We start from the raw sequence: 72,089 nt of genomic DNA on the forward strand, positions 1-72,089 counted from the left end.
GTTTTCTTGCTGGTTACTGACTGTCCTCATTCTCAACTCCTAGGTCACCCACCATTCCTTGCCATGTGGCTTTCTCAGCTTGGCAGTTGTTTCTTCAAGGCAAGCAGGGAAATGTCTCCATCACTTATATCTCTGACTTCTTCCATCTCAGATCTCTAGGCCCAGATTTAAAGCACGCATGTGATTAGATAAGGTCTACCTGGATAACGTCTCTTTTGAGTGGCCCCGTATGAACTGATTAGTAACCTTAGTGACATCTGCAAAAATTCCCTTTGCCATATAACATAAAACTGAGGAATGATATCATATTCACACATTTTCCCCACTTTCAAGGGAGAAGATTTTATGAGGGCAAGGATCATTGGGGGGTCATCTTAGAATCCTGCCTGCCACAGATCCTGACTGCCAAGTTCCACACCTCCACTCTTACTGAACTCTGTTTTAAGCATCACACAGTAACACTTAGAAGTGCTCTTGCTCATCTTGTTCTTTGCCTAAAATCCCTCTCTTGCTCTTTTAAAATATATTATTTAAGGTATAGCTTAAATCCCAGATTGTAAAAAAATCTGTCAACTTCTATCTGCCTCCTCTGAATTCTGTAACACTAATATGACAATTAATACCATGTTGCTTTGTGATATTACTTTGTACATTTTGAACAGCTAAACTCTTGAGTAGCTCTTTGTTTAACTAGTTAGACTGTTAGCATCTGAGGGCAGGAAGCATTTCCTATACTAATATATTTTTATCTTCCATAAAGCTTCCATACTTAAGTGGTTAGTTTGTTTAGTTTTTTATACCCCCAAAAGGTAGCTTTCCCATTTTATGTGAATAAAGCAATGAAAAATTCTAATCCAAATAAAATTGTTGCTACCAATTTTCTACATCCACCTGTTACCCTTCTTTTATTCTATTGTTCTAAGACCTGATATTTTTCCATTTTAAGTACATATTTTATCTTTATGCTTACATAAAACCTGTAGAAATATAAGATGGTAGTTACCAAAATTGCTGATAATCTCTAAATTGTGACTCAATTCTTAATTGAACAAATGATAGGAAAACCCATAACTGCATGTAATTTGGTCTTTCAGCATAAAGTATTTTAGCACATAGGTCCTTTAATTTATCCCTATCATTATAAATTATCGATTTTTTTTAAAGTTGGGAATTGGACAATGATCTTTCTGGATTATTAATTTCCTCTCTTGGGCCACTTTATCTGAATGTTGTGAAGGATCTCTATACTGTTTATTTCTTAGAGAAAATACTTAAGATATAAATATTCCTAAGAGAGTTAACACCCTGGTTTAAATTCTGTTAAATGATCATCTTTTGCTTCATAGTAAACCAACGTAAATCTTTGTGGCTTAAATTTTAAGCTTTAAACCATGATTTATTATATTTCATATTTTTTGGCTGGACTCAGCTGGTGGTTCTGCCCCTCCTGCTGTTAGCTGGGGTCACTCATAAGGCTTCAGACAGCTGGGACCTTGGCTGGGTTTGCAATGTTCCCAAATGGCTTCACTCATGCCTAGTGCTTACCTGGAGTGGCTGAAATGGCTAGGGGTGGCTGGGCCTCTCTCTCTCAGTCCCAGTAGTTAGTTACAGAGGTTTCTTACGTGGTGGCTCAGGGCTCCAAAAGAGTGAAAGTAGAAGCTGTCAGGCTCCTTGAGGGCCAGGCCCAGAAAAGTGTCACTTCTGCATTCTGTTGATCAAAGAAAGTAACAAGGCTGGCCCAGATTTAAGGGGAAATGGAAACAGACTCATCTTGATAAGTGAAGCAGCATGTCTGATTGGGAATAGAAGGAATTATTGGCAGCCTGCTACATATAGTTAATTCCTTCAGTGATTTTGAACTGGTGGAGGTTGAAAGGATGGATAGGGAGGGAGGCTGGTTATGGCAGGAGGGGCTATCCAGGTGCATCTCCCCAGCAGCCATACACAAAGTGAAGAGGGTTTTCAAAGAAGAGACAGGGGATACCTAAATAGTAATTTCATTAGAAATTATGAAATGTAGTAATTTCATTTAGAAATAGTTCGCCAGTAGTTTGTCTGGCAGTCTGAAGCATGAGGACTACTTTGGATGAGACCAAGTGTCAAATCAGCCCAGGATTCTAACTCACTAGGGCTGCTCTGAGGATAACATGATGGTCAGCCTCAAGACTTTTCCTGATACAGACTTACCAGCCATTAATTTATCCAAATCTTTGCAGCTGTTAATACATTTGGGGGCGACAGTTTCTACGGAGTAATTGTATTATGACTGTTCAGTCTGTAAGTAGCTACAGGTCACATCCGCCCCACCCCCAGCTTTTACTCCCTCACATACACCCAACTTTCAGTATCCTGATTTTATGATTAAATCCAAGTTCATTCTATTCAAACCTTTTAGTGCGTTTGTGCTTTTTGATCTTATCCATCACTTTATAGCATACCAAGTTTTACTTTTTCCTTCTAGAAATACCATTCCTTCATCTTTTATTTGCTCTTCTTGTTTCCTATTCTTACATATTTCTTGAAGAATACAAACTGGAACTGTATGTAGTAGTCTGTCTAGGCTTTGTCTTAGATCTTGTTTCTATTATCAACTCTTTATGATGACCAGAATTTTACTTGATTTTCTTATTTGTGGCCATATTAGTTTTAAATGTACAACTTCTAGGAATAAATCTACAGCTTCTTAGGATTTTGATAAATTAGATTTCATTTGTTTTAGTTTCCATCACACTTGCTAGAATTAAATCCCACTTGCTGTTTTCTACCCATCAGAACTGATTTGAGTTCCTCCTATGGTTTCCAAAATGGGGAGGAAGGATAGTGAGCTGAAGGAGCGCCCTGTACGTGGTCCTGTGCCCAGCATGGGCGGGAAGGCTTCCTAGGGAGAGTGAAATCTAGTCTGACCCGAGGAAGGAATGATGATGAATGGGAGAGGGAGAGTCAGGGAACAAAGATTTTCCAGACAGAGGAAACATGCCCCAGGATCAGAAAGAGCATGTGCCCTTTGAGTTACTGAAAGTAGTTCACCGAAGGTGAGTTTAGGAGTTCTGGGGTCGAGATTAGGAACCTAAGCACTTTGAGAACTCATTCTTTAGCACAGCCTGGTATTCTTAAAGCCAAGGGTTCTGCACGTTTTGTTGCCTCCATTTCAAATGCCTTTCCTTGAGATCTTCACTAGGCTGGCTCCAAATCATCATCCAGGACTCAGCTCAAATGAATTCCTCAGAGACTTTTTCTAACCATTCTTTCTATGTGAGCTCTTACAAATGATCACCTTAGAATGCTTCAGTGTCCTCATAACACTATTCTCTGAAATCAGCTTATTTATTAGCTTCTGCATAATAGAATGTAAACTCCATGAGAGTTTGCCTATCTTGTTCACCAGTATATCCTCAGCATAAAACACTGTCTTCTACTTTTTATTGAAAGCTTACTATGTACTAAAGCATTGTTTTAGATGTATGGGATTATCAATGAACAAAATGCAAAAATCCTTACCTTTGTGGCATTTTAGCCACGTTACATTCTACCAGGGGGAGACACTAAAAATATGGTAAATTATTGGGCTGGCCAAAAGGTTTGTCCATTTTTTTCCGTTAAGATGGCTCTAGTAGCACTTAGTTGTCTTTAACTTCATTCGAAACAATTTTGTTAGATTGTATGTGACAGCTGTCATGTCAGCATTTAAAAAAAGACATCAAAATTGGTGAATTTTTGTGTAGCCATTTTAATATTGAAGCTGGAAGAAAAAAGCAACATTTTTGGCATATCATGCTTTATTATGTCAATAAAGGAACAAATGCAACCGAAACGCAAACAAAGATTCGTGCAGTGTATGGAGAAGGTGCTGTGACTGATTGAACGTGTCAAAAGTGGTCTGCGACGTTTCGTGCTGGAGACTTCTCGCTGGACAATGCTCCATGGTCGGGTAGACCAGTTGAAGTTGATAGCGATCAAATCGAGACATTAATTGAGAACAATTAACGTTAAACCATGCAGGAGATAGCTGACATACTCAAAAAATCCAGATCAAGTGTTGAAAATCATTTGCACCAGCTTGGTTACGTGAATCGCTTTGATGTTTGGATTCCACATAAGCAAAAAAACCTCCTGGACCGTATTTCCGCGTGTGATTCTCTACTGAAACGTAATGAAAATGTTCCTTTTTTAAAACAAACTGTGATGGGCGATGAAAAGTGGATACTGTACAATAATGTGGAACGGAAGAGATCGTGGGGCAAGCGAAATAAACCACCACCAACCACACGAAAGGCTGGTCTTCATCCAAAGAAGGTGATGTTGTGTATATGATGGGATTGGGAGTCCTCTATTATGAGCTCCTTCTGGAAAACCAAATGATTAATTCCAACAAGTACTGCTCCCAATTAGACCAACTGAAAGCAGCACTTGACAAAAAGCATCCAGAGCTAGTCAACAGAAAACGCATAAACTTCCATCAGGATAACGTAAGTCTGCATGTTTCTTTGATGACCAGGCAAAAACTGTTACAGCTTGGCTGGGAAGTTCTGATTCGTCCGCTGTATTCACCAGACATTGCACGTTCGGCTTTCCATTTATTTCGGTCTTTACAAAATTCTCTTAAGGGAAAAAATTTCAATTCCCTGTAAGACTGTATAAGGCACCTGAAACAATTGTTTCAAAAAGATGAAAAGTTTTGGGAAGATGAAATTATGAAATTGCCTGAAAAATGGCAGAAGGTAGTGGAATAAAAGGGTGAATACATTGTTCAATAAAGTTCTTGGTGAAAATGAAAAATGCCTTTTATTTTTACTTAAAAACGGAAGGCACTTTTTGGCTAACCCAATATACAGTATAATTAGGATAGTACGTTAAAAGTTGGCAAATGCTCCAGAGAACATTGAGTAGGGTAAGTGGGTGCTGGAGTCTTGGCAGGGTAGAAAGGGGCATTGCGGTATTAAACAGGATTCCTTGAGGTGATCTTTGAGGAATCGAAGGGGTGGAGTCAGACAGGCAGATATGTGGCTAGAAGGAACAGCCAGTGCAGATTCTAAGGTAGGAGTGTGTCTTTGCCTAGCTGCATGAAGCTGACTGACTGGGGCAGAGCAGCAGCTGAGGTCAGAAACTTTTAATTTAAGCCATGGCAGTGTTTTTGATTTTTATTCTAAAACGAGGAGTCATTGAACAGCTTCAAGTAGAAGAGTGTATGTTTCTTTGCTGCTGTGTTTAGAACAGGCTATAGTCAAGTGTAATAGCTGGGAGATCAATCAGGAGGCTATTATGAAACTCCAGGCAAGAAAGGATGGACATAGACATTTGGCAGTCCTCAGCATGTAGATGGTATTAGAGACATAGGACTGGATGTGATCACCAAGAGAATTTAGGTAACTTTTTCTGATCCATCCTTGGTGCTACTTCAGGAAAACAAATAAAGGCTGGGAGTCAAAATAAGAAGTTGCTTTACATAATAACTTGAGGGAAGAAATTATTTCATAATGATTTGGCAAGTATCTGATGTTTTGCTTTGACAGAAAGAACCAAATCCTTTTTTCAGAAGGGTATTAGCTTCTAAAAATAAATCCAAAAGGTTGAAAATGAAAGATAACTTGCAATACTGAACCCCTGAAAGCAGAGCGTTATTTTGTCCATCTTTATATTTTCATGGTCTAACACACTGTTTGGCACTTGAGAAGCAATGAATAAATGTTTAATGAATATCCAAGAATCTGAAGTTTTAATCATAACACAAGACACAAAACAAAATTACAAAAGGAACTTTATTTCAAAAGCATAAGGGAACATTTACATTTGAACAAGGGGATATACAGGTGTCTTGCAAAAGAAAAAAAATTCGTGGCATGAAGTTTTTCGTTCAAAGTTTTGAAGCAGAAATAACCTAAGTTGTGCACTATTGCCTTAGGAAAGGGAAGGGGAACAATGAGGTGGTAAAGGAAGGAACACAGTCAACTTAATATCAAACTTTAGAAAGTAAAGTCACTTCTGCTCAGCTTTGAGTTTACAAATATTAAAAAGAAAAAGAGGAAAAATTACACTTAATGTTCAAATTTATATAACTGTAGTCCCAAAACAGCATCTATACTTGAAATGGCTTTAGGCCACTGGCTGACCTGCCGTTGAGGTCCAGCTACCTGGTCACAGTTTTCACATGGCAATTCCATGTTCCTGTCTCTGCTCAGATTCCAAGGGAGCTTAGGTTCAGCTCACTGTCTTTTGGAATGTTTAGAGATTATTGCCACCACTCCATAGTCAAGCTGACCAACTTCTTTTGCTCACTTGTACCATTCTAGTCTTCAAAAAATATTTTCCCCATACACATGTGCAGTAATTCTAACAAAGGGGTTTTGCCTATCCCCCCAATATAGAGGTAACAGTAATGAAGACACCTGTATTGGAATCACAAACTATGCCTCAAAAAATGTCAAACTACTAGAAAATGTCACTCAGGCATTGGATTTGAATAGCACACTTGGGGAGGGAAGATTAACTGTGGAACAAAAATATATGAAACATTCAAATGCAGAGCAAAGGGCCTATGCTACTAAAAATGCCCATGACATTAAACACTCCACAAACCCCCCATCTGTTGTTTTAACCTAAAGACTCTATTGACTAACTTATACAATAATTTTGATTAATAACCTGAGAAGTTAAAATCTTGAAAGTGGCAAAAGCAAACTGAGAGAGCATCCCTTACTTACTGGTATACCATGTTACCAAGTCACTTTTTCTGGGCTGCCCTGGTTGTCAAATCCCCAAATTCTAAATTATTCTATCTCATCCTGTAGAAACCTATATGTACATCAGATTCAATATTCTGGCTGTACTTCTCCAACAGGAATCTCCAAATTTATCTTTGAAAATGCAGACTTTATTTTTAGTTTTAAATAACAATAATCATGTAAGTGCAACTGACTCAAAAGCCCTCACTACTGGAAGGAAAACCTAGATAACCAGTTAATAATGGATTCAGCCTCAAAAGGATAATCACCGTGTCAAAGACTACCCGTTCCTGGAATTTTAAAAAATGACATGTTGTGTAGTCAAGTTTCGCAGCATGCATATATATGTATATACACACACACACACACACACATACACAGATATATGCTCATGTATGTATGTATATTATACATACACATTTCTATGCAAATAGTAAGATCCCATATTCAAAGATTTATATCACAACATATGGAGAAGAGTTAAGTAAGCAGTGCAAAGCAACTTACTTCCTCCTAAAAATGTAATGTCATTTCTACATTTTAAGAAAGCTGGTAAGTATTTTGCTTTACTGACAGAAGCCAGGAATGCTGCACCATTGCCTAGCGGCTTTATTAAATAACAATGAAAATAAAATGTTAAGACTGACCATTACTCTTCTCCATATGTTGGCTGGGGGGAAGACAGAGAGGACAGGAAAGTCAGTAACCTTTCAGAACTGCTGATCTTTACCAGTTATCAGAACTAGACTGAATTATTACATTTTAGATTTGAATAGCTCTCAATAACAAATTATCAAGATGTTTAAAAGATTCACAATATGAAGTCTGAATAATGGTGATATTGCAAAAACAAGTCAAGATTGCAGACAGAGCATCCAAAAATATCGCTGCGGTTTTACCTTGGACACAACCATGGTCTGTTACAAAAGTAGATCATACATACAAAGGTATAAAGAACATTAAGTTTTTAGCTGAAGGCAGCAGTCTTTTTAAAGGGACATCCCCGGCAATCCAATGAGTAGAGTAGTAGAATTTAAGTATATTAAGCTCAAGACAATGCTGAAGACTGTGACTTCTCATTCAGTAGAGTCTTCCCCGACTACGATTTCCTCGTGCTCCCCAACCTCGGCCACCTCTACTTCCCCTGAAGGCTCCTCTCTGCTCTACGAAAAAGCGAACAAGGGTTTAGGTCTTGTTCAGGACTTCACAGGACAGCACACACAGAAGTAATGTAGCTCGCAGCTCTGAATGTAGCAGTAGGCTCTATACAAAGAGCATCGGTATTCTGCTAGTCCATCTACAAATTCAATCTTTACATAAAACCAGGGCATCACATATGCCAAAGCACATATCGCAAGGTGCCTACATTCATAGTAGGTACTCAATTAAATGTATCCCATTAATAAAGATATTTCAAGGTGACGATGTTGTAACTACATTGTTAGTTCTTTACTTTGGGGTCTATCACTACCAAAGATAATTAACAAAACTAGAAAAATTTCTATACTTAATATGGAATTAAAGCCACTGGCCTTCAAAAGTTAGTGCCATATATGTAAAATATCTTAGACTATCAATGATCAATTCTGAAAAATCAGGCTAGAATGAAAAATGTACCTTTCAAATGCAACAAATAGGCAATTTGTTTTGCTCACCATATTTCAAAATAATGTTGATACAAATTCCGACGGCTTTCCTCACTACTTTTTCAGCTATGTATGAACTGCTCAGAGGGCTGCCAAAAAGGTGATATGTATATATTACAGTGTTTGGGTTACTGATGTAAATTAAGGATATCTTTTGCTGAAAAATTAAGTTACTTGTGTCATATGGTAGATTTGAGTCCTTGATTTATTGGTCAGTCTGTTTTACAGCTCCAGAGAAATATTCCTCAAAGGAGTCTTTCCAGTGAAGAAAACTGATCAAAGTTATCAGCAAGGCAGGACTTTTCATCATGTATAAGTAAGTCTCAAACTTCTAATTCTGGAGATAGAATCTCCTCATTGGAACTTTTCAAACTTGCTCATTGCAGCAATCTTGTTAGGAGCAATAAAAAGAATCTGGTGTTGCCATTTTTGATCCATTATATTGGAGGCTTGAAAAATGCCTATCAAGTCAGTGTTGTAATCCATTTTTTGCCATTATGGCTAGAAATACAGTTACTGTATTTGGGTGATGTTTTGATTTCTTCTTTTTTTTTCCCTCCAGAAACTCTTGAGTTAGAAAACTAACTAGACCTTTCCCCAGCTTAGCCAACATTTACCTGTGTAACAGAACAGAATCTGATTCAAAGTCACCTCTCATGTCATGACACAGTTTTCTAAGTTGATTGGTATGCAAACTGTTTAAATGAAACCATCGTGAGCCAACACGTTCAGAAAATCAGAGGTCGTCCGTGGGTAAGATACTCCCAGTGACAGATGCAATGACTGTGGTGCATTCTGGGAGCATAGCAACCTTAATACAGCAACTTCTTGATGCTGTAACTCCTGCATTTTTGACTGTTTAAGACTTGGCTTTACCCATGCAGATATCTGCATATTTTCCCCCTATCATACTCATTATAAAACCTTCATTTCTCAGTTTACATCGACACACTTAACAAATCAACACCCCCATAGCTATCATTATTAGCTATAAGCTAACAGACTACTAAAATCTACCCTTTCAATTGTTTTTCAATCAATTGTAATATGAAGAACTCAGTTACCCTCAATTGTTCAGTATATCTAATAAGTATATTAAATACATAGTATGAAGGTATTATTTGCTGTGATTATCTTTTCTATATTGGCTATTTCTTTCTGATCTGCAACTGAGGCAGTCATTTCTACAGTACAGGGAGTCACCAAACTTTCTTTTTTCTTCATCCTGAGGGACTATTCTGCACTTTAATGATCTTTTCAATGATTTCAAGCTTACTAACACTGCTTACAGTTAAAATTATACTTTAAAAATTATTTTTATATTCTAAAAAGGTAAAAGTTGAAGGATACAAGTCACAAAACGTAGAATTAGTACTTGTGGGTTACCAGGGAACTCTGTTCTGCACGAAGGAAAACTAAACATGGGTATATGTTTGCAAATAATTTGACTGAAAATGCACCAGGAAGCTGAACTAAGTTACGGGAACAAACGCCATTTGATAAAGCAAATAACAGAGACATTGGTTAGTAAAGTGATAAACTTGTATAAGGAAGAAAGTCTAAGTATGCCTACATGGACTCAAAGAACAATCACAAATTCTGGCTCCTTCTCTGTAGTGAACAAGTTCAGGCCCATGACACTGGCACAATCTATTTTCTTTGCAGTAGACTTGTTCATTGTAGTAAGAGCAATATTAGTATTGCCTGGTTCCCTATAACACAAAAGGAGTAAATTTCCCAACCCTTCAGTGTGTATGACTCTTTAAAAACAAAACAAAAAAAACCCCCCATGCAACCAGTCTTCCTTGGAAAAATAAAATTGAGCTTGGCTGATATAGAAAAGTGGAATTATGATGGTTTTGCCAAATGTAGGTAATAAAATCTATGTATTAAAGACTCAAGAACACAGAACATTTTTTCCCTCCAACTTTGAGACAACTCTGACATCCCAAGAAAAAAAGCCAACAGTCCCTCTTTCTTCCTGACCCACTGTCAGTTCCCCAAGGAAAGGACATAAAAAAGGTAGAAAAAATTTGAGGTAGATTGGTCCACCAATTCTCATCTATAGTACCAAGAACTGTTTTCAACTGAATGGGTGAAAGAAATCCAGGGAAACTCTCTGAATTGTTACTATGATAATACTTACAATCTGACACATTCAACTCCCCAAAATAAAAGTACTAGCAAAAATTTTGTTCCTACTTTCCAATAAGAACAATCAGAGTTTAGTTTGCTTTGTAATTCAATTTATGACAAGCACTCCAATTACAAGGTTCACCCCTATAGGAATATTAAAGTACAGTAATACCAGACACAAAAGGCAACAGTTGTGTTTGTTTTGCCATTCTGTTACTTTGAGGACTACGGAACAACTCAAGTTGTGACCCCTGGATATTTTTTTTCTTGGCTGCACCATGCAGCTTGTGGGCTCTTAGTTCCCTGACCAGGGATCGAACCCCCCGGAAGTGAAAGTGTGGAATCCTAGCCACTGAACTGCCAGGGAATTCCCTGGATATTTGTCCTGAGTAAAACTGCTTATTTTTTTCACATTGATAATTTTTTAAAAATCACATACAACCTAAGGCTTTGCATTTTTCACATCTCTTTTCCACATGCATCACATCATCTGATTCTCCCTATCAGACAGGTAATGAATTGCACAGGGCTCAGAGTAACTGACTTGCCTAAGTGAAAATAAATACAATTTAATTCTCTATATATTGCCATACCTCTTGATTACTTTCATCTATATCAAATGAAGATAGAATCTGAGAGAATAGTTGATTTTAAGAATGGTTTTGATAAACACCACATTAAATCATAACAAATGACAGAGGACAATATTTGGTGCAATGAAGTAACAGAATCTTTTCCATTTACAAAATGCTTTTGCAAATATTTTTTGAAGTTTTTAAGCTCTATGCTATCCCTTTATTTCAGGTAGGAAAAGAAGCTAAGAGATGCACATTTACTTATTATTATATAAGTAAAAGAGTTCAGTGATCTTTTCTACACTAAAGTTGTCTCAAAGAGTCTGACTGGAGTAGAAGGGTTCATTTCACAATCTAAAATTGGCTTTCTATAATCTGTTTGCTCAGATATTAGAGGAATTTAGCTATCGTAGGAGGAATTTACTTAACGTCACAATCATCTCACCCTGGAAACAATTATAGAGAGCATATTCTTCAGAATGTACTTTTTTGGGAATAATTACTGCAGAATCAATTCTGCTTGGTAACCAAGACCAATCACAAGTATGTTTGGTTTTGAATATTAAACTTGGTCTTCTTAAGCAAGATTAAGGATCTGAGTCAGTGAAATTTTTGTCCATTTTTCTTTATAAGCCAGTGAGACAAACTTCACTTCTGATTCAACAGCCCTGGGAGAGACTGGACTAGTGGGAAGCTCTCCTTGCACTAATGTCTAAAGTTGAAAGGAGGACTGCACTCTGGGCAGTGGGGGAGACTGCAACAGGACACATCTTCTTTGCTAGATGATGCTTTAACATCTGCCTCTGCCTTCTAGAACTTCTCCTTTTGAAGTAGTGCAGAAGATGGGAGGACAAGCAGTGGGCTGATAAGGTCCAAGAAGGATCATTAATACCACATCTGCCAAGAATGGAAGCTATATACATTCTTGAGGGAGAATGCACAAAACGTCTTGCCTTGAAGCTAAAACAGGGAAAACCAGGAATAGATGGTTCATGCCATCTTCCTTCCTTTTTTTTCCTGTTGGCTCCTCTGAATACAAGAGGCACATTTTTCAGGTTCTCAGTGTTACATGCTCAATTCAGTGAGTCCACACGGGTGAGTCAGAAAGGAATGGGTTAAGTTGTTTCCCCAACAGTTCAGGTTCCCCAAACTAACTCGAAAAGTCACCTGAAAGAACTATGAGACTCTATTTAATTAGTAATTAAAATCAAGTACAACACAATTTCTGCCTAATCTCTCATATTGCTTGTACCCAAACGGAAACGCTCACCATAATTAAAGTTGCCCAAATTGCTGCTATATTTCCCACTAGGAGGATTATAAATCTGCCTGGCATCCCTTTTTGGTCCTGCTGAAGATTTCTTGGGTGGTGAGCCTGAAGTTGTATCTTCATTGGCTCTCTTTTGCCTATAATGGTAGGAAGAACAGCAATTAAAAAAAATTCTTTTATACCAGAGGCTATCAATATATTTATTATATCTGTTACAAAAGACATCCGAAAGATGACAGTCACATCAGAAAAAAGAAAATAACATTCTGATGTCATCAAATTAACTGTGGTTTAGTTATGCAGACATTGTCAGAGGGGCATTTACAAGGCTTTACAACAATCTGAAATATGTAGCTTCATAGATTATACACAAGTGACGCATTTTATAAAACTTGTCAGGAAAGTCTTATTAAGTTACAGCAATATGGACAAAGGTTTGAAAATTCCAGAGTTGTATCCTACCAGTTTATTTTATAAATACTAAATTAGATTTTATATTTTAAGTCATGCTTCTAATAATCATAGCTTAACATCTTATTAAGAATCATTTCACTAATAACGTACCATTTTGTACAGGAAATGTAAAATCTGAATTCAGATTTTTTCGTATTTGTAAATCAAATATTAGAACACTTTAATCCCTTTAAATATGTTTCTTACCCAATTTCAACCTTCTGTACAGGTTTCCAGGATAATGTTACTGTGCTCTTATAAGAAGGAGGAATGTGGAAGAGATCCTGAAGAGACAAAATTAGAGACTTCTAATGTGTTTGATGGTGCGGGGAGTGGTGGTAAGGGTAGGAAACAGGGAGACACATTTTAATTTTAGGAAGGGAAACTAGTTTATCCTTCTTGCTTTTGTGCTGATGACTAAAATAATAACCTAAAAAATAAACTGCAAGAGAAAAGTAAACAAGGACAATTTTGTTTACAAATTACATCTATTACTTCAGTGTTATTTTGCACACATCACTTAAGAAACTGCAGCTAACTTTTTTCAAATGTCATTTCAAGTTATAGGACAAAAATATCAATATTTATCAACTTTACTCAAATCCACAAGTAGTTTCTTTTGCACAGGTGCAGTCACTGACGTGCTTTAAGAAAGATACAATGGTGCACTCTGCATTTGCTTTTGCAGGTTTTTAAGTGGTTCAAAACTAGAACAAAACTAAAGGTCTGGCTAATCATGTTTTTCTTCCCCTCAAATATCTATATATTACCAATAAGGAAAAAACCCACAAGATTTAAGTACTAAATTATTAATATATGGTAATGCAAATATTTGCTGAATTTAAATGTTAACATAATCCAGAACTGAAATAATCTAACCTCATAATACCCTCAAAACTATGAATGAATTTCTAAATATATTTATTCTTGGTATTTTACCTAACATTTCTTACCAGTTTTACTCTAATTTTTATATACAGGCAAAATCTGATAAAAGTAAACTAAGTTTCTTTCACAGTTAAAATGAATATGTGAATAAAAATCACCTCCTACTATATAAAACTTAAGTCCAGGGTACCAGATAAATGCAGGGAATTAGTCAATATAAAGTCCTTTGAAACAAAAATGCTTGAGGCTTCTAGCTGGAGTGATTTAGCATATAATAATGTTATTTATTAAGAAAGTGTCAACAGGAAGAAGGGGGAAGTCTTCAATTTTAAACATGTTAAATCTCAGGTGACAATGGGAAACTGGAGTATAGTTTGTGGATTCACTGAAATAGAAGTGAAGGTAAATTTTGGAATTAGATGCGTCTGGTTAGGTAGGAACTAAAGATTGCAAGCAGATGCCATGGATGGACCAAAGCACACCAGTTTTTCTTGTGATTTCCCTAAAACGAAGAATTGATTATGTCGTATTAAAAAAATATTTCAGAATTTTTTGGTCAGGTTCCCTACACACTGGTTACTGACCCTATTAATCATTCTTCCCCATGCAACTTCCTACTGCCATCATCTTTAAATCACTACGGTTTCCTGAACAGGAAACTGTCTCATCTCCATGTGTTGGGTCGTAGTATTTGATAAGTTTAAAATGTTCTTAACATCATAGTATATCTTCAACTTTGACTTATAGCATCAGTTCAAATAAAGTCAAAACTCACATTTTAATGTATTAATCTACCATTTGAAATTATTTATATTTAAGATTTGAAATAAATGGTGGCTATGATAAAAATTTTCTTTGAGATGAGAGTCAGTATTCTTACCTCTTCTGTTTTTAATGCCTTTTCACTTTTCCTGTTGGCAATGATACTCATCCCTCAATGTCTCACTGTTTTCTCTGAAAAGCTTCCCTTTCTCTTCTGATAAAAAGTAAGTATTCCATGGGATTTTTACCAGACTAGTTTTAAGGCATATCACTAGCCCTGATTTTGTAGCTGTTAGGCTTTGTGCTATAAGGGTTACAAATATTTCTTTCTCCCATCTGGCTATAATACTATCAACTTATAACAGTACTGTTAACTTACAGTATCAAATGATGGCTACTTTGCTGTGATTCCTTTTTTGTTCTCTCAGGTTATTAGTTTTTTGTTTAGGCTAACAGATACTTGGGGAGGGTAAACAGAACTGAAGGATATTTATGGCTTAATGGTAAGTATAGAAAACTCTCAATTTATTACATAGACAAGTTAACAGAAAAGACCACAGGACAATATTTCATGTGCCACATAAGACTGTTCATTCTTAGTGTAAGCAAAGCAGGGTTTTATTGGTCATTCAAAAGGACCCGATAGTATTAAGACTACAAGAACTTAAGTCAGTGAAATTTCTGAGTCTAAATGTATCTGCTCCAATGCTCTGGGTCAGAAGAACTCTGCATGCCTCCCTTTGTTTCCAGTATCTTCTGCAATAACTTTTAAATAAATAAAACAATGTATTATTCTTTAATAGCTACAAAAACATCACTCGGTGTTATAAAAGGCATAAAGCTTTAAAAGGCCAAACGTCTGGAACGTAATGGCGTCTCTCCTTAACCAGTACCATTGCAGACATAAAGACATATGGAAAACCTCTTGCACTAACTTTCTAGCTGGCTGGGATGACTTGATAAGAAAGGAAGACTTACCTTGATTAAAACATTGATATTATTTGTTATTTTCAATGCAACAACTTTAATCTTGTTCTGCAAAAGGAAAACAAAATTAAGTTAAAATGCCAATAACTTTCATGATGTATATTTCATTCCCGTATAGAACTTGGAATAATTCCACTTCTCTTTCAGAATCATTTCTACAGTTAGAGAATTCCTTGGTTTATATTTACTGATCATGCTCAATCCTACTTCTTGACTCTAAACAAGTGCAGAGATGGCAAAGAAAGCAAATAATCTTTATCTTCCCTTAACGGGTTAGAACATTTAAGTGTTATATCTACAATTTACTTGAAAAACGAGTAAGGGACAGGTCACAGGCACATAGCAGTTGTTTTAAAAAATATATCAGTTTATGTTACAGGAAGACACAATGAAAACTTAAAATATTTCATTAGGACCAAGATGAAGATTGATCAAAATAGATGAGATCAGGGAAAACCAAAAATCCCAACATAAACACATATAGTTTGGTATAGAATTGGCAGTTTAATTTTTTTTTTTTTTTTTTTTTTCCTGTACGTGGGCCTCTCACTGTTGTGGCCTCTCCCGATGTGGAGCACAGGCTCCGGACGCACAGGCCCAGCGGCCATGGCTCACGGGCCCAGCCACTCTGCGGCATGTGGGATCCTCCCGGACCGGGGCACGAACCTGCGTCCCCTGCATCCGCAGGCGGACTCTCAACCACTGCGCCACCAGGGAAGCCCTAATATTTTTTTCTAATGTAAACTAATATTTGGGCTTCAAAAAGGTGAAATTAAAAATATCACAATTGCTAATCAAATATTTCAACAAAATGTGCTGTTAATGAGACCCTAGTGAAAGACTGGTATGCATCAACATTTGATAACATTGTTCACAAACATTGGAAACATTCAAGACATTTCAACAGTGATAAAGTTTCCTATATAACTTAGCATATAACTAAATGTGTAGTTTTCTAACATTGTATCTTCAACTTAGAGTTGTATCATCCTTCAAATAAAGTCGAATGTTACATTTCAATATATGAATTCAGTCTGAATTTGTAAGAAATGGTGGCTATTATAAAAATTTCCCAACAAGATGTAACTGAGTATTCTTACCTCTTCTGTTTTTAAGGCCTCGCCTGTTTTACCCTGGAGAGCCAAGCGAAGTTGTCTGATATACACCTGCAGGCCCCGTGCAAAGTACTGCAGCCTAAATGAAGAAGTATTTGCTAATTAACAAATCATCACTCAACTTTGCTTTTATACCTCAACTTTGTTTTTAAATTCAAAGAATACTACAGCTAAATGACCTTTGCCAATAAAGAGTAAATTTTGAGGGGGACTTTCTTTTAATTATCAATGTATGATCATAAGAGATACACAAAGAAGTAAAATAAAAGCAGTTTTTCTTTGTCAAAAATTGGAATACATCCACACTCAACCTGGCAAGGGAAACACTTCTGGCACTGTGCTAAGGAAGCTTGTTATGTTAACCTGCAAGGCATGTGTCTAAATTAGAAACAACCAAGAGCCATGGACTAGAATCAGGTGGCCTGGGTTCTTCTCTTCCACTAGCCAAATGAAGGTCAAGTGACACAGACAAGTCACTTAATCTCTATGTTTACCTGCTAAGGAGGGACAGTGTTTGACCCATTTGCACCTTAGGGTCCAGTTTAAAAATAAAACAAAACTGCAGACTTTGCAAAGGATGTTGAGTAATCTCTTTTTCAAATTTGTTCCCAGGTAATATGTGAAGAAAGGTTGTACCGTAACTCCATCCTGCTGACTTCTAGGAACTCTGCTTAACAACGTGGCATCGCTGTTTTTTTCACTTTCAGAGTAATTTCCTAAGATGCCTGTTTCTGGTCAAATGTTTCACCAAGTATTAAACCTCTGCCTTACAAAAGCATAGAGGACAATAACAGATGATACAGTGGCCAAGCATCTCAAAACTTAAGATGTGAATTTGTTCATGCAATGATTTAATACAAAGTATCTTCAGGAAAATGACTTATATTGATTTCTCCAGTGCTGGTCCTTCAGCTGCACTGTACGATATTAATAACACTATAAGATAGTAATAGCAGATACAGTTTACTGACTACCCACTATGTGCCAGGCATTGTGCTTAAAGCTTTTCATCCATTGTCTCATTTAATTCTCACAACTCTGTAAGGCAGGTACTATTATCAATAAATTTAACAGCTGAGGACAATTTGGGGTGTTAGAGAGGTTAGGGAACCTGCCCAAGATCATGAAGCAAGTAGGGAGAGGCAGAGTCCATTTTTGAAAAAGGTCATCTTCTCCCATGCATTTGCTATGCCACAATAGTTGTATGTTTATATACATTCCTGTTCTGTGGATCTTCCATTCTTCTGCACTGCAGTAAGGCAGGGTGGGGAAAAAGCTCTTATAAAATGAAAACAAAACCTAGGGAGCTTCAAGATAGCTTTCACCTTTGTCAAAGACTGGCCACTTCAATCATACATCACCTTATTTTGAAATCTTTGAGCTTTTCTGCATTCAGCTTGGCTGTTAAGAAATCTGGAAGTTTTCGGCCCAACTGGTGAAAGCTATACAACAAACATTCCACATAACTGAACTGCAGCTTGGGTTCTTCATTACCAGCGTTCTCCCCGTTTTCTGCTTCTTCTGGAGGGAGAGGCATATACTCCTAAGAGAGGAAAATAGAGAGATGTATGCAATCTGCTCTAGACACTCTAATTATAAGCATATACTCAAGTAATTATAAGGCACGCTTTTAAGACATGAAGCATTAAAAACTGCCAAGATCAGAAATTTAAGTAAGATATCCCTTTTACATATTGGATCAATAACCCAGCCTCTCAACATTCCATATTAACCTATAGTATGGCTGCTACTACTACTACTACTACTAATGACAGTGAAAGTGACTAACATTTATTAGGTACTAGGCAGATGAACAAACTGATGTTCTGAGAGCTTAGGTAAGTTTCCCAAAGTTAATAAGCTGAAGAGGCAGGATTCAACCTGGGTTTGACATCAAAAGCTGATGTTCTTAAAACAGTATGGAGGTTCCTTAAAAAACTAAAAATAGAGTTACCATATGATCCAACAATCCCACTCCTGGGCATATATCCAGAGAAAAATCTAATTCAAAAAGATACATGCACCCCAATGTTCATAGCAGCACTATTTACAATAGCCAAGATATGGAATCAACCTTAATGTCCATCAACAGATGAATGGATAAAGATGTGGTATATATATATATATATATATATATATATATGTACACACACACACATACACACAAACACAATGGAATACGACTCAGCCATAAATATGGATGCAATAATGCCATTTGCAGCAACATGGATGGACCTAGAGATAACCATACCACATGAAGTGTGTCAGACAGAAAAACAAATATGATGTCACTTATATGTGGAATCTAAAATATGATACAGGGGGCTTCCCTGGTGGCGCAGTGGTTGAGAGTCTGCCTGCCGATGCGGGGGATGCGGGTTCGTGCCCCGGTCCGGGAGGATCCCGCATACCGCAGAGTGGCTGGGCCCGTGAGCCATGGCCGCTGAGCCTGAGCGTCCGGAGCCTGTGCTCCGCAACGGGAGAGGCCACAGCAGTGAGAGGCCCGCGTACCGCAAAAAAAAAAAAAAAAAAAAAATATGATACAAATGAACTTATTTACAAAACAGAAACAGACTCACAAAAATAGAAAATAAACTTATGGTTACCAAAGGGGAAAGGAGGGGGAGGGATAAATAAGGAGTTTGGGATTAGCAATACAAACTACTATATATAAAATTAAGATAAACAGCAAGATCCTACCATATAGCAGGGAACTATATTCAATATCTTATAATAAACCATAATGGAAAAGAATACGAAAAAGAACATATATAACTGGATCACTCTGCTGTACACCAGAAACTAATACAACATTGTAAATCAACTATACTTAAAACAAAAAAAAAGTTGATGCTCCTAGAAAAAATACTCCTAAAAGTTATATGGAACCAGAAAAGACCCCAAATAGCCAAAGAAATCCTGAGAAAGAACAAAGTAACAGGCATCACACTTCCTGATTTCAAGCTAGGCTATAAAGTTACAGTCATCAAAACAGTATAGTACTGGTATAAAAAAAGAGAAACAGACCAATGGAACAGAATCAAGAGCCCAGAAATACACCCAAGCATAGACGGTCAACTAATATTTGACAAGGGAGCCAGGATATTCAATGGAGAAAAGACAGTCTCTTCAGTAGATGGTGCTGGGAAACTAGATATGTATATGTAAAAGAATGAAACTGGACCCATATCTTACACCACTCACAAAAATTAACTTGAAATGGATTAAAGACTTAAGTGTAAGACCTGAAACCATGAAATTCCTTGAAGAAAACATAGGAATAAAGCTCCATGGGGCTTCCCTGGTGGCGCAGTGGTTGAGAGTCCGCCTGCCGATGCAGGGGACATGGGTTCGTGCCCCGGCCTGGGAAGATCCCACATGCCACGGAGCTGCTGGGCCTGTGAGCCATGGCCGCTGAGCCTGCACATCCGGAGCCTGCGCTCCGCAACGGGAGAGGCCACAACAGTGAGAGGCCCGCGTACCGCAAAAAAAAAAAAAAAAAAGCTCCTTGATGTGGGTCATGGAAATGATTTTTGGATATGACACCTAAATCACAAGCCACAAAATAAAAAAACAAATGGGACTATATCAAATTAAAAAGCTTCTATATAGCAAAGTGAAAAGATAACCTGTGAAATGGAAAAATATATTTGCAAACTATTTATCTGACATGGGGTTAATATCCAAAATATATAAGTACACATACAGCCCAACAGCAAAAAACTAAATAATCCAATCAAAAAATGGACAAAAGAACTTTAACAGACATTTCTCCAAAGAAGATATACGAAAGGCCAACAAGCACATGAAAAGATGCTCAACATCACTAGTCATTAGGGAAGTGCAAATTAAAACCACAATGAGATATTGGCTCATACCTGTTAGAATGGCCATCATCAAAAAGACAAGAGATAGGGGCAGTTTTGGAAGTTTTAGCCACGGCAATCAGAGAAGAAAAAGAAATAATAGGGATTCAAATCAGAAAAGAAAAAGTAAAACTTTCACTGTCTGCAGATGACATGATACTGTACATAGAGAATCCTAAAGATGCTACCAGAAAACTACTAGATCTAATCAATGAATTTTGTAAAGTAGCAGGATACAAAATTAATACACAGAAATCTCTTGCATTCCAAACACTAAAAACAAAAAATCTGAAAGAGAAATTAAGGAAACATTCCCATTTACCACTGCAACAAAAAGAATAAAATATCCAGGAATAAATCTACCTAAGGAGACAAAAGACCTGTATGCAGAAAACTATAAGACACTGATGGAAGAAATTAAAGATGATACAAACAAATGAAGAGATATACCGTGTTCTTGGATTGGAAGAATCAACATTGTGAAAATGACTCTACTACCCAAAGCAATCTACAGGTTCAATGCAATCCCTATAAAACTACCAATGGCATTGTTCACAGAACTAGAACAAAAAATTTTACAATTTGTATGGAAACACAAAAGACCCTGAATAGCCAAAGCAATCTTGAGAAAGAAAAATGGAGCTGGAGGAATCAGGCTCCCGGACTTCAGATTATACTACAAAGCGACAGTAATCAAGACAGTATGGTACTGGCACAAAAACAGAAATATAGATCAATGGAACAGTACAGAAAGCCCAGAGATAAACCCACACACATATGGTCCCCTTATCTTTGACAAAGGAGGCAAAAATATACAACAGAGAAAAGACAGCCTCTTCAATAAGTGGTGCTGGGAAAACTGGACAGCTACATGTAAAAGAATGAAATCAGAACACTTCCTAATACTATACATAAAAATAAACTCAGGGCTTCCCTGGTGGCGCAGTGGTTGGGAGTCCGCCTGCTGATGCAGGGGACGCGGGTTCGTGCCCCGGTCCGGGAAGATCCCACATGCCGCGGAGCAGCTAGGCCCGTGAGCCATGGCCGCTGAGCCTGCGCGTCCGGAGCCTGTGCTCTGACACGGGAGAGGCCACAACAGTGAGAGGCCCACGTACCGCAAAAAAAAAAAAAAAAACAACTCAAAATGGATTAAAGACCTAAATGTAAGGCCAGATACTATAAAACTTAAGAGGAAAACACAGGCAGAACACTCTATGACATAAATCACAGCAAGATCCTTTTTGACCCACCTCCTAGAGTAATGGAAATAAAAATGAAAATAAACAAATGAGACCTAATGAAACGTAAAAGCTTTTGCACAGCAAAGGAAAACATAAGCAAGACGAAAAGACACCCCTCAGAATGGCACAAAATATTTGCAAACAAAGCAAATGACAAAGGATTAATCTCCAAAATATACAAGCAGTTCATGCAGCTCAACATCAAAAAAACAAACAACCCAATCCAAAAATAGGCAGAAGACCTAAACAGACATTTCTCCATACAGATTGCCAACAAACACATGAAAGAATGTTCAACATCACTAATCATTAGAGAAATGCAAATCAAAACCACAATGAGGTATCACCTCACACCTGTCAGAATGGCCATCATCAAAAAAATCTACAAACAATAAATGCTGGAGAGGGTGTGGAGAAAAGGGAACTCTCTTGCACTGTTGGTGGGAATGTAAATTGATACAGCCACTATGGAGAACATTATGGAGGTTCCTTAAAAAACTAAAAATAGAACTACCATACCACCCAGCAATCCCACTACTGGGCATATACCCTGAGAAAACCATAATTCAAAAAGAGTCATGTACCACAATTTTCACTGCAGCACTATTTAAAACAGCCAGGACATGGAAGCAACCTAAGTGTCCATCGACAGATGAATGGATAAAGGTGTAGCACATATATACAATGGAATATTACTGAGCCATAAAAAGAAACGAAATTGAGTTACTTGTAGTGAGGTGGATGGACCCAGATAGAGTCTGTCATACAAAGTCAAGTTAGCCAGAAAGAGAAAAACAAATGTCATATACTAACGCATATATGTGGAATCCAGAAAAATGGTACAGATGAACCTATTTGTAGGGCAGGAATAGAGATGCAGAGGTAGAGAACGGACACGTGGACATGGTGGGTAAGGGAAGGGTGGGACGAATTGGGAGATTAGGTTTGACATAAGTAACACTACCATATGTAGAAGAGATAGCTAGTGGGAACCTGCTGTATAGCACAGGGAGCTCAGCTCAGTGCTCTGTGATGACTTAGACAGGTGGGATGGGGGCGTTGGTAGGGAGGTCCAAGAGGGAGGGGTTTTATGTATACATATAGCTTATTCACTTCATTGTACAGTGGAAATGAACACAACATTGTAAAGCAATTATACTCCAATTAAAAACAAAAAAAGATGGCCTATTTTCTCCACAATTATGATTAATGACTTTATTTCCAGGTTGCTAAAGCCATTTGGCCTTGAGCAGTAACCTTGATGGTGATCTGGTGCAAACATTTAAAATATTTTGATAAAGAAATAGCAGAAAGACTTACTATATAAATCCTGTATTATATTTTGTCTAAAGCATCAACAACAGAAGAAATGCCTAAGATTAAAACAGATTTTATTTTTAAAGTAGACAACGTGTGGTCTGAGCAGCTAACAACACTACAATTATTATCTAAATCATTTCAAAATCTGGTTCTCTATAATCTGGAAATTAATACTACACTATTAGACTTTGGGGCTCTATACTGACTATGCCATAAGGAAAGAAAAAAGTTCTTACCAATAACTTATCAAACAGTTTCCTTAAATTTGTTTCTAGCTTTTCCATGTCACCACAAAATGAACTCATTTCAGCCAACAGTTTCAATACCTAAAACACACAATTCACTGTTATTAGCATTCTTTTTGAACGAGCAAGGGTTATAAAGTAATAATTATTCTACATAACTATTTAATACTGCTTATTTTTCAGTTAGGCTTTTACAGAATCAGAACATTTGAACTGGAAAAAAAATTTAGAGATGAAGCCCTATTTTACTATTGAGGAAACTGAAGGTCAGAGAGATTATGTGACTTGGCAAAGTCACAACGTATGTGAGTGGCAGGGCAGATTCTAAAACCCAGATCTCATGACTCTCAATATATCTGTGAGAATTAGTAAGGAAAAGAATATACATGACATTTTCTGCTACAGGTTAACAATGTATAAGAAAGAGACAATGAGCAAGAACTCTTAACAGCAAAGAATTATTTACTAACATTTACTAACATTTAAGATGGGCCTCCTTTGCTATCAAACTTAGTCTCTGGATACTAACTCAAAGTATCAGTAACTGCCACTATTCTTTAGGTTCATCTCTGCTTTACTCAATTCCAGTCTGATAAGCCAAACCCAGGACATGTGAAGGAAACCACAGTGCAAGTGCACAGTGAGACTCTTCTCTATCCTAAAGACCCATGAAGGAAATGGCACATACATTTCCATGTTTCAATTCAATAATCATTACTAGGTGCTTTTCAGAATTCTACATTAGATTCTGAGGATTCAGAGAGGAATAAGGTTAAATTGGGGAGAAAAATGTAGAGTCTTTTATATGCTGTAAAAAAAAATGTATATGTACATTACAGTTGAGATATATAGGGGACAGAGAGTAGTCAATTCTCTTGGAGAACGGATAAAGGACGTTTTGTGTTAATCGGTTAAATCTGGCTCTATCAGTCATAGAGATAGGAACTGTCATAATTGAACAATGTATTTAAAAGTATTAAGGCTACAAAGGCAGAGACTTAGACTATAATGAAAACTATAGGCGGTGCTTTCCTACTGTAGCAAACTCTCAATGAATCCATAACGCATTCCTATGTAATTAATCCTGGGACAGGTTACTAGCTAGCCACCACCAGGCCTTAAATCTCTTAGAAATCAGATCAAAATTAGTGGTTTACATTTATGTTGAAATATAGGAATGACTTTTCAGTGCTAAAAGCAGAAATTTTCTCTTACCTCCAACTGTATATCAAGACCCTCCACTGGGGTAGTCAAGGAACTGAGGTTAGGGAGAACTTGCTCACAGAAATAAGTCACAAACCTTGTGGAATGAACATTTTTCTGTAAAAATCCAAAGAACACTGAATTGTCAAAAATATATATATAGAGATATACATATATTATATTCTCTCAAACAGTAGAATGTCAATAGACAAATGCTCAGTACCAAAGCATCAAGTACTGTGGCTAAAATACAACAGAGTGCATACCCCAAAGCACCCCAGGAGTAACCTCAACAGACAATATATACTTTGTTGCAAAGTAATCTGGAGCATTGGGACTTTTATACATCTTTCAACTCTTATTTGATTCTCAGGTCAAATTTTGGGGGAAACTTTAGTGTTGAATTTTAGACTGTACATTCCCCCTTTAGAAGGACAGCTCCTTTATTTATTTATTTAAAAAACATTTATTTATCTATTTGGCTATGCCAAGTCTTAGTTGCGGCAGGCGGGCTCCTTAGCTGCAGCTCACAGGCTCCTTGGTTGTGGTATGCACGTGGGATCTAGTTCCCCGACCAGGGATCGAACCCGGGCCCCCTGCGTTGGAAGTGCCGAGTCTTAACGACTGCACCACCAGGAAAGTACCATGACAGCTCTTTTAAATTGTGTTTTTCAAACTGTGCTATGCACATCTCAGAAGATTCATGGCCAGAGGAAGCACAAAGCCAGAGATAAAGAGCAAATATACCTACGACAACAATCTAAAAAATTTAAGGAAAAAAAAAAGTTAAATTACTAACTGTTTTAAAAACTCCAGTGAAACTATAAAGTATGACGCAAAATCTCAAGACTTTTAAAAAGTCCCTAAGCAAAACTAGAAAGAAATTTCTTGCTGCTTTGGGCTCTTCACCTAGGCCTCCATAAAATAAATAATAGCTCCATTGGGTTAATACTTTTATGCAAAGGTTTGAGGAGAATGCTCAAGTGTATATCTATAGAATTTTAAGCTAATAGATCAAAATACCAGGTATATAAAACAAAGCGCTCACAGAGAAGAGGGGTACCGCCTGCCGAGTGCACTGTAAAAGCCTGTCCACACAGTCAGGATCCGAGGGATTGAAGGTTTGTTCCAGGTCAGCCTGTTCAGCCACCAACTCCACCAGTTGCTGCCTTCCACTCACTGTCTGTAAGCTTTTTAACCCAGATAGTATCTTCATAAACAGGACAAATTCCTCACCAGTCACGTCTTCTAGGACCTGGAAAGAGACGATTTAGAACAGTTATTAGTATCTTTATCATTTGAATGGGAAAGAAACATCAATACTGAAACAGCACAGCAAATCTGTTTTGCAAAGTCAGTTTGCTGCTAATGTTCCTGAAATACTGAAGAGAGGACAACTTCAAGCTTCAGTCAAGTTAGCTTCAGAATAAGCCATGCATTCTCAGTGGTGCGCTACATTGTATCCAATGGAACAAAATTTGGTTCTTGGAAAATTTTACTCTTTTTTTACGTATAAAGCACAGATATACATACAGTACATAAACAGATATACAGTATATCTGTGGTATTAAAATTTCATGGGATAGTGACTAAGGGAAAAAATATCTAAAAAGGCTCTTCAGGGGGTGATAGCCAAAAAAAAAAAAAAAAAAAGATGGAGAAAATGTGGCAATAAACTGTTAAATCAGACTCAGTTCCCTATATTTAAAAGCAGCCTCATTCACATTAATATGGTAATTGTATACAAAACAGGAGACCATGCAAATTTTAAGTGCTCCATATCAGTAGCTCTAAGCCTTTCTGTTCACTGACCAAAGGAGCAAGCAATCATGACGTATCCCACCAGATAACTAGCTGGGGCATAGGTGAAATATGCTGCTCCTTTCTCTCTCACTAAAGAAATCTTATCAATAAGCAAGTGAGTGGTGCTATTAGAGAAAATTTTGAATTTTCCTGAACACATAAAACTAAATTATTCCCAAACGTTGGCACTGTATGAATGAAACATTTTTCTGTAAAAATCCGAAGAACACTGAATTGTCAAAAAATATATATATAGATATATATATATATTATATTCTCTCAAACAGTAGAATGTCAATAGACAAATGCTCAGTACCAAAGCATCAAGTACTGTGGCTAAAATACAACAGAGTGCATACCTCAAAGCACCCCAGGAGTAACCTCAATAGACAACTGGCACATAAATGTAAACCTCAATATATGTTGGCACTGTATAATTGTGACGCACCTTTCAAATCTTAGCAACTGTAACTATACCAGTGCTGGGAGCACAAATAAGCATGGTCTCTAGAGCTTATAGTGTCATGGGATAGGAAGAAACAACAGGTCATTTCAAGGTGACTTCAGTTTCATTCTGAAACGATCCAGAATACTATGGGAGAATATCCTAAAATCAAGGAGGAAGGGCGGGAATTAGGTAAAAATTCCTGAAGGAAATGACTCCTTCTTGATGAATGCATAAATTTTAAGGATAACACCACAAAGGATTTAAATGTGATCAAACCCTTTAAATTAACACATTGATTCATCATTACAAGTGACCAAAGTGCAAAGCACAACATAAGAAAATCTTGAAGTTCTACGGTGGTTCTTACGGGATATATCACCTTATACACAACCTACATACAGCACTGATGAATACGGCTAATTTCAAATATGTTCTTGTGCATTAGAGAAGTTCACTAAAAGATAACCGAAGCTTACCTTCTTGGATTCAGTTAGTATAAGTTCCTCTACTTCCTTTGTTAAGACTTCATCTGGTAAAGTCTTAAGTTTTGTAGAAAGGAATTTAATTGCTCGTTCTCTAACAATGTCCTCTCCTTGAAGAATTTGGCTGAACAAGCCACCTAAAGTCCCTGCAAAACAAAACAGTTGCATGTAGCAAGTCAATTCTATATAGGAATGAAATTTTTCAAGTTAATTTGAATTACAGTACAGTATTTCTTTTCAAGTGAATTAATAAACTTCCTGAGTATCACTGATACTCGTTAAACTGTCTCAAATTTCTAAAGCCCCAACCATAAGAGTGATCATATGCTTTGTTCACGGATTCAGAATCAGCTTGAGCATGACTTTCCTTTTCTATCACTATTAATAATAAATAAACTCAGGTATTTTGGAAGAATTTCTTTAAAGTGGCAAAGGGAGTTTTCCCAATAGATTTCTAAGGGAAAAGTTCGATCTGTTTTTGCAATTATTTCTGCTGGTTTTTCGAGTCACAAACATCTTGAGCTAAGCTTTTTTTGGAGAATACTTAGAATTTTTATGAAACAGACGTCTCGGTGAATCCCAGACTTTATCCTTAATGAGTACTGCCAAACTCCCCAATTTTGGGGGACATCAAACACAATTCAGAACAAGAAGTGGCCTTACCTTTTGCATCCATCTTAAATATACTTAATAGGGCATTGTTCACTAAGTTAAATTCTGCAGAGTCATCTGGATAGAAAAAAGTGGTACAATGTATAAAATAAATGAAAAATATCATCTGCTTCATTTTCAAACTTAAGACTCAACATAGTTTCTCACAGATTACATTGAGAGGAGACATATAACTAAGCATTTCTCTCAAGTACCAAGAAAATACATCTTTCCTGTAAGGGTAGAGAACCTGATCTAGTGTACCTGTAAAGCTCTTATGTTAGGATGGTACAATTGAGAAACTACAGGAAATTGGGGGGCTGGGGGATGGTGGTGAATAAAAATTCCCCAAAGAATCCAGTCATTATACCTTTATAAACAGAATTCAAAACAAAACTAGAAATTAGATAATCACAAGTCAATAAGCTTCAAACTACTGAATAAAAAAGAGAATTTAAATTTCTATCAGAGGTAGAACATTCAGGAAAAAAAAAAAGCTAAGAAAAACAGAGTCATTATTTCAGAGAGAATTTATATTTAGATAAAAGGGTATTAATAGAATTCCTTACCTGTCTGCAAAAGTTGGGTTAGTATATCTGCCACTCGGGGAAGATTTTCTCCAGTGGCAAATTGAGGCAGCTCTTTAATTGCTTGCCGTCGAATCTGAACATAATTTCAAACAAAAAATTAACCAAATACTATCATAAATAAAAACAACCTCAACCTTTAAAGAAAACAAAAACCACAGACAAACCATATAGGGGTATATGAGTCACAAAAATATGAGATTTTTAGCAGTTTTAGAAATAATTTACTCCAATTTAATATTCAAAGCTTCACAGAATACTAAAACAAAATGTGGTGGAAAGGGACATTAAATACAATTATCTGGAGTAGGCAGATTTGAGATTATAAACAACAGTTTATATGCTGATTATACACAACTGTTGGGTTTTTACTACCTGTGGGTACATAATACAGTATCCCTCAAGAATGGCTACAGTGTCAATGTCACATCTAATAACTATTTACTTTAGAATTTTCAGTATTGACTACTTAATACATTTGTGAATACATTCTGTGAACTTCATTCCAAGTATGTGATCGTGGCTTATCTAGTTTAACATAAAAGTGCAAAGGAGTTAAATCTAACAAATTATGCATGAAATCATGATTCAATGATTTCATTTGAAAAGCCAGGGGCTAATAGCTGAAAATTCTTAGGAACCTGTATCAGCAGCCAGAAATGCTAATGGTTAATCCTGTTCCAAGGAAAAACGATTTCTTTTTATTCTAGTAATCACATACAGTTTTTTCACAGGTCAATTATTTTTCTGCTATGCAAAATATTTAGGGGTGTTGAAACTATATTTTATGCTGTAAAAAACTATATTATTATTTTAAATATCCAAGCAAGCATAAACTGACTACAAACTAACACTAGTCTGATTTCATATGCACAATGCATAATAATCTAAGGAAAAGATGTGAGCCACAACCATTTTCAACAGTGGATAACAAGTAAGCAAAACAAAGTATTATGTGATTCTACAGATTTTTCACAGTTGAAAGAACTAATATATTTTCTTACATGTAGATTTAAGCCTTGGTATGTTGTCACACCAGGCCACACTGCAGTATTTTATTGTGCACTGATATGATGGGTACTTCAGTTATATTAGCTACACACAGAAAATGTCTGAAAATGGCAAAAGTAACATCTGAAAACTTGTTGAAAAGTGTCAAACATAAACTTACTGATACGTCTTCATCCTCACAGAGGTCTAACTGTGCATTGATAGCAGAATCAGCCAATTCTGGAAAATGCTTAAAGAATTTTGGAATAAACTGAGCTGCTAATCTTTTTTCCTTGGTACCACCTTTGACACCATCCAATATCACTTGATAAGCATCTTTATGCTGAAAGAAAGAAAGAAAGAAGTAGAAAAGAAACACAATTTTGAAGGATGGGAAGCTAAACAAACTCTGCTTTAGTTAAATTTTACATAGGCTAAGAAATGGGCTTATTTTTGGAGTTTTACTGCTTAAATTTGACAGCTACCTTCCTACTATCTGCTCCCTGTCCCCCATGTTATTATTTGTGAGTTGGGAAAGAGAGAAGAATGACTCTAATATTAAGTGGAAAAAGCAAGTAAGTTTGTTATGTACCAACACTTCTTTATTCTATTGATTACTGACCCTAGCCTTGTGATTGTATCATGATTTAAAAATTTGTAATGAATATAATAGAATTCTCAAAGAATTGTGTTACATTTACTTAAATATATTTATCTGTTTCCAATTACCACCTTGCAGAAGGTAGACAGAGTACACTCCTGAAATTAAGCAATACAAGGAAGGTTAGGAAGCTTTATTTTGCCTCACATTTTAGGATATAAAAATGGCAATTCATTCTATATGGACAGCCAATTTCAATGAAGATAGATGCTAATATCACATATTTAATTTTTCATTAAAATAATATATTCAAAGCTCATTTGTTTCCTTTAAAAAAAATTTCAGAAGTGCTGTCCCTCAGATACTCATAATGTGAAAAATCAACAAGTTCCCAAACCCCCCTACACACCTGCCTCCAAACCAGTCCTTTTATTAAATGGATCAAGCTGGCAAACAAAGTAATAAATATCACAGCTACACAATACTTTTAATTCCTGGAAAACCTTAAACATAATACAAATACCAAATATGTATTTACTCTGTATAAAGCAATTCTCTAAATGCTTTAGGTAAGTGAGCTTACTTTATGCCATCAAGAGCGGAAAACTAAAGAACAGAAAATGGATTAGAGAATTACCACAAATTTAGTTTTGTGATAATCCTTCTCATGGACGATATACTGTGTTAAGTGAAAAAAAATATAGCATGATGAAAAGTTATTTAGGTTCAGTGGGATCTCAATTAAGGACATTATTATTATTATCATTATTTTTGGCCGCCCTACATGGCATGCAAGATCTTAGTTCCCCGACCAGGGATCGAACCTGTGCCCCCTGCAGTGGAAGCTCAAAATCTTGACCACTGGACCACCAGAGAAGTCCCAAGGACATTATTTTTGAAAAATAATCAGAAATAAAGTGCTCCATGTATCAAAAGGCTATGATCACAATTAGATCTTCTAAAGGTACACATTTTAATATAATCTTCATAATTACTAGATTACTTTAAAAGTTCATATATTGCCAACCTATCTAAAAAAACAAATTCTAAAAATTATTTCTAATAAACAAATTCCATCAAACTGATTAATGACAACTCCTACTATCTTTTTTTTTTACATCTTTATTGGAGTATAATTGCTTTACAATGGTGTGTTAGTTTCTGCTTTATAACAAAGTGAATCAGTTATACATACACATATGTTCCCATATCTCTTCCCTCTTGTGTCTCCCCCTTCTACTATCTTAAACATTAATACCACCCCCTAAATAACAGAAATTTCTGTGAATAAGGTTAGCTTCCTCATGAAATGCAGACACAAAATCAGTCTTCAGGAGTTACTACTTCAAAAGTGTATTATACACTTTTGGGCTTCCCTGGTGGTGCATTGGTTAAGAATCCACCTGCCAATGCAGGGGACATGGGTTCGAGCCCTGGGCCGGGAAGATCCCACATGCCTCGGAGCAACTAAGCCCGTGTGCCACAGCTACTTAGTCTGCGCTCTAGAGCCCACAAGCCACAACTACTGAGCCCACAAGCCACAACTACTGAAGCCCCCGCGCCTAGAGCCCATGCTCTGCAACAAGAGAAGCCACGGCAACGAGAAGCCCACGCACCACAACGAAGAGTAGCCCCCACTTGCCACAACTAGAGAAAGCCTACACGCAGCAATGAAGACCCAACGTAGCCAAAATAAATAAGTTTATATTTTAAAAAGTGTATTATACACTTTTTAGTGCAAAGGTTCAAAAAAATCATGGCTGACTTCTCTACCAATGTACACTCCTGTGGCTTGCTACATAGCTTCTAGTAGACTTCATAAAATTGAAGTATTGAGCAGTCTGACATCCTTAGTTTTTGCAGAGTATCACAATCCAATTTCCTTTAACTCAAACTTCAGACTTTACTTATAAACCCCTTTGAATTGCCTAAAATTCACTGTCTAAAATTAAATGAAGGATCCCTGCTTAAAACAACCAATCCCCCTACCAAGGGAAAAAAATGTGGAATAGAATAAAAAGGGATTATTAGCAACACTTACTGAAAGCCTACGTGGAACTGTGCAATGCCTTCTGTACATGCCTCACAATAATCCTGAGTTAGGTGTTACTATCCTTGTTTTTCAGATGAGAAAACCAAGTCTTAGAGAAGTAAAATAATTTCTCCAGAACCACATATAGTTAGTTAAGTAGCAGATCCAGGACCTGAACATGGTTCTGATGGCCTTTTAAGTCAAGATCTGTGCCTAAAACCAAGCTTCTTTAATTGGAATCTTTCAAATTAGTGTCCTGAGATCTTAATTAACAAAGGAGGAGAGAAAGAAAAGCTTGCCAGATCGAGGATTGTCAAAGGTAAAATTTGAGTCCTAAATACACTCTCCACACAGGCATATAAATTGAAATGTAGTACATTAAACAGCAAGACCTTTGGAAAGTTAAGACATTTTAACATAGTCATAATAGAAATCAAACTTTTTACCATTAATAGGCATCAGTTCTATCAAATAATTCCACAGACATTACTAATAGACTTCAACTAATTATCCTTTATGAAATGCAAAATAAAATTATATTCTTCCTTGGCAGCTTTTTGAATTATTTGTCTTTTAACTGTAGTACAGGGACAGGACTTTTTAACAGAAATCTCCCTAAAGTAATTACTACTTATGCTTTTCAAAGTAGGAAACAAGATATAAGTGATATCTGCAGTGATCATAGTGATTTAGTAACAGGTAGGAATGTAACCATAAGAAAATGTTTCAAATACTACACAGCACTGTGTATCTTTGCTTTTCCAACAGTTGTATTTATATTTTAGCTGGATAAATTAATGATCCTAATAAGAAGCTTTAATTGTAAATACTTTTAATGGATTTCTAAAGCTGTGTATTTATGTCTGATTTTAATTTCTAATTAAAGGAGAAAACTCTAAAGAAATCTCTAAGATATTTTCAAGTAAAAAAGTCAGTTACAATTTGATCCACATTCGGTAGACACATTCTAAAAGAAAAGCCTTGCAATTATGATTGTCAAATCACAACCGATATGCATAAGTGGTCACTGATGTGCCGGGTAAGCCACATTTGGGTCCAGGATGCAGCCTTTATGAAATAAAGCATTATTTTAGAGAAGAAAGGATGTAGTTTCAACAAATTTCTCAAGTATGACATAAAAAGAAAATGGATAAGCTAAGCTATACTACTTCCTTCCTCAGACTCAATTAATAAACTTAGTTTGAATTTAATATAAGTGTTAAACTGTTAACACTTCTACATTATTTTTGAGGGATTATGAACTTGGTTGGTCTGTGATTTTACCTTAAGCGTAGCAAAAAAAAAGGACCAAAAGAATGCCATTTCATGAAATATAAGTCAGTAAAGTTTACACTCTTCCACACTTAGGAGCCAATATACTCCTGTGTAAGAGAACACAGGAGGAAGGAGGAGCTTCAAGATGGCGGAAGAGTAAGATGCTGAGATCACCTTCCTCCCTACAGATACATCAGAAATACATCTACACGTGGAACAACGCCTACAGAACACCTACTGAACGCTGGCAGAAGACCTCAGACCTCCCAAGAGGCAAGAAACTCCCCACGTACCTGTGTAGGGCAAAAGAAAAAACAGAGACAAAAGAAGAGGGACGGGACCTGCACCAGTGGGAGGGAGCCGTGAAGGAGGAAAGGGTTCCACACACTAGAAGCCCCTTCGCGGGAGGAGACTGCGCGTGGCGGAGGGGGGAAGCTTCGGAGCCACGGAGGAGAGCACAGCAACAGGGGTGCGGAGGGCAAAGCTTAGAGATTCCCGCACAGAGGATAGGTGCCGACCAGCACTCACCAGCCCGAGAGGCTTGTCTGCTCACCCGCCGGGGCGGGTAGGGGCTGGGAGCTGAGGCTCGGGCTTCGGAGGTCGGATCCCAGGCAGAGGACTGGGGTTGGCGGCGTGAACACAGCCTGAAGGGGCTAGTGCGCCACGGCTAGCTGGAGGGAGTCCAGGAAAAAGTCTGGAGCTGCTGAAGAGGCAAGAGACTTTTTCTTGCCTCTTTGTTTCCTGGTGCGCGAGGAGAGGGGATTAAGAGCACAGCTGAAAGGAGCTCCAGAGACAGGCGCAAGCCGCGGCGATCAACGCAGACCCCAGAGACGGGCATGAGACGCTAAGGCTGCTGCTGCAGCCACCAAGAAGCCTGTGTGCGAGCACAGGTCACTCTCCACACCTGCCCTCCCGGGAGCCTGTGCAGCCCGCCACTGCCAGGGGCCCGTGATCCAGGGACAACTTCCCCGGGAGAACCGCAAGGCGAACCTCAGGCTGGTGCAACGACACGCTGGCCTCTGCCACCACAGGCTCGCGCTGCACTCCGTACCCCTCCCTCTTCCCGGCCTGAGTGAGCCAGAGCCCCGGAAGCAGCTGCTCCTTTAACCCCATCCTGTCTGGGCGGGAACAGACGCCCTCAGGTGACCTACACGCAGAGGCGGGGCCAAATCCAAAGCTGAACCCCAGGAGCTGTGCAAACAAAGAAGAGAAAGGGAAATGTCTCCCAGCAGCCTCAGGAGCAGCAGATTAAAGCTCCACAGTCAACTTGATGTACCCTGCATCTGTGGAATCCCTGAATAGACAACGAATCATCCCAAATTGAGGAAGTGGACTTCGGGAGCAACTATATATATATATATATATATATTTTCCCTTTTTCTTTTTCTGTGAGTGTGTATGTGTATGCTTCTGTGTGTGATTCTGTCTGTATAGCTCTGCTTTTACCATTTGTCCTACGGTTCTGTCTGTCCGTTTTTTGTGCTTTTAGTATAGTTTTTAGTGCTTGTTATCATTGCTGAATTTGTTTTTTGGTTTGGTTGCTCTCTTCTTTCTCTTTCTTTCTTTCCTTTCCTTCTTTCCTTCTTCTCCCCCCCCCCTCCCTCCTTCCCTCTCTCTCTCACTCTCTCTCTCTTTCTTTTTTCTCCCTTTTATTCTGAGCTGTGTGGATGACAGGCTCTTGGTGCTCCAGCCAGGTGTTAGGGCTGTGCCTCTGAGGTGGGACAGCCAAGTTCAGGTCCACAAGAGACCTCCCAGCTCCATGTAATATCAAACGATGAAAATCTCCCAGAGATCTCCATCTCAATGCCAAGATCTAGCTCCACTCAACGACCAGCAAGCTCCAGTGCTGGACACGTTATGTCAAACAACTAGCGAGACAGGAACACAGCCCCATCCATTAGCAGAGAGGCTGCCTAAAATAATAAGGCCACAGACAACCCAAGACACACCACCAGACGTGGACCTGCCCACTAGAAAGACAAGATCCAGCCTCATCCACCAGAACACAGGCACAAGTCCCTTCCACCAGGAAGTATACACAACCCACTGAACCAACCTAAGCCACTGGGGGCAGACACCAAAAACAACGGGAACTACAAACCTGTAGTCTGTGCAAAGGAGACCCCCAAACACAGTAAGTTAAGCAAAATGAGAAGACAGAGAAATACACAGCAGATGAAGGAGCAGGTAAAAACCCACCAGACCTAACAAATGAAGAGGAAATAGGCAGTCTCCCTGAAAAAGAATTCAGAATAATGATAGTAAAGGTGATCCAAAATCTTGGAAATAGAATGGGGAAAATACAAGAAACATTTAACAAGGACCTAGAAGAACTAAAGAGCAAACAAACAGTGATGAACAACACAATAAATGAAATTAAAAATTCTCTAGAAGGGATCAAAAGCAGAATAACTGAGGCAGAAGAATGGAAAAGTGACCTGGAAGATAAAATAACTACTGCAGAGCAGAATAAAGAAAAAAAAATGAAAAGAATTGAGGACAGTCTCAGAGAACTATGGGAGAACATTAAACACACCAACATTCGAATTATAGGGGTCCCAGAAGAAGAGGAGAAAAACAAAGGGACTGAGAAAATAACTGAAGAGATTATAGTTGAAAACTTCCCTAATAAAGGAAAGGAAATAGTTAATCAAGTCCAGGAAGCACAGAGAGTGCCATACAGGATAAATCCAAGGAGAAACACGCCAAGACACATACTAATCAAACAATCAAAAATTAAATACAAAGAAAAAATATTAAAAGCAGCAAGGGAAAAACAACAAATAACATACAAGGGAATCCCCATAAGGTGAACAGCTGATCTTTCAGCAGAAACTCTACAAGCCAGAAGGAAGTGGCAGGACATATTTAAAGTGATGAAGGGGAAAAACTTACAACCAAGATTACTCTACCCAGCAAGGATCTCATTCAGATTTGACGCAGAAATTAAAACTTTTACAGACAAGCAAAAGCTAAGAGCACCACCAAACCAGCTCTACAACAAATGCTAAAGGAATTTCTCTAGGCAGGAAACACAAGAGAAAGAAAAGACCTACAATAACAAACCCAAAATAACTAAGAATACGGTAATAGGAACATAATGATAATTACCTTAAATGTAAATGGATTAAATGCTCCAACCAAAAGACATAGACTGCCTGAATGGATACAAAAACAAGACCTGTCTATATGCTGTCTACAAGAGACCCACTTCAGACCTAGGGACACATACAGACTGAAGGTGAGGGGATGGAAAAAGATACTCCATGCAAACGGAAATCAAAAGAAAGCTGGAGTAGCAATTCTCATATCAGACAAAAAAGACTTTAAAACAAAGACTATTACAAGAAACAAAGAAGGACACTACATAATGATCAAGGGATCAATCCAAGAAGAAGATATAACAGTTGTAAATATTTATGCACCCAACATAGGAGCACCTCAATACATAAGGCAAATACTAACAGCCATAAAAGGGGAAATTGACAGTAACACAATAGTAGGGGACTTTAACACCCCACTTTCACCAATGGACAGACCCAAAATGAAAATAAATAAGGAAACACAAGCTTCAAATGATACATTAAACTAGATGGACTTAATTGATATTTATAGGACATTCCATCCAAAAGGAACAGAATACACTTTCTTCTCAAGTGCTTGTGGAACATTCGCCAGGATAGATCATATCTTGGGTCACAAATCAAGCCTTGGTAAATTTAAGAAAACTGAAATCGTATCAAGTATCTTTTCCAACCACAGTGCTATGAGACTAGATACCAATTACAGGAAAAAATATGTAAAAAATACAAAGACATAGAGGCTAAACAACACACTAGTTAATAACCAAGAGATCACTGAAGAAATCAAAAAATACCTAGAAACAAATGACAATGAAAACACGACGACCCAAAACCCATGGGATGCAGCAAAAGCAGTTCTAGGAGGGAAGTTTAGAGCAATACAATCCTACCTTAAGAAACAACAAACATCTCAAATAAACCTAATCTTACACCTAAAGCAATTAAAGAAAGAACAAAAAAATATAGCAGAGGGAGGAACACTCCCAAACTCACTCTACGAGGCCACCATCACCCTGATACCAAAACCAGACAAAGGTGTCACAAAGAAAGAAAACTACAGGCCAATATCACTGATGAACATAGATGCAAAAATCATCAACAAAAATACTGGCAAACAGAATCCAATAGCACATTAAAAGGATCATACGCCATGATCCAGTGGGGTTTATCCCAGGAATGCAAGGATTCTTCAATATATGCAAATCAATCAACGCGATACAGCATATTAAAAAACTGAAGGAGAAAAATCATATGATCAACTCAATAGATGCAGAGAGAGCTTGTGACAAAATTCAACACCCATTTATGATAAAAACCCTCCAGAAAGTAGGCATAGAGGGAACTTACCTCAACATAATAAAAGCCATAAATGACAAACCCACAGCCAACATCGTCCTCAGTGGTGAAAAACTGAAAGCATTTCCACTAAGATCAGTAACAAGACAAGGTTGCCCACTCTCACCGGTATTATTCAACATAGTTTTGGAAGTTTTAGCCACAGAAATCAGAGAAGAAAAAGAAATAAAAAGAATCCAAATCGGAAAAGAAGAAGTAAAGCTGTCACTGTTTGCAGATGACATGATACTATACATAGAGAATCCTAAAGATGCTACCAGAAAACTACTAGAGCTAATCAATGAATTTGGTAAAGTAGCAGGATACAAAATTAATGCACAGAAATCTCTGGCATTCCTGTACTCTAATGATGAAAAATCTGAAAATGAAATCAAGAAAACACTCCCATTTACCATTGCAACAAAAAGAATAAAATCTCTAGGAATAAACCTACCTAAGGAGAAAAAAGACGTGTATGCAGAAAATTATAAGACACTGATGAAAGAAATTAAAGATGATACAAATAGATGGAGAGATATACCATGTTCTTGGATTGGAAGAATCAACATTGTGAAAATGACTCTACTACCCAAAGCAATCTACAGATTCAATGCAATCCCTATCAAACTACAACTGGCATTTTTCACAGAACTAGAACAACAAAAAAAAAATCTCACAATTTGTATGGAAACACAAAAGACCCTGAATAGCCAAAGCAATCTTGAGAAAGAAAAATGGAGCTGGAGGAATCATACTCCTAAGTTCAGACTATACTACAAAGCTACAGTAATCAAGACAGTATGGTACTGGCACAAAAACAGAAATACAATAAAGCAGAAACTAAAAACAAAACAAAAAACAAAACAGAAATACAGATCAATGGAACAGAATAGAAAGCCCAGAGATAAACCCACACACATATGCTCGCCTTACCTTTGATAAAGGAGGCAAGAATATCCAGTGGAGAAAAGACAGCCTCTTCAATAAGTGGTGCTGGGAAAACTGGACAGCTACGTCTAAAAGAATGAAATTAGAACACTCCCTAACACCATACACAAAAATGAACTCAAAATGGATTAAAGACCTAAATGTAAGGCCAGACACTATCAAACTCTTAGAGGAAAACATAGGCAGAACACTCTATGACATAAATCACAGCAAGATCTTCTTTGACCCACCTCCTAGAGAAATGGAAATAAAAACAAAAATAAACAAATGGGACCTAATGAAACTTAAAAGTTTTTGCACAGCAAAGGAAACCATAAACAAGACGAAAAGACAACCCTCAGAATGGGAGAAAATATTTGCAAAGGAAGCAATTGACAAAGGATTAATCTCCAAAATTTACAAGCACATCATGCAGCTCAACATCAAAAAAGCAAACAACCCAATCCAAAAATGGACAGAAGGCCGAAATAGACATTTCTCCAAAGAAGATATACAGATTGCCAACAAACACATGAAAGAATGCTCAACATCATTAATCATTTAAGAAATGCAAATCAAAACTACAAAGAAATATCATGTCACACTGGTCAGAATGGCCATCATCAAAATATCTATGAACAATAAATGCTGGAGAGGGTGTGTAGAAAAGGGAACACTCTTGCACTGTTGGTGGGAATGTAAATTGATACAGCCACTATGGAGAACAGTATGGAGGTTCCTTAAAAAACTAAATAGACCTACCATACGACCCAGCAATCCCACCACTGGGCATATACCCTGAGAAAACCATTATTCAAAAAGAGTCATGTACCACAATGTTCACTGCAGCTCTATTTACAATAGCCAGGACATGGAAGCAACCTAAGTGTCCATCAACAGATGAATGGATAAAGAAGATGTGGCACATATATACAATGGAATATTACTCAGCCATAAAAAGAAACGAAATTGAGCTATTTGTAATGAGGTGGATGGACGTAGAGTCTGTCATACAGAGTGAAGTCAGTCAGAAAAACAAATACCGTAGCTAACGCATATATATGGAATCTGAGGGAAAAAAATGTTCATGAAGAACCTAGGGGCAAGACCGGAATAAAGACGCAAACCTACTAGAGAATGGACTTGAGGATATGGGGAGAGGGAAGGGTAAGCTCGGACAAAGTGAGAGAGTGGCTTGGACATATATACACTACCAAATGTAAAACAGATAGCTAGTGGGAAGCAGCCGCATAGCACAGGGAGATCAGCTCGGTGCTTTGTGACCACCTAGAGGGGTGGGATAGGGAGGGTGGGAGGGAGGGAGATGCAAGAGGGAAGAGATATGGGGATATATGTATATGTACAACTGATTCACTTTGTTATAAAACAGAAACTAACACACCATTGTAAAGCAATTATACTCCAATAAAGATGTTAAAAAAAAAAAACAGAACACAGGAGAAATCAGCATTTAGGCATTATATTGATAGAATCTTAGATCAGCCCAATTGTCAAAATTCCTTAATTTTTTTGACTACATAAGATAAAATTAAATATTTACATTTTAAAATGACATACATCCATAAAAATCTGAGACAAAATTTATGTTAATGGTGGGCCACAGCTTGCTCTATTATGGCCTGTTAGGAGCCCTGGGTAGAGCACAGTGGAAAAGCGGTTTAGGGAGGTATAAGAACACAGAGCAGAGGAAGGAGACTTGACTAAGGAGTAGCAGAGGCAGAGTGGGGGAAAGGGAGGCTGAATAAGTAGGTGGAACACAGGAGCTACAAGAGGAAAGGTGACAGAGGGACCGGAAGGTTTTGAGGTATTAAACAATGCTTCACTTAGAATTTATGACCTGCTATTTGCTTATTAGAAAATACATGCTTGTGGTTTAAATATATGTGTGTGTGCATGTGCATGTATAAAGTTCCTTTCTTCATTCAAAAGAGATAATCCTTGAAAACAAGGGTTTTGTGTATTTATGTACGTATCTGTTTCTTCTTTGAATATATTTCTTCAAATGTCTACTGAATGTCAGGGTATAATACAAGGAGAGAAAGAAAAAAAAATAAAAGAATTTAAGCCTTAACCTTTACAATTAAGCAAGGGAATAAGAAATTTAGTAAGAATAAGACTTCACAATTTAGTAAGACTTCACAATTTAGTAAGGGAATAAGAAAAGTCCTCACATGAAATAAAATCAAACTTGAAGTTCTATAAATGAATACACAGTGCCAAGGAGGTTCCAAAAGAGAAAGATCTGGTCTGTTTGAGTCAAGGCAGCTGATAAAACCTCGGAGGACTTGTGTTTTCCTGATATATTTAGAGAGCACACTCTAAAAGGAGTACTGACAGTAGCAGAGAGGGCACTCCCCTTAGTGGTGGCTCCGTGAGCAGCAACTGCGGTACTCACCTCTTTTAAAAAGGGTGAAAATCAAAATAAAGTTAGAAGTTCTAGACTAAGAAGCTCAAATATGGTTTCAGAAGTGTCCAGATAGGTACCTGCCAGGAAATTTAAAGTCTTGACTGTAAATCTTACAAGGTGACATGAAAATCTGGCTGTGCTACTCTATGAATGTAAGTATTTTTTCTCTCCTTAAAAAAACGTGAATGGTGTCCCTTCCGTTAAGTTGGCTCTTGCTTTTGTTTATTAAATTCACATGCAGTGTCTTGAAGCTCAATACACCTTTTTGGGTGAGCAGTTTTAGGAATTTTCTCTAAAAGGAAAGAAGTATTATACAATAGAGCAGAATTAGTTGGCATTACGGTTTAGTCTAGCTTCAGTTCTCCCAGAACTCACTGTTTGAGGCTGAGCAAATCACAACCTTTCATCACCCAAAGATCTTTTTTCCTTATTTAGTTGCTTGACAGTTGTCATTACAGTGTCATGAAGGTACTGATCTCCCATCACCTAAGGGAACCGTGCTAAAATTTTACTGCCCAGCACAGAGTCTGGTACATGGTAGACACTCAAAGAAAATATACCGAATAAATGAGATTGTGGGTCCTCATGAAAGTCTGCATAAAAGGGTCCCTCCTGTTTTTTCACAAAATTCTGTCTCCTAAGCACTCTTTCTAAATTAAAAGCAGATTTTTGCCTTGAGAAACACTACTGACCTCTTGAGGGAGAACTCTCAATCTAAACTGGTATTTATAATTAAAGACAACATAAGAGGGAAATGAAAACAACTCTCCATTATTCATAGAATATAAAAACTCCCGTTTGGCTTCTATTTTCTCTAACATACTGTAAGTAGGTGGCTGTCAACCTTTATCCTACTCCAGCAAAAAATGAGGGTGGGGTTATGGGACAGCACTCTGTATACAGTTTCAAAGTTTCCCTAGAAGATTCCTGAATCACCTCTTTGGGAGAGCACCATATACAAACTCACTTGAGAATCACTGTTGTACCTTTTATTCCATCCCCTCTGCTGATGTGCAGCAAAGTCAATTTTAGGGAGAACAACTGGCTACAATCTCCCCCAACTCAGTCATAATGAATGAAACTATCTTCACTACTAGTTCTCTGTAGGAACAAGGACAACAAACTCAAACTGAGTGACCATAAAGTTTTCCCACCTTGCCTTAATCGGCAGAAAATGTCTCCTTCACAGCCAACTTAACACACACACCCTACATACAACTACAACAGACTGACTGTCAGTATATATTTCTCATTGATGATGTCAAAATTTCCTACTGAAATGGAAACGTGCAGGGAAGGAAAACCAACTGATACCTGAAAATGGTATATTCACAATTCTAGATTAAGCTAAAATAAGGTCCCAACATCAAAATTTTTTTTTGTTCGGCTCAGAAAGGTTCTACCTGAATGTCTGGAAAAGGGGATGGGAGAGGTAAAGCCACAGCTTTGCTAATGTTATCAGACTCTAGGATCTGCCACTCACTACTCCAAGAGATGGGTAAGCAGAAGAATCACATGACGTTCTAGGCACTGAAAAGATACAGCATGGGATTTCCAGCAACAATGATCAAGATTACCGCGGGGAGAGCCTGGTTCTTTTCCCAAGAAAACACACAACCACTTGTCAACTCCTCAACTTCAAAGGACTCCAGTACTTAAAAGCTCACAAAGAAGCAATGGCTCGTACAGCCAATTCAACACTGCTGAACACTTGCCAGACAACTCTATTTAAAACTGCACTCTCCCCCAACCCCCCCTACGGCCCTGTTATATTTTCTTCACAACACTCTTCATTGGGGGAAAGGGGGGAAGCATCTCTCTTTCTTATTTATCATTAGTCTCCCTCACTAAAGGTGCTTTCTGGGAGCGCATGTGTTTTTCTGTCTTGTACCTCCAGCGCCCGGCGCAGAGCCTGGTCCATGACAGGCGCTCAAAAAATGTACTGAATAATGAAATCATAAGCCGTCGTTAAAGTCTGGACGAAAGGGCCTTTCTGTATTTCACAAACTTCTGTCTCCCAAATTCTCTTAGTAAATTAATTGCTGATTTTTGCCTCGAGAAAGACATTTTCGACCTCTCGAGGACTCTCAATCTAAGCTTCCAAGGGACTGAGCGCCACCGAAAAGGAGAAAAACTTCAGTGGAATCTGGAGGACAAGGCTCGGAAAGAGACTGAACGGGGCGGGAAGGGGGGCTGAAGAGGCTGAGTTAGGAAACGCCACGGTGAGAAAAGGCTAATCAAGGGAGGCAGAGGAGCCTGGAACTCGGGGACCGCGCTCTCCCTGATGAAGCCCGAGTCTGCACTCCCGGCGAGGGGCCCATCCCGAGGAAACAGCCGGGGCGGCTGGGAGCCCGCGGGAGGGCGAAACAGTAGCCCCCGCCGGCCCGGGGAGCGCTTTCGAAAGGCCTCAGAGCGCCGGGCCCCGCAGGCCGCTAGGGAACTCACTTGGCCCACTTGCTCCGTGGCATCGGCTAAGATGCCATAGTTGCGGTAAAGCTCCTCTACGGTCGGCATGGTGAACGACAAGCCCAGGGCCTGCTCCTGCTGTCGTCGTCGTCGTCGTCGTCGCTAGCGCCACCGCCGGCTCTGAAGTTCTCCAAGCCTGCGACCCGCACTATTACGGCCCCAGCTGCCGCCAGTGCCGCCGCCAGTCACCGCGCACGGGACAGCTCCTCCCCCAACGTGCACGTAAAGACGAGCGCGTCGGGAGCGGCCTTCATTGACTGCCACTGCGCCACCTGGTGTTTTATTGCCCTCTAGCGGTGGGAGGTGCAAAAAGCGGCAAGGACGATTGAACTAGCTCATAATCTTTTTTTGTTGTTTTTTGGAAGGACTGTGCCTCTCTAGGAGATCTTGGTGCGGGTTGGAGGAAAATACAAAGCTAATTGCGTTTCTGCCCTTAAAAGACCTCACGTTGGCCAGAAAAGTGATTTTATGGGGAGAAAAACAGAATGAGGAGTGAGAGTGCAAGCTGTATGGGAAGTCATAAACTCTATTTACAACTGACTCAAGGAAGGTAACAAACCTGTGGCAATTGGTTCAGTGTTGCTTTTATTATTTTTTATTTTGGGTTTTGTGTTTTTTTGAGCAAAAATCACTCAGTTGTCATTAAAAAAACAAACAAACAAAACTCAACGTCCAAACAAAACAGAAAAACCCAAAAAACAGAAAAACTTCTGTCCACCACGCTAAACAGGTCTAGGAGTGAAATTTGCCCTACTGGAAAAGTTTGTTTATCTTTGCTTGCTGCCAGAGTAGAGTTTGGGCCACCTGATTGTGTCTAATAACCAAGAGGGTAATAAATAACTGAAACCGTATATACTTACTGATAAGAGTCTGCAAGATACAAGTTTAGATGAAAAAAATGGAAGTTGCAAAACAGGTATAAAAAGATTACATTTTTATTATTAAAAAAACCCAAAAATGTACAAAACAAAGTTATGTGCATGTGTGTTAATATTGAAATGTCAAGATTGAAACATCAGCTGTAATAGATGGTAAATTTCAAAGCCAGATTCACTCGGGCAGAATATATGCAGGCAATGGTTACAAACCAGTTCCTTGGGTCTTGTACTCCTCGTTTAGATTAAGGGTATTAAAAAAATTAGGGAGTAGAAGGAGAGGGATTGGTGAGGGTGTTTTTGGAGAGAGATCTTGTGCTTGTGAGCAGCTTGGGGCAATTGCGACCTCCTTCCCTCAAGCCTGGGACCATACTGAGGAGCCTGAAATGTAATCCCTGTAGCTGGGAGACACGAAGGGCTGGTGCCTGACACGTATACCTGAAAAAGCTTGAGTTACACATGGCAGCAGAGTGGAGGTGGTCATATTGGGATCTACCTGCCATCCCAGATTTTTCCCGGAAACAGGGGAGTCAGAGGGATTCCCTTGTACCAGAGATGGGCTTGTTAAAGAGAGAGAGAGGGAGAGATTCTGGATCCATTCCGAGTCCTGCTTCAGGGGGCATCTGTCTGAGCATGAGAAATCCCCCACGACAAGAATCAGTGGCAACAGAAACTGAATGGTGTTTGAGGGCAGCACATGAGCACCTCATGGGGGTCACAGTTGGGTGACCTCTGAAGGTCCCACAGAGTGGCCTATGGAAAAGACCTAGTCTCTACCAACCTGAGAAGTCATGTAGTACTGCACATGTACTAACGTATCCTCTCTTCTCACATCCCCCTCTCAAAGCATATGCCCAGGAGGGCTACCAGGTGGGGTGGGGAATAAAGAGCAGAAAGGCAGGATGGGAAGCAGGTCCCAGATGGAGCAGAGAAGATATGATTGTAACTCAAGTTTAGAGTTTGGGTTCACATGTGAGAATGGACATTTTAATTTCTGAATTGAGGACTGTTTTTTAACTAAGAGCAAGCAGAAAAGTTATGGATCTGCCAGAATTTCTCTCTAGAATCCGAACGAGATTCCTCTACCTCAATAAATTTTAAAGAGATAGTGGAAGACAAATAACAAAGACAAAGACAAATAACAAAGGTGTATTTGGATCACATCCCCTAAGTTAGGTATTCAATGAAGTGTTGGGTGTATGTGTAAAAATGGGGAAGTGGGGCTTCCCTGGTGGTGCAGTGGTTGAGAATCTGCCTGCTAATGCAGGGGACACGGGTTCGAGCCCTGGTCTGGGAGGATCCCACATGCCGCTGAGCAACTAGGCCCGTGAGCCACAGCTACTGAGCCTGCGCGTCTGGAGCCCGTGCTCCGCAACAACAGAGGCCGCGATAGTGAGAGGCCCGCGAACCGCGATGAAGAGTGGCCCCCGCTTGCCACAACTAGAGAAAGCCCTCGCACAGAAACGAAGACCCAACACAGCCATAAATAAATAAATAATTTTTTTTAAAAATGGGGAAGTGATCTGGGGCAGGAAGTGCAGCTGTGTTTTCCCAAGGGGATTGTTGCTTTGGCTTAATAATTCACTGCAAAAGAATAAGCTATTATAGGGACTTCCCTGGTGGCGCAGTGGTTAAGAATCCACCTGCCAACACAGGGGACAAGGGTTCAAGCCCCGATCTGGGAAGATCCCACATGCCACGGAGCAAGTAAGCCCGTACGCCACAACTACTGAGTCTGTGCTGTAGAGCCCGTGAACCACAACTACTACGCCAGTGCGCTGCAACTACTGAAGCCCGCGTGCTCTAGGGCCTGTGTTCGGCAACAAGAGGAGCCACCGCAATGAGAAACACACGCACCGCCACAACTAGAGAAAGCCCGCACGCAGCAAAGAAGACCAACGCAGCCAAAAATAAATAAATTAAATAAATAAAATTTTAAAAAAGAGAGTAAGCTATTAAATACATATGGTATATATCTATCTGTATAATTTAATATATCTGATTTTTTAAACATAAACTTCAAAGAGATAGAAGACTCAACCAGTGTTTTTCTGTTTTAAAACAGACTTAATCATACAAGGTCCTTCAAACCTAATCCTTAAGCAACTTGCCAGGCAGTTTCACTCAGCACTACATCCTTCCCTTTCTGTTGCCGTCCATTAGTTAACCATGGTAATCAGGCTTGTGAACTCTTCTTGGTTTCCTTATTCTTCTCTGATTCTCAGTCCTGGAAAATGCTTCAATTCAAATTATATATTTTTCTCTATTTCCAACTGCTCATCCAAGCTCAGGGACTAGATTTGGTCCTAATGATGATAATATTGATGACAACGCTGATGATAATGATGATGATGGTAATAATAAGAGGAGTCATACAAATGATAACCAGCGTGTATTGAGCAATGACAAAGTTCTAAGCACTTTATGCAAATTGATTCGTGAAAGCTCTGTGAGCTAGGAAGTAATATTATCATCTCCGTTGACAAATGAGCAGAGATGCAGAGATGTGGACTAACTTACCCAATATCCCTTAGCTGAGTTGGGCTTTGAGTCTTAGCAGCTGAATTCCAAAGCCCAGGCTCTTTACTATGAAAGCCCCTAAATTTATCACACATTTATCTCTGTCATTGTCCCCTCTGCCCCAGCTCAGGCCCAATCCCATCACATTTGAGCAATGCCCACAGCTTCCTAAATGGTGTCTTTGTCTCTGATCTCAGTCGACTCTACTCTTGGTATCTTTTCATAATTTTGATTTTTTTTCCTTTAATTAAACAAGTTGACATAATATGGTATCATATTAATACATTTAAATACTACAAAATTATTTCACATAAAACCCGAAAGTTCCTCTTCACACCTCTCTCCCCCAGAGGTAACTATGGCTATTGGTATAGCTTATACTTATAGCCGTTTACATGCAATACATAGTTTATATATATATATATATATATATATATATATAAAATAACACAGCACATTTTGCTCTGTGCCTTGCTTTGGTCACTTAACAGTATGTTTTATAGATCTTTCCATGACAGCACTGCCTAGGATTGTACACAGAGGAATCTTTTTCTTTTTCTGAATTTTATTTTATATATTTTTTATACAGCAGGTTCTTATTAGTTATCCATTTTATACATATTAGTATATACATGTCAATCCCAATTGCCCAATTCATCACACAACCACCACCACCCCTGCCGCTTCCCCACCTTGGTGTCCATACGTTTGTTCTCTACATCTGTGTCTCAATTTCTGCCCTGCAAATGACTTCATCTGTACCATCTTTCTAGGTTCCACATAAATGTGTTAGTATACGATATCTGTTTTTCTCTTTCTGACTTACTTCACTCTGTATGACAGTCTCTAGATTCATCCATGTCTCTACAAATGACCCAATTATGTTCCTTTTTATGACTGAGTAATATTCCATTGTACATATGTACCACATCTTCTTTACCCAGTCATCTGTCGATGGGCATTTTGGTTGCTTCCATGACCTGGCTATTGTAAATAGTGCTGCAGTGAACATTGGGGTGGATGTGTCTTTTTGAATTATGGTTTTCTCTGGGTGTATGCCCAGTAGTGGGATTGCTGGGTCACAGGGTAATTCTATTTTTAGTTTTTTAAGGAACCTCCATACTGTTCTCCATAGTGGCTGTAGCAATTTACATTCCCACCAACAGTGCGAGAGGGTTCCCTTTTCTCCACACCCTCTCCAGCATTTGTTGTTTGCAGATTTTCTGATGATGCTCATTCTAACTGGTGTGAGGTGATACCTCATTGTAGTTTTGATTTGCATTTCTCTAATAATTAGTGATGTTGAGCAGCTTTTCATGTGCTTCTTGGCCATCTGTATGTCTTCTTTGGAGAAACATCTATTTAGGTCTTCTGCCCATTTTTTCATTGGGTGGTTTGTTTTTTTAATATTGAGCTGCATGAGTTGTTTATATATTTTGGAGATTAATCCTTTGTCAGTTGATTCGTTTGCAAATATTCGTTTGCAAATATTTTCTCCAACTCTGAGGGTTGTCTTTTCGTCTTGCTTGCAGTTTCCTTTGCTTTGCAAAAGCTTTTAAGTTTCATTAGGTCCCATTTGTTTATTTTTGTTTTTATTTCCAATATTCCAGGAGGTGGATCAAAAAAGATCTTGCTGTGATTTATCTCAAAGAGTGTTCTTCCTATGTTTTCCTCTAAGAGTTTTATAGTGTCTGGTCTTACATTTCGATCTCGAATCCATTTTGAGTTTATTTTTGTGTATGGTGTTAGGGAGTGTTCTAATTTCATTCTTTTACATGTAGCTGTCCAGTTTTCCCAGAACCACTTATTGAAGAGATGGTCTTTTCTCCATTGTATATCTTTGCCTCCTTTGTCATAGATTAGTTGACCATAGGTGCGTGGGCTTATCTCTGGGGTTTCTACCCTGTTCCATTGATCTATATCTCTGTTTTTGTGCCAGTACCATATTGTCTTGATTACTGTAGCTTTGTAGTATAGTCTGAACTTAGGAGTCTGATTCCTCCAGCTCCATTTTTTTCCCTCAAGACTGCTTTGGCTATTCAGGGTCTTTTGTGTCTCCATACAAATTTTAAGATTTTTTGCTCTAGTTCTGTAAAAAATGCCATTGGTAATTTGATAGGGATTGCATTGAATCTGTAGATTGCTTTGGGTAGTATAGTCATTTTCATAGTATTGACTCTTCCAATCTGAGAACATGGTATATTTCTCCATCTGTTTGTATCATCTTTCATTTCTTTCATCAGTGTCTTATAGTTTTCTGCATAGAGGTCTTTTGTCTCCCTAGGTAGGTTTATTCCTCGGTATTTTATTCTCTTTGTTGCAGTGGTAAATGGGAGTGTTTCCTTCATTTCTCTTTCAGATTTCTCATCATTAGTGTATGGGAATGCAAGAGATTTCTATGCATTAATTTTGTATCCTGCAAATTTACCAAATTCATTGATTAGCTCTAGTAATTTTCTGGTGGCATCTTTAGGATTCTCTATGTATAGTATCATATCACCTGCAAATAGTGACAGTTTTACTTCTTTTCCAATTTGTATTCCTTTTATTTCTTTTTCTTCTCTGATTGCCATGGCTAAGACTTCCAAAACTATGTTGAATAATAGTTGTGAGAGTGGACATCCTTGTCTTGTTCCTGATCTTAGAGGAAATGCTTTCACTTCTTCACCATTAAGAATGATGTTTGCCATGGGTTTGTTATATATAGCCATTATTATGTTGAGGTAGGTTCCCTCTATGCCCACTTTCTGGAGAGTTTTTATCACAAATGGGTGTTGAAATTTGTCAAAAGCTTTTTCTGCATCTATTGAGATGATCATATGGTTTTTATTCTTCATTTTGTTAATATAGTGTATCACATTGATTGATTTGGGTATATTGAAGAATCCTTGCATCCCTGGAATAAAACCCACTTGATCATGGTGTATGATCCTTTTAATGTATTGTTGGATTCTGTTTGCTAGTATTTTGTTGAGGATTTTTTCATCTATATTCATCAGTGATATTGGTCTTTAATTTTCTTTTTTTGTAGTATTTTTGTCTGGTTTTGGTATCAGGGTGATGGTGGCCTCACAGAATGAGTTTGGGAGTATTCCTTCCTCTGCAAGTTTTTGGAAGAGTTTGAGAAGGATGGGTGTTAGCTCTTCTCTAAATGTTTGATAGAATTCACCTGTGAAGCCGTCTCGTCCTGGACTTCTGTTTGTTGGAAGATTTTTAATCACAGTTTCAATTTCATTACTTGTGATTGGTCTGTTCATATTTTCTATTTCTTCCTGGTTCAGTCTTGGAAGGTTATACCTTTCTAAGAATTTGTGCATTTCTTCCAAGTTGTCCATTTTATTGGCATAGAGTTGCTTGTAGTAGTCTCTTAGGATGCTTTGTATTTCTGTGGTGTCTGTTGTAACTTCTCCTTTTTCATTGCTAATTTTATTGATTTGAGTCCTCTCCCTCCTTTGTTGATGAGTCTGGCTAATGGCTTACCAATTTTGTTTATCTTCTCAAAGAACCAGCTTTTAGTTTTATTGATCTTTGCTATTGTTTTCTTTGTTTCTATTTCATTTATTTCTGCTCTGATCTTTATGATTTCTTTACTTCTACTAACTTTTGGTTTTGTTTGTTCTTCTTTCTCTAGTTCCTTTAGGTGTAAGGTTAGATTGTTTATTTGAGATTCTTCTTGTTTCTTGAGGTACGCTGTATGTGTCCCTATGTCTGACATGGGTCTCTTGTAGACAGCATATATATGGGTCTTGTTTTTGTATCCATTCAGCGAGCCTTTGCCTTTTGGTTGGAGCATTTACTCCATTCACATTTAAGGTAATTGTTGATATGTATGTTCCTATTACCATTTTCTTAATTCTTTTGGGTTTTATATTGTAGAACCTTTTCTTCTCTTGTTTTTCCCACTTAGAGAAGTTCCTTTAGCATTTGTTGTAGAGCTGGTTTGGTGGTGCTGAATTATCTTAGCTTTTGCTTGTCTGTAAAGCTTTTGATTTCTCCATCGAATGTGAATGAGATCCTTGCTGGGCAGCCTAATCTTGGTTGTAGGTTCTTCCCTTTCATCACTTTAAATATGTTATGCCACTCCCTTCTGGCCTGTAGAGTTTCTGCTGAGAAACCAGCTGTTAACCTTATGGGGATTCCCTTTTATGTTATTTGTCATTTTTCCCTTGCTGCTTTCAATAATTTTTCTTTGTCTTTAATTTTTGCCGATTTTATTACTATGTGTCTCGGCGTGTTTCTCCTTGGGTTTATCCTGTATGGGACCCTCTGTGCTTCCTGGACTTGGTTGGCTATTTCCTTTCCCATGTTAGGGAAGTTTTAGACTATAATCTCTTCAAATATTTTCTCGGGTCCATTCTCTTTTCTCCTTCTGGGACCCCTTTAATGCGAATGTTGTTACGTTTAGTGTTGTTCCAGAGGTCTCTTAGGCTGTCTTCATTTCATTTCATTCTTTTTTCTTTTTTCTGTTACACAGCAGTGAATTTTAGCATTCTGTCTTCTGGGTCACTTATCCTTTCTTCCTCAGTTATTCTGCTATTGATTCCTTCTAGTGTAGTTTTCATTTCAGTTATTGTATTGTTCATCTCTGTTTCTTTGTTCTTTAATTCTTCTAGGTCTTTGTTAATTATTTCTTGCATTTTCTCGATCTTTGCCTCCATTCTTTTTCCGAGGTCATGGATCATCTTCACTATCATTATTCTGAATTCTTTTTCTGGAAAGTTGCCTATCTCCACTTCATTTAGTTGTTTTTCTGGGCTTTTATCTTGTTCCTTCATCTGGTTCATAGCCCTCTGCCTTTTCATCTTGTCTATCTGTGAATGTGGTTTTTGTTCCACAGGCTGCAGGATTGTAGTTCTTCTTGCTTCTGCTTTCTGCCCTCTGGTGGATGAGGTATCTAAGAGGCTTGAGCAAGTTTCCTGATGGGAGGGACTGGTGGTGGGCAGAGCTCAGTAAAACTTTAATCCACCTGTCTGCTGATGGGTGGGGCTGGGTTCCCTCCCTGTTGGTTGTTTGGCCTGAGGCGATCCAATACTGGAGCCTACCCGGGCTCTTTGGTGGGACTGATGGTGGACCTGGGAGGGCTCATGCCAAGGAGTACTTCCCAGAACTTCTGCTGCCAGTGTCCTTGTCCCCCGTCTCTGCAGGAGACCCTCCAATGCTAGCAGGTAGGTCTGGTTCAGTCTCCTATGGGGTCACTGTTCTTTCCCCTGGGCCCTGAGGCACACACTACTTTGTGTATACCCTCCAAGAGTGGAGTCTCTCTTTCCCCCAGTCCTGTTGAAGTCCTGCAATCAAATCCCACTAGCCTTCAAAGTCTGCTTCTCTAAGAATTCCTCCTCCCGTTGCCAGAACCCCAGGTTGGGAAGCCTGACATGGGGCTCAGAACCTTCGCTCCTATGGGTGGACTTTGGTGGTATAAGTGTTCTCCAGTGGGTGAGTCACCCACCCAGCAGTTTTAGGATTTGATTTTATTGTGATTGCGCCCCTCCTACCGTCTCATTGTGGCTTCTCCTTTGTCTTTGGGTGTGGGGTATCTTTTTTGGTGAGTTCCAGTGTCTTCCTGTTGATGATTGTTCAGTAGTTAGTTGTGATTCCAGTGCTCTCACAAGAGGGAGTGAGAGCACGTCCTTCTACTCCGCCATCTTGAACCAATTGCATAACAGCCGATCTTTCAGCAGAAACTCTGCTTCTCTCCTCATTGCTTCATTCTCTGTTTTGCTTTTACCTTGCTCCAGCTGATTGTGGCTTGCCAACCCACACAGGATTGAAGGCAGAATCCAGAGGAATCTTGTAGTGTTAAAGGAGATAAACATTGACTCTAGTTTTGTCAAGGCCTGATTTCTTTTTCTTTTTTTTGGTCACACCACGTGGCCTGTGGGATCTTAGTTCCCTGACCAAGGATTGAAACTGCATTGGAAGCACAGAGTCTTTTTTTTTTTTTTTACTAGATCTTTATTGGAGTATAATTGCTTCACAATACTGTGTTAGTTTCTGCTGCACAACGAAATGAATTAGCCTTATGTATACACATGTCCCCATATTCCCTCCCTCTTGAGCCTCCTCCCCATCCTCCCTATACCACCCCTCTAGGTCACCACAAAGCACCAAGCCAATCTCCCTGGGAAGCACAGAGTCTTAACCACTGGACCACCAGGAAAGTCCCAGCACAGCCTAGTATTGATGTACCATAGTTTATTTATCTGTTTTTAAAAAAAATTTTTGGACATATAGGTTGTTTCCCATTTTTCATTATTAGAAACTCTGTTAACTGGGTGATTTTTATTTCCTTCTTTGTGCTTTTCTGTATTGTCCAGCTTTTTACGATTTTTCTAGTTTTATGTATATTCTCTCTCCCTGCCATTGGACCTGTGAATGGGTTCATAGGTCATTTTGTCAAAGTCCCTCCATTCTTACAAAGGCAAAACTAAGTCCCAGAAGACAGAATTGGTCTGGCTCAGCTTAGGTCACCTCTCTGCTTTGGTCCAGTCAGTTAAGACCAAGAAAGCGAGATCACAGGAAGCAAACATAACTAACAGGGGCCCATGTGTACAGGTGGAGGAAGAGGGACTGTTATCAAAGAATTGAGGGGTGAGGAGGGTGTTGTTATGTCATCCTCTATCAGTGGGGATGCTTAAAGGCCGTCCAGATTCCATTCTATCAATCTGAGTGCTTGAATAGAGGATGTGTTTCCGCTCATCATTCAGCAAGTGTTTATTGAACACCTCCTATGAGCCAGGCACTGTTTTAGAATGCAACCAAGCAGGCATGCAGCTAGAGTGAGAGAAACAATAAGCAAAATGCAGGGACTTCCCTGGTGGTCCAGTCGTTAGGACTGCATGCTTTCATTGTGGAGGGCCCGGGTTTGATCCCTGGTTGGGGAACTAAGATCCCACAAGCTGTGCAGCGTGGCAAAATAATAAATAAATAAAAATAAAGAAGAGGTTAAAAAGTATATATGTATACAAAACAAAAGAACCCCAAATGCACAAGTAAAATATATTTGATTTACAAAAGTAGATTGATAACATCAATATACAGCATAACTAGCCAATAGACAGGTTGCATATACTGACACTGTAGTATGTGACTGATGACATGGTCTGGAATTAGCTTTACAGGCACAGGAAGAGATCTGGGCAGTCATCTGGTTTAGCACTTTCCCTGGAAATCTGCAGTGAACACCTCTTCCCTTTTATTGTTCTCCTTTAACCCTCAATTCCTTCTAGCCTGTACTGCAGTTCTTTGAAAACATCGTCCTAGATAATGAAATTTGGAACTACTTATTAATGTGCAATAAGTGTTAAATAAATAAAAGAACTATGGAATAAGCAAACATTCAAACTTTTCTGACCCCAGTTTATTGTAGTATGGCCAAAGATCCTGAGCATTTCTTGACAGTAGGAATTTTTCACTTTGTTTTTATTTTTATTATGTTATTTTTAGGAAAACCATTCTCTCTTTTCTCCTTGCCTCTCCTCCCTCCACCTACTTAACAATCAGTGGCTTTTGTCCTAGTAAATTGTCATATTTCAGGTGCTGTGATTATTTTTGAATCTATTTATTTTGTAATTTTGAAATTAAGTTTAATTCTCTACTAAACATATGTTGAAAGGCTTAAAGAACAGCCCCCTCTCCAGCCATTACTTTATATGCCTTGTACTTTGGATCAGTCTGAGAGTCTACATTCTGAGAGCTTTTATTTTAATCTAATTTCTCTTTTCCAAGGAGGCCTTTTTAAGTCTAGCAGAAAAAAGATCGTGACACTCTAGAAGAAACAGAAAGGTTAAGGTCCAGCTGGGTCTTAATTGAACTAATGATGATAATAACAGTCAATAGCCATTGAGTGTTTATCAAGTACTTGATAGCATGTGTGTTACAGTAATAGCTAACCCTTATGGAGTGGCTGCTGTCTGCCAGGATTGGCCCTATATGCCTTACATGCTTTAACTCACAACAACCTTATGTAAGGCAGATACCAGTATTAAGAGATGGAGAAACAAAGGCACAGACATGTTAAGTACCTGCCCAGGGTCACACAGCTGATGAGTAGAAGTTTTGGGTTGTCTATCCTGGTAGTCTGGCTCTGATAGATACACCACCAACTCCTACACCTCATTACCCCTTGGTTAATGTGTTGATTTCTTAGATGGGTTAAGTCATCTGGAGTCTTGCAGTTCTTTATCAGGCACATTCAACCTCCTAATCCAGTTTGTGGCTTGACAGGGGAGACTCACATAGTTATTAATGGTACCTGCTTTATAAGGTTGTTATGAGAATTAAACAAAATAATAGAGGCAAGTGCCTAGGACAGTGCCTGGCCCACAGTAAGTGCTCAGTTAGTATTGGCTCCCTTCCCTTGTACCATTTGAAGATCTTAATCATTTATGTTTCAAGAATGAATGATCCTTGGTCACTGCAAGTTGCTCTCTGGACGTCAGTTTTCTCCCTCTGATTGTATCCAAATATTGGAAACAGGGGTGTATTAGTTTCCTGGGGCTGTCATAACAAATTACCACAAACTTGGTGGCTTAACACAACAGAAATTTTTGCTATCATAGTTCTGGAGGTCAGAAGTCTAAAATCAGTACCATGATCCCTCCAGAGTCTCTAGGGGAGATTTTGTTCCTAGTCTCTTCCAGTTTCTGGTGGCTTGTGATTGCCTCACTCTAATCTCTGCCTCTCTCTTTACAAGGCTTTCTGCTGTCTATCAAATCTCCCCTGTATGTCTCCTATAAGGACACGGTATCCTGGGATTTAGGGCCCACCCAGATAATCCAGGATGATCTCATCAGAAGTCCTTAACTTAATTACATCTACAAATACCTTTTTCCCAAATAAGGTCACATTCACAGGTTCTGGGGATTAGGAAGTGAAAGTGTCATTTTGGGGATCACCATTCAATCTACTACAAGGGGTTAAGACCAGATGCTTGGGAGCCTGACAGCCCTGGTTCTGGCTGTGCTGCTTGCTCAGTGGGTAAGAGATTCTCAAGGTGATGGTCTGTAAAAGTGCTTTTTTCCCCTGTATATCAAAGGATAGTCTTTCCTCTTCTCTGTGTCCTAATGCTGAGAAGATGACAACCAAAACTGACCCCCTTTCCCTCAGACTGCAATGGGCTTGTATTAGCCAGGGTTCTCCAGAGAAACAGTACCAACAGAAAATAAAAACATTTGGAGAGAGACTTACTATAAGGAATTAGTTCATGCAGTTATGGAAGCTGGCAAGTCCAAATCTGAACTGTGGGCTGGCAGGTGGAGACCCAAGAGAGCTGATGGGACAGTTTCAGTTTGAAGGCAGTCTGCTGGAGAATTTTTTCTTACTCGTGGGAGGATTGGGTTTTTTGTTCTGTTCAGACCTTCAACTGATTGGATGAGGCCCACCCACACTTTAGAGGGCAATCTGCCTTATTCTTCTGATTTTTTTTTTTTTTTTTTTTTTTTTTTTGCTTATGAACAGCAGAAATTTATTTCTCACAGTTCTTGAGGCTGAAAGTCTGAGATCAGGGTGCCAGCATGGCCAAGGGAGGGCCCTCTTCCAGGTCACAGACTTTTCATTGTGTCTTCACATGGCAGACAGGGCTAGGGAGCGCTCTGGGACTTCTTTTATTTATTTATTTATTTTTTTTATTTTTATTTTTTGCTTTATCACAAATTTAATCAGTTATATGTATACATATGTTCCCATATCCCCTCCCTTTTGCGTCTCCCTCCCACCCTCCCTATCCCACCCCTCCAGGCGGTCACAAAGCACCGAGCTGATCTCCCTGTGCTATGCGGCTGCTTCCCACTAGCTATCTACCTTACGTTTGGTAGTGTATATATGTCCATGCCGCTCTTTCACTTTGTCACAGCTTACCCTTCCCCCTCCCCATATCCTCAAGTCCATTCTCTAGTAGGTCTGTGTCTTTATTCCTGTCTTACCCCTATGTTCTTCATGACCTTTTTTTTTCTTAAATTCCATATATATGTGTCAGCATACAGTATTTGTCTTTCTCTTTCTGACTTACTTCACTCTGTATGACAGACTCTAGGTCCATCCACCTCATTACAAATAGTTCAATTTCATTTCTTTTTATGGCTGAGTAATATTCCATTGTATGTATGTGCCACATCTTCTTTACCCATTCATCCAATGATGGACACTTAGGTTGTTTCCATCTCCGGGCTATTGTAAATAGGGCTGCTATGAACATTTTGGTACATGTCTCTTTTTGAATTATGGTTTTCTCAGGGTATATGCCCAGTAGTGGGATTGCAGGGTCATATGGTAGTTCTATTTGTAGTTTTTTAAGGAACCTCCATACCGTTCTCCATAGTGGCTGTACCAATTCACATTCCCACCAGCAGTGCAAGAGTGTTCCCTTTTTTCCACACCCTCTCCAGCATTTATTGTTTCTAGATTTTTTGATGATGGCCATTCTGACTGGTGTGAGATGATATCTCATTGTAGTTTTGATTTGCATTTCTCTAATTAGTAAAGATGTTGAGCATCCTTTCATGTGTTTGTTGGCAGTCTGTATATCTTCTGTGGAGAAATGTCTATTTAGGTCTTCTGCCCATTTTTGGATTGGGTTGTTTGTTTTTTTGTTATTGAGCTGCATGAGCTGCTTATAAATTTTGGAGATTAATCCTTTGTCAGTTGCTTCATTTGCAAATATTTTCTCCCATTCTGAGGGTTGTCTTTTGGTCTTGTTTATGGTTTCCTTTGCTGTGCAAAAGCTTTTAAGTTTCATTAGGTCCCATGTGTTTATTTTTGTCTTTATTTCCATTTCTCTAGGAGGTGGGTCAAAAAGGATCTTGCTGTGATTTATGTCATAGAGTGTTCTGCCTATGTTGTCCTCTAAGAGTTTGATAGTGTCTGGCCTTACATTTAGGTCTTTAATCCATTTTGAGCTTATTTTTGTGTATGGTGTTAGGGAGTGATCGAATCTCATACTTTTACATGTCCCTGTCCAGTTTTCCCAGCACCACTTATTGAAGAGACTGTCCTTTCTCCACTGTACATTCCTGCCTCCTTTATCAAAGATAAGGTGACCATATGTCCGTGGGTTTATCTCTGGGCTTTCTATCCTGTTCCATTGATCTATCTTTCTGTTTCTGTGCCAGTACCATACTGTCTTGATTACTGCAGCTTTGTAGTATAGTCTGAAGTCAGGGAGCCTGATTCCTCCAGCTCCATTTTTCGTTCTCAAGATTGCTTTGGCTATTCGGGGTCTTTTGTGTTTCCATACAAATTGTGAAATTTTTTGTTCTAGTTCTGTGAAAAATGCCAGTGGTATTTTGATAGGGATTGCATTGAATCTGTAGATTGCTTTGGGTAGTAGAGTCATTTTCACAATGTTGATTCTACCAATCCAAGAACATGGTACATCTCTCCATCTATTTGTATCATCTTTAATTTCTTTCATCAGTGTCTTATAATTTTCTGCATACAGGTCTTTTGTCTCCTTAGGTAGGTTTATTCCTAGATATTTTATTCTTTTTGTTGCAATGGTAAATGGGAGTGTTTCCTTGATTTCACTTTCAGATTTTTCATCGTTAGTATATAGGAATGCCAGAGATTTCTGTGCATTAATTTTGTATCCTGCAACTTTACCAAATTCATTGATTAGCTCTAGTAGTTTTCTGGTAGCATCTTTAGGATTCTCTATGTATAGTATCATGTCATCTGCAAACAGTGACAGCTTTACTTCTTCTTTTCCAATTTGGATTCCTTTTATTTGCTTTTCTTCTCTGATTGCTGTGGCTAAAACTTCCAAAACTATGTTGAATAAGAGTGGTGAGAGTGGGCAACCTTGTCTTGTTCCTGATCTTAGTGGAAATGGTTTCAGTTTTTCACCATTGAGGACGATGCTGGCTGTGGGTTTGTCATATATGGCCTTTATTATGTTGAGGAAAGTTCCCTCTATGCCTACTTTCTGCAGGGTTTTTATCATGAATGGGTGTTGAATTTTGTCGAAAGCTTTCTGCATCTATTGAGATGATCATATGGTTTTTCTCCTTCAATTTGTTAATATGGTGTATCACGTTGATTGATTTGCGTATATTGAAGAATCCTTGCATTCCTGGGATAAACCCCACTTGATCATGTTGTATGATCCTTTTAATGTGCTGTTGGATTCTGTTTGCTAGTATTTTGTTGAGGATTTTTGCATCTATGTTCATCAGTGATATTGGCCTGTAGTTTTCTTTCTTTGTGACATCCTTGTCTGGTTTTGGTATCAAGGTGATGGTGGCCTCGTAGAATGAGTTTGGGAGTGTTCCTCCCTCTGCTATATTTTGGAAGAGTTTGAGAAGGATAGGCGTTAGCTCTTCTCTAAATGCTTGATAGAATTCGCCTGTGAAGCCATCTGGTCCTGGGCTTTTGTTTGTTGGAAGATTTTTTATCACAGTTTCAATTTCAGTGCTTGTGATTGGTCTGTTCATATGTTCTATTTCTTCCTGATTCAGTCTTGGCAGGTTGTGCATTTCTAAGAATTTGTCCATTTCTTCCAGGTTGTCCATTTTATTGGCATAGAGTTGCTTATAGTAATCTCTCACGATCTTTTGTATTTCTGCAGTGTCAGTTGTTACTTCTCCTTTTTCATTTCTAATTCTATTGATTTGAGTCTTCTCCCTTTTTTTCTTGATGAGTCTGGCTAATGGTTTATCAATTTTGTTTATCTTCTCAAAGAACCAGCTTTTAGTTTTATTGATCTTTGCTATTGTTTCCTTCATTTCTTTTTCATTTATTTCTGATCTGATTTTTATGATTTCTTTCCTTCTGCTAACTTTGGGATGTTTTTGTTCTTCTTTCTCTAATTGCTTTAGGTGCAAGGTTAGGTTGTTTAGTCGAGATATTTCCTGTTTCTTAAGGTGGGATTGTATTGCTATAAACTTCCCTCTTAGAACTGCTTTTGCTGCATCCCATAGGTTTTGGGTCGTCGTGTCTCCATTGTCATTTGTTTCTAGGTATTTTTTAATTTCCTCTTTGATTTCTTCAGTGATCACTTCGTTATTAAGTAATGTATTGTTTAGCCTCCATGTGTTTGTATTTTTTATAGCTCTTTTCCTGTAATTGATATCTAGTCTCATAGCATTGTGGTCGGAAAAGATACTTGATACAATTTCAATTTTCTTAAATTTACCAAGGCTTGATTTGTGACCCAAGATATGATCTATCCTGGAGAATGTTCCATGAGCACTTGAGAAAAATGTGTATTCTGTTGTTTTTGGATGGAATGTCCTATAAATATCAATTAAGTCCATCTTGTTTAATGTATCATTTAAAGCTTGTGTTTCCTTATTTATTTTCATTTTGGATGATCTGTCCATTGGTGAAAGTGGGGTGTTAAAGTCCCCTACTATGATTGTGTTACTGTCGATTTCTCCTTTTATGGCTGTTAGTGTTTGCCTTATGTATTGAGGTGCTCCTATGTTGGGTGCATAAATATTTACAATTGTTATATCTTCTTCTTGGATCGATCCCTTGATCATTATGTAGTGTCCTTCTTTGTCTCTTCTAGTAGTCTTTATTTTAAAGTCTATTTTGTCTGATATGAGAATTGCTACTCCAGCTTTCTTTTGGTTTCCATTTGCATGGAATATCTTTTTCCATCCCCTTACTTTCAGTCTGTATGTGTCTCTAGGTCTGAAGTGGGTCTCTTGTAGACAGCATATATATGGGTCTTGTTTTTGTATCCATTCAGCCAATCTGTGTCTTTTGGTGGGAGCGTTTAGTCCATTTACATTTAAGGTAATTATCGATATGTATGTTCCTATTCCCATTTTCTTAATTGTTTTGGGTTCGTTATTGTAGGTCTTTTCCTTCTGTTGTGTTTCTTGCCTAGAGAAGTTCCTTTAGCATTTGTTGTAAAGCTGGTTTGGTGGTGCTGAACTCTCTCAGCTTTTGCTTGTCTGTAAACGTTTTAATTTCTCCATCAAATCTGAATGAGATCCTTGCTGGGTAGAGTAATCTTGGTTGCAGGTTTCTCTCCTTCATCACTTTAATTATGTCCTGCCACTCCCTTCTGGCTTGTAGAGTTTCTGCTGAGAGATCAGCTGTTATCCTGATGGGGATTCCCTTGTGTGTTATTTGTTGTTTTTGCCTTGCTGCTTTTAATATGATTTCTTTGTGTTTAATTTTTGACAGTTTGATTAATATGTGTCTTGGCGTATTTCTTCTTGGATTTATTCTGTATGGGACTCTCTGTGCCTCCTGGACTTGATTAACTATTTCCTTTCCCATATTAGGGAAGTTTTCAACTATAATCTCTTCAAATATTTTCTCAGTCCCTTTCTTTTTCTCTTCTTCTTCTGGAACCCCTATAATTCGAATGTTGGTGCGTTTAATGTTGTCCCAGAGGTCTCTGATATTGTCCTCTGTTCTTTTCATTCTTTTCTCTTTATTTTGCTCTGCATTAGTTATTTCCACTATTTTATCTTCCACCTCACTTATCCGTTCTTCTGCCTCAGTTATTCTGCTATTGATCCCATCTAGAGTATTTTTCATTTCATTTATTGTGTTTTTAATCGATGCTTGATTCATCTTTAGTTCTACTAGGTCCTTGTTAACTGTTTCTTGCATTTTGTCTATTCTATTTCCAAGATTTTGGATCATCTTTACTATCATTATTCTGAATTCTTTTTCAGATAGACTGCCTATTACCTCTTCATTTGTTAGGTCTGGTGGGTTTTTATCTTGCTCCTTCTCCTGCTGTGTGTTTTTCTGTCTTCTCATTTTGCTTATGTTACTGTGTTTGGGGTCTCCTTTTTGCTGGCTGCAGGTTCGTAGTTCCTGTTGTTTTTGGTGTCTGTCCCCAGTGGCTAAGGTTGGTTTAGTGGGTTGTGTAGGTTTCCTGGTCGAGGGGACTAGTGCCTGTGTTCTGGTGGATGAGGCTGGATCTTGTTTTTCTGGTGGGCAGGTCCACGTCTGGTGGTGTGTTTTGGGGTGTCTGCAGACTTTTTATGATTTTAGGCCACCTCTCTGCTAATGGGTGGCGTTGTGTTCCTGTCTTGCTAGTTGTTTGGCATAGGGTGTCCAGCACTGTAGCTTGCTGGTCGTTGAGTGAAGCTGGGTGCTGGTGTTGAGATGGAGATCTCTGGAAGATTTTCGCCGTTTGATATTATGTGGAGCTGGGAGGTCTCTTGTGGACCAGTGTCCTGAAGTTGGCTCTCCCACCTCAGAGGCACAGTACTGACTCCTGGCTCCTCAATTTGGGATGATTTGTTGTCTATTCATGTATTCCACAGATGCAGGGTACATCAAGTTGATTGTGGAGCTTTAATCCGCTGCTTCTGAGGCTGCTGGGAGAGGTTTCCCTTTCTCTTCTTTGTTCTCACAGCTCCCGGGTCTCAGCTTTGGATTTGGCCCCGCCTCTGCGTGTAGGTCGCCGGAGGGCGTCTGTTCTTCGCTCAGACAGGAAAGGGTTAAAGGAGCAGCCTCTTCGGGAACTCTGGCTCACTCAGGCCGGGCGGGAGGGAGGGGCATGGAGTGCGGGGCGAGCCTGCAGCGGCAGAGGTCGGCGTGACGTTGCACCAGCCCGAGGCGCGCCGTGCGTTCTCCCAGGGAAGCCGCCCCTGGATCCCGGGGCCCCGGCAGTGGCGGGCTGCACAGGCTCCCGGAAGGGCGGTGTGGACAGTGACCTGCGCTCGCACACCGGCTTCTTGGCGGCGGCAGCAGCAGCCCCAGCGTCCCACGCCCGTCACTGGGCTCCGCGCTTTCAGTCGCGACTCGCGCCCGTCTGTGGAGCCCCCTTTAAGCAGCGCTCTTAATCCCCGCTCCTCGCGCACCAGGAAACCAAGAGGGGAGAAAAAGTCTCTTGCCTCTTCGGCAGCTCCAGAGTTTTCCCGGACTCCCTCCCGGCTAGCTGTGGCACATTAGCCCCCTTCAGGCTGAGTTCTCGCCGCCAGCCCCAGTCCTCTCCCTGCGCTCTGACCGAAGCCCGAGCCTCAGCTTCCAGCGCCGCCCGCCCCGGCGGGCGAGCAGACAAGCCTCTCGGGCTGGTGAGTGCCGCTCGGCACCGATCCTCTGTGCGGGAATCTCTCCGCTTTGCCCTACCCAGGTATGTGGGGAGTTTCTTGCCTTTTGGGAGGTCTGGGGTCTTCTGCCAGCGTTCAGTAGGTGTTCTGTAGGAGTTGTTCCACGTGTAGCTGTATTTCTGGTGTATCCGTGAGGAGGAAGGTGATCTCCGCGTCTTACTCTTCCGCCATCTTACCCGGAAGTATTCTTCTGATTAAAATGTAAATCTAAGTCAAAAAACACCCTTGTGGAAATGTCCAGAATAAAGTTTGACCAAATATCTGGGCAACTCCTGGCCCAGTGAAGTTGACACATCAAAATTAACCATCATGGGGCTTAACCATTTGATCCTGCAAACAGGGGTTGAGAACTTACTGTGTCACAAAGTCCAAGAACCCAGACTGGGCTCCTAAGCATTAAGTGGGAAAACAGCCATAAGGAAAGTTGAATTGTTTACCTGGAAACAAGCTCCAGATGGGCAACCCGATGAGGAAAAGCTCACTTCCTCCCACTGTCTGCTGCCCAGTGGAATGCAGTAGCCCCAGATGTTGACCAATATGGTCCCAGCTACAGGAGAGCAGTTGGGAGACAGAGACACTGCTAGTGGTTAATAGCACTGGATGGGAAACCTGACAGAGGGGACCAACCAAATTTTTAACCCTGTGACTCTGAGCAAGTTACTAAACTGCCCCAAACCTCAGTGTTCCCATCTTAAAATGGGAATAACAATAGTGTCACATCAAAGGACTGTTGTGAGGTTAAAATGAGAGCACATTGCCCAGAGCCTATCACATAGTGACTTGCTAATAGTAATAATAATAATAATAGGGCTTCCCTGGTGGCGCAGTTGTTGAGAGTCCACCTGCCGATGCAGGGGACATGGGTTTGTGCCCTGGTCCAGGAGGATCCCACATGCCGCGGAGCGGCTGGGCCCGTGAGCCATGGCCGCTGAGCCTGCGCGTCCGGAGCCTGTGCTCCGCAACGGGAGAGGCCACAGCAGTGAGAGGCCCGCGTACCACAAAAAAAGAAAAAATAATAATATAATTGCTACCAAGATTTGAGTGCTTCTCTGTGACATGCCCCTGGGCATCCCCATTTTAAAGATAAAACAGCTGAGGCTCAGGTTAAGTAAGACCAAGAAAGGTTAATAGCAATTATTATTAAAGCTTCTTTGCCAATCACTCGGAATTTTACTCCTCCAGTCTCCTTTTCCATCTGCAGAAAAGAGTAATTTCTATGGGCTTCCCTGGTGGCGCAGTGGTTGAGAGTCCGCCTGCCAATGCAGAGGACACGGGTTCGTGCCCCGGTCTGGGAAGATCCCACATGCCACAGAGCGGCTGGGCCCGTGAGCCATGGCCGCTGAGCCTGCGCGTCCGGAGCCTGTGCTCCACAACGGGAGAGGACACGACAGTGAGAGGCCCGTGTACCGCAAAAAAAAAAAAAAAAAAAAAAAAAAAAGAGTAATTTCTACATTAATGTATTGTGAAGATTTAAAGGATATAAGTTCAAAGTACATTGAGGGGGATCAACTTGTTTTATTTGAAGGAATTTGGGCCCAGGTTTAAGTTATTAACAGCTGACATCACTTATTTCATGCGTTTGAAAAAGCCTTACTTTTTTTTTTTTTTTTAATTAGTTTCTGCTTTATAACAAAGTGAATCAGTCATACATATACATCTGTTCCCACATCCCTTCCCTCATGCATCTCCCTCCCTCCCACCCTCCCCATCCCACCCCTCCAGGCGGTCACAAAGCACCGAGCTGATCTCCCTGTGCTCTGCGGCTGCTTCCCACTATCTATCTACCTTACGTTTGGTAGTGTATATATGTCCATGCCTCTCTTTCCCTTTGTCACAGCTTACCCTTCCCCTTCCCCATATCCTCAAGTCCATTCTCAAGTAGGTCTGTGTCTTTATTCCCGTTTTACCCCTAGGTTCTTCATGACATTTTTTTTTTTTTTTAATTCCATATATATGTGTTAGCATACGGTATTTGTCTTTCTCTTTCTGACTTACTTCACTCTGTATGACAGACTCCAGGTCTATCCACCTCATTACAAATAGCTCAGTTTCGTTTCTTTTTATGGCTGAGTAATATTCCATTGTATATATGTGCCACATCTTCTTTATCCATTCATCCGATGATGGACACTTAGGTTGTTTCCAGCTCCGGGCTATTGTGAATAGAGCTGCAATGAACATTTTGGTACATGTCTCTTTTTGAATTATGGTTTTCTCAGGGTATATGCCTAGTAGTGGGATTGCTGGGTCATATGGTAGTTCTATTTTTAGTTTTTTAAGGAACCTCCATACTGTTCTCCATAGTGGCTGTACCAATTCACATTCCCACCAGCAGTGCAAGAGTGTTCCCTTTTCTCCACACCCTCTCCAGCATTTATTGTTTCTAGATTTCTTGATGATGGCCATTCTGACTGGTGTGAGATGATATCTCATTGTAGTTTTGATTTGCATTTCTCTAATGATTAATGATGTTGAGCATTCTTTCATGTGTTTGTTGGCAGTCTGTATATCTTCTTTGGAGAAATGCCTATTTAAGTCTTCCGCCCATTTTTGGATTGGGTTGTTTGTTTTTTTGCTATTGAGCTGCATGAGCTGTTTATAAATTTTGGAGACTAATCCTTTGTCAGTTGCTTCATTTGCAAATATTTTCTCCCATTCTGAGGGTTGTCTTTTGGTCTTGTTTATGGTTTCCTTTGCTGTGCAAAAGCTTTGAAGTTTCATTAGGTCCCATTTGTCTATCTTTGTTTTTATTTCCATTTCTCTAGGAGGTGGGTCCAAAAGGATCTTGCTGTGATTTATGTCATAGAGTGTTCTACCTATGTTTTCCTCTAGGAGTTTGATAGTTTCTGGCCTTACATTTAGGTCTTTAATCCATTTTGAGCTTATTTTTGTGTATGGTGTTAGGGAATGATCTAATCTCATACTTTTACATGTCCCTGTCCAGTTTTCCCAGCACCACTTATTGAAGAGGCTGTCCTTTCTCCACTGTACATTCCTGCCTCCTTTATCAAAGATAAGTTGGCCATATGTGCGTGGGTTTATCTCTGGGCTTTCTATCCTGATCCACTGATCTATCTTTCTGTTTTTATGCCAGTACCACACTGTCTTAATTACTGTAGCTTTGTAATATAGTCTGAAGTCAGGCAGCCTGATTCCTCCAGCTCCGTTTTTCGTTCTCAAGATTGCTTTGGCTATTCGGGGTCTTTTGTTTTTCCAAACAAATTTTGAAATTTTTTGTTCTACTTCTGTGAAAAATGCCAGTGGTAGTTTGATAGGGATTGCATTGAATCTGTAGATTGCTTTGGGTAGTAGAGTCATTTTCACAATATTGATTCTTCCAATCCAGGAGCATGGTATATCTCTCCATCTATTTATATCATCTTTAATTTCTTTCATCAGTGTCTTATAATTTTCTGCATACAGGTCTTTTGTCTCCTTAGGTAGGTTTATTCCTAGATATTTTATTCTTTTTGTTGCAATGGTAAATGGGAGTGTTTTCTTGATTTCATTTTCAGATTTTTCATCATTAGTGTACAGGAATGCCAGAGATTTCTGTGCATTAATTTTGTATCCTGCTACTTTACCAAATTCATTGATTAGCTCTAGTAGTTTTTCGGTAGCATCTTTAGGATTCTCTATGTATAGTATCATGTCATCTGCAAACAGTGACAGCTTTACTTCTTCTTTTCCAATTTGGATTCCTTTTATTTCCTTTTCTTCTCTGATTGCTGTGGCTAAAACTTCCAAAACTATGTTGAATAAGAGTGGTGAGAGTGGGCAGCCTTGTCTTGTTCCTGATCTTAGTGGAAATGGTTTCAGTTTTTCACCATTGAGGACAATGTTGGCTGTGGGTTTGTCATATATGGCCTTTATTATGTTGAGGAAAGTTCCCTCTATGCCTACTTTCTGCAGGGTTTTTATCATAAATGGGTGTTGAATTTTGTCGAAAGCTTTCTCTGCATCTATTGAGGTGATCATATGGTTTTTCTCCTTCAACTTGTTAATATGGTGTATCACATTGATTGATTTGCGTATATTGAAGAATCCTTGCATTCCTGGAATAAACCCCACTTGATCATGGTGTATGATCCTTTTAATGTGCTGTTGGATTCTGTTTGCTAGTATTTTGTTGAGGATTTTTGCATCTATGTTCATCAGTGATATTGGCCTGTAGTTTTCTTTCTTTGTGACATCCTTGTCTGGTTTTGGTATCAAGGTGATGGTGGCCTCGTAGAATGAGTTTGGGAGTGTTCCTTCCTCTGATATTGTTTGGAAGAGTTTGAGAAGGATGGGTGTTAGCTCTTCTCTAAATGTTTGATAGAATTCGCCTGTGAAGCCATCTGGTCCTGGGCTTTTGTTTGATGGAAGATTTTTAATCACAGTTTCAATTTCAGTGCTTGTGATTGGTCTATTCATATTTTCTATTTCTTCCTGAGTCAGTCTTGGTAGGTTGTGCATTTCTAAGAATTTGTCCATTTCTTCCAGGTTGTCCATTTTATTGGCATAGAGTTGCTTATAGTAATCTCTCATGATCTTTTGTATTTCTGCAGTGTCAGTTGTTACTTCTCCTTTTTCATTTCTAATTCTACTGATTTGAGTCTTCTCCCTTCTTTTCTTGATGAGTCTGGCTAATGGTTTGTCAATTTTGTTTATCTTCTCAAAGAACCAGCTTTTAGTTTGGTTGATCTTTGCTATCGTTTCTTTCATTTCTTTTTCATTTATTTCTGATCTGATCTTTATGATTTCTTTCCTTCTGCTAACTTTGGGGGTTTTTTGTTCTTCTTTCTCTAATTGCTTTAGGTGCAGGGTCAGGTTGTTTACTCGAAATGTTTCCTGTTTCTTAAGGTGGGATTGTATTGCTATAAACTTCCCCCTTAGAACTGCTTTTGCTGCGTCCCATAGGTTTTGGGTCGTCGTGTCTCCATTGTCATTTGTTTCTAGGTATTTCTTAATTTCCTCTTTGATTTCTTCAGTGATCACTTCGTTATTGAGTAGTGTATTGTTTAGCCTCCATGTGTTTGTATTTTTTACAGATCTTTTCCTGTAATTGATGTCTAGTCTCATAGCATTGTGGTCGGAAAAGATACTTGATACAATTTCAATTTTCTTAAATTTACCAAGGCTTGATTTGTGACCCAAGATATGATCTATCCTGGAGAATGTTCCATGAGCACTTGAGAAAAATGTGTATTCTGTTGTTTTTGGGTGGAATGTCCTATAAATATCAATTAAGTCCATCTTGTTTAATGTATCATTTAAAGCTTGTGTTTCCTTATTTATTTTCATTTTGGATGATCTGTCCATTGGTGAAAGTGGGGTGTTAAAGTCCCCTACTATGATTGTGTTACTGTCGATTTCCCCTTTTATGGCTGTTAGTATTTGCCTTATGTATTGAGGTGCTCCTACGTTGGGTGCATAAATATTTACAATTGTTATATCTTCTTCTTGGATCGATCCCTTTATCGTTATGTAGTGTCCTTCTTTGTCTCTTCTAATAGTCTTTATTTTAAAGTCTATTTTGTCTGATATAAGAATTGCTACTCCAGCTTTCTTTTGATTTCCATTTGCATGGAATATCTGAAAAAGCCTTACTTTTGTAGAGCCACTTTATAGTGCAAAGTGCTTAAGCTCTGGAAATTTGCTCTAGATTTCTTAACTAACTAGGGAGTTTGTAAAACTGAAAGAAATAATTGAGAATGCCTCCCTAAACTAAAGAAAGTCTGTTTCATCTGGAGTATGGCACCTCCTGCAAAAAGCTTTGTATGCACTCTATACAGTGCAAAAATGTTTCAAAAATACAGTCCACCCTTAATCATCAGGACGTTTCGGTGTTTGTGAATAACAGTGATAAAGGTGCAGTGGAGGCTGAAGCTGGTCCCACCTTCCCAGCTTGGATTGATTGCCAACCCTTTAGGGTTTCCGTGGGTTGAGAGCCCAGGAGAGAGGGAAGGAGAGAGAGAGCAGCTGAGATGATGTAGCAGTCACGGCTGACGATAATGGTAATGAGAGCCACGAAAGCGATAGCTAACATACTGAGCACTTTCTCTCTGCTTTTCCTTGTGGGATCTCCCTCTCTCCCTTCTGGCTTGTGAAGAAAAGGTTTAATTCTGTGCCATATCAGAGAGGTCAGGAGGTTACATAAATTTCCCAGAGTTGCTCAGCTTGATTGGTAACAGAAGTGGGATTTGAACCCAGATCCTTCTGACTTCAAAACCTGAGCTCTTGGACTCTACAGCTTTATATATCTTTCCCACCATCCTCCATTGTAGCAACCAACTGAAGCCAGTGAAGAAAAGTCTTCCCTCCATTAGCTTTCCCTTCACGGACAATGAGCAGATTCTGTGCTTCTTTATTCCCTCCATGTTCCCCATTCATTAATCAGAACAGGTAGAAATGACTACTGTGTGCAAAGTGATACAGTTGGTATTGGCTTAATTTTGTCCAGAGAAGGAGAAGCAGTGGAAGAGAATGACCCCAGAATTCATTCACAACCTCAAAGGCAAAGAGATGTTACAAAAATGTACAAATGGTTTTTATGTTTATTTTTTAAATTACAAATGTAATAGATGTTCACTGAAGAAAATGGGAACAACAAAGAAAAGCACAAAGAAGGAAATAAAATTCTCCTACTAGCCTTCCCTGAGAGACAAACTCTGTTAACATTTTGGTATGTTTGCTGAAAAAGAATTTTTTTTCTTATTTATAGGTAAAAATACAAATTCTAGTTTATATAAAACACTGGGGGCTTACCTGGTGGCGCAGTGGTTGAGAGTCTGCCTGCCGATGCAGGGGACACGGGTTCGTGCCCCGGTCCAGGAACATCCCACATGCCGCGGAGCGGCTGGGCCCGTGAGCCATGGCCGCTGAGCCTGCACGTCCGGAGCCTGTGCTCCGCAACGGGAGAGGCCACAACAGTGAGAGGCCCGCGTACCGCGATTTCTTCTATGTGAAAAGAAAAAAATAATCATCCTATTGTTTTTAGATGTCATTTAATCAAGTAGTTTGTGACTGGCGGCTGAAAGCGTTCTGATTTCCCGCCTAACAGATCCAACCACTATTACCTCAGTTCATGCTCCTCAACAAGTTGGTTCATTCATGGCTGCTCTAGGCACTGGTGGGGGGTGGGGGTATAAAACAGTAAACACGGCAAGTGCTGCTCCTGTGGTCCTGGAGCTGACGATCACATAAACTGAGGAAAACAATACAGAAATTAAAAGTATTAGCAACTTGCCATGGATGGTGATAGGTGCTGGGACCTAGCATCACACAGGTGGATAACAGTGCCTGGGGAGAGTCTCTGTGAGGAGAAAATATTTGTGTTAAGACCTGAAGGAGGAGAGGGAACCGGTTGTTGGAAGAGGGGTCCACAGGGAGAGCCGTTTGCATGGCCAACTTAACTCTTCGATGTCTCAGTTTCTTCATCTGTAAGATGAAAATAACAAGAGTACAGAATTTAAAGGTAATATTATGAGGATTTAACGCACTCATCGTGTAAAGTGCTACATGGTGGTTACTTTGGAAGTGTCAGCTGCTGTTGCAGTGGGGCTGAGGCTGGGGCTGGTGAGGCCTACAAATTTCCAGGGGCTTGCAGTTCTCCTTTATGGCGCTCTCTGCCCCTGGTGGCACGAGCTGTCTCTCCTCCTCCCAGTGTCAACCCGTGTCTTGCAATTCAGCCTCTTCCCAGCTTCCACCGAAACAAACAAAATTTTTTAAAAGCCACAAAAACCACAGCAAACAAGTGAACAAGAAACAAAAGCATATTCATAAATGATCAAAACAATTCCGTTCTTACTAAGCATTCCTAAACGTTTTTTTTTTTTTTTTTTTTTTTTAAATATTTATTTATTTATTTATTTATAGCTGTGTTGGGTCTTCGTTTCTGTGCGAGGGCTTTCTCCAGTTGTGGCAAGTGGGGGCCACTCTTCATCGCGGTGCGCGGGGCCTCTCACTATCGCGGCCTCTCTTGTTGCGGAGCACAGGCTCCAGACACGCAGGCTCAGTAATTGTGGCTCACGGGCCTACTTGCTCCGCGGCATGTGGGGTCTTCCCAGACCAGGGCTCGAACCCGTGTCCCCTGCATTGGCAGGCAGATTCTCAACCACTGCGCCACCTGAAGGGAAGCCCCCTAAACGTTTTAAGTCCACTTTACTGAAGACTTGTAGAGGTCGCGAGGAGGAGGAGTCACATTAGCATATGCACATTTCCAGCATCCTGTGGGTTTCCCCTTCCCTTTCTTTTCTGTATCCCTCTCTCTGGAGTTTCTTTCCTCATCTGACACATAGATGTTAAGCTTATCTTTTGTTGCTTGAGCGTGTCAGAAAGGCTCCTTCTTCGCACCGAGAGCATGTCAGAGTACTTTACCCAAACAGATGTGGTGCTGTTTCTAAGAAATCTGGTTTTGTTAGGCTGGGTTTTGTTAAGCTGCAGTAACAAACATCTCCATAATCTCCGTGGCTTAAAACAAGAAAGGTTGATTTCTTGCCCATACCAAGTTTTTTGTAGGTTTGGGTGACTTTTTAGGGCAGCCATCCTGCATGTGATGGCTCAGATTGCACTTTTTATCTACATGTGCTGTCAAAAGTGAAGAGTGAGGAGTAGTGTTGAGCACTGGCAATTTCATACTTCCACCTGGTCTCTTCTGCTCATAGTTCATTGGCCAGAGCGAGTTATACGGCTACACTTAAGTACAAGTGGCAGAGAAGTTACAAACTTTCCTTGTGCCCCAAAAGAGAGGGAAACAGGATGCTAGCAAAACATGTGAATAGTGAAAAATTGATCTTGACCTCATTACATTGACACAAGGTGAGGTACTGGTAGAGCCAGGATGAGAATCTAGAACTCTGGCCCTCGAGTCCAGGACCCTTCCCTCTGGAGGTGGCACTACTATAAGGACAACTAAATGCCTATTAAGAGCTTGAGGTCTGAAGCAAGACTGAAATCAACACCACCCACACTACACATCTGTTAGGAGGATTGAAATGGAAGTAGTCTTGTCTAGGCTTCAGAGGCGACATTAGGCCTCTAACTGATTCGTGACCTTGCCTGGACTATGTGCCTGCTTGTGAGGTGCTGCCAGCAAGACTGGCAGCACTTAAGATGACGAAGGAAGTGGACTGTGGAATTTCTTGAGCCTCAGGGACC

At 39.2% G+C, this 72,089-nt stretch overlaps 1 protein-coding gene across 4 annotated transcripts; it reads right to left on the reverse strand.

The window, feature by feature from the left end:
• Positions 1 to 7,799: 7,799 nt before the first annotated feature.
• Positions 7,800 to 43,582, reverse strand: API5 (apoptosis inhibitor 5; the record flags this gene model as incomplete). 4 transcript variants are annotated; one of them, XM_079707901.1, is made up of 14 exons in its annotated part: positions 7,800 to 7,882; positions 12,347 to 12,483; positions 13,007 to 13,083; positions 15,428 to 15,484; positions 16,537 to 16,630; positions 17,913 to 18,094; positions 23,215 to 23,304; positions 24,439 to 24,543; positions 25,475 to 25,681; positions 27,154 to 27,305; positions 27,823 to 27,888; positions 28,380 to 28,473; positions 29,569 to 29,730; positions 43,514 to 43,582. In XM_079707901.1, 14 exons carry the CDS (start codon positions 43,580 to 43,582, stop codon positions 7,800 to 7,802), a joined length of 1,575 nt encoding a protein of 524 aa, XP_079564027.1. The 4 variants fall into 4 exon arrangements, with proteins under 4 accessions (XP_079564027.1, XP_079564028.1, XP_079564029.1 ...); XM_079707902.1 differs by lacking the exon at positions 7,800 to 7,882 and having other exon boundaries at positions 12,251 to 12,483; XM_079707903.1 differs by lacking the exons at positions 7,800 to 7,882; positions 29,569 to 29,730 and having other exon boundaries at positions 12,251 to 12,483.
• Between the last annotated feature and the right edge of the window lie 28,507 nt (positions 43,583 to 72,089).

The sequence above is a fragment of the Hyperoodon ampullatus genome, assembly GCF_949752795.1.
Source record: "Hyperoodon ampullatus genome assembly, chromosome: 7".
NCBI classification, from domain to species: domain Eukaryota; kingdom Metazoa; phylum Chordata; class Mammalia; order Artiodactyla; family Ziphiidae; genus Hyperoodon; species Hyperoodon ampullatus.